At 43.6% G+C, this 72089-nt stretch overlaps 1 protein-coding gene across 2 annotated transcripts; it reads left to right on the top strand.

Annotated features, from left to right (window-relative positions):
- The first annotated feature begins 18912 nt into the window (after positions 1-18912).
- On the top strand, positions 18913-46402 carry MAP9 (microtubule associated protein 9). 2 transcript variants are annotated; one of them, XM_066632803.1, is made up of 15 exons: positions 18913-19043; positions 20548-20687; positions 22828-22912; positions 23715-24281; positions 25104-25336; positions 27244-27355; positions 28909-29189; positions 30175-30230; positions 32002-32167; positions 33510-33599; positions 34310-34471; positions 35436-35581; positions 35820-35952; positions 36648-36722; positions 41817-46402. In XM_066632803.1, the coding sequence occupies exons 2-15, from the start codon at positions 20613-20615 to the stop codon at positions 41943-41945; spliced, it is 2310 nt and encodes a 769-aa protein (XP_066488900.1). In that variant the 5' UTR covers positions 18913-19043; positions 20548-20612; the 3' UTR covers positions 41946-46402. The 2 variants fall into 2 exon arrangements, with proteins under 2 accessions (XP_066488900.1, XP_066488901.1); XM_066632804.1 differs by lacking the exon at positions 36648-36722.
- The last annotated feature ends 25687 nt before the right edge of the window (positions 46403-72089 follow it).

Raw genomic sequence — 72089 nt, 5'->3', positions numbered from 1 at the left:
ATAACAAAGAGTACAATCCTATCTATAAGCTACATCAGCAGGATGCAGACAGGATTGCTGCTAAATCTTTAAGCTGGCACAACTACGATTTGGCATCCCCAGAGCTATGGCAAAATTTCCACCAGCAAAAAATTATTATTATTATTATTATTATTATTATTATTATTATTATTATTATTATTATTATTATTATTATTATTATTATTATTGCACATGCACACCCAATGGAGTCAATGGAGAGCTCAAATGATTTTCCTCACTCCCCAACTATTATTATTATTATTATTATTATTATTATTATTATTATTATTATTATTATTATTAACAGTATTTATATACCGCTTTCCAACAAAAGTTCACAAAGCGGTTTACAGATAAAAATCGAATAACTAATGGCTCCCTGTCCCAAAAGGACTCACAATCTAAAAGCTGCAAAACACCAGCATTCAGCCACTAGAAAAAACACTGCTGGGGTGAGGAGGGCCAGTTACTGTCCCCCTGCTAAATAAAAGAGGATCACCCACTTGAAAAAGTGCCTCTTGGGATTTCATTAAACGGATGCAATTGTCACATAAGGAGGGAGGGTTTGGACTTCCCGACCTTAATCTGTACCATTTTGCATACTTGCTAACTTTCTGCAATAGATGGAATAACCAGCAGACTGAGATACCATCATGGGTGGTGTTAGAAATGTCTGTGTTAGCTCCATTGTGTAAATGGGTAGCATTGGGGTCCAAACATGTTAATAATCGACAAGTACCTGTGACAGTAATCTCAGCTAGGTATATTTGGAATATGATGGCATGGAAGTTTGAATTTGATCCCTATCCCCACTCTAGATTAACATTATGGATGAATCCAACTTTAGAGATTAATAGGGAATCTTTTTTATGGAGGAGCTGGACTGATAGAGCAATTTTTACATTAGATCAACTTATTGATCAGGATCAGGAATTTTTCTCATTTGATAGACTTAGTGAACAGTATCACCTTCCGAAGTCTGCTAGCTGGCAATATTTACAGTTGCAACATTTATTAGTTTCTAAATTTGGCCCCTCTACATTATCTGCTTCACAAACACCCCCACTCTTAGACGTACTTATGCAGTCTATTGATATGAAGAATCCAGTAATATTTGTTTATAAATATCTAATGTCATGTAGTAAGTATGATACACATTTATTTCGAACTAAATGGAATTCTGAATTGGAATATCCTATCCTGGGTGAGCAATGGGCTGTGGCACTTAAGAATATACAGGCAATATCTAGAGATCTTAAATTATGCTTAATACAGCAAAAAAATACTCTTTAGAATACATTAGACACAACAGAGGCTATTCCTTAAAGGACTTAGCAAGGAATCTAGATGTTGGAGATGCTTGAGTTTGAATGCTACACTTACACATATGTTGTGGCCATGTCCTGTTATTGTAAGCTTTTGGGATGAAATAATTAATATTATAAAGATAGTGCTACAGCAACCTTTAATTTTTACGGATATGTTTATAATTCTTAATTATCTACCTGTTATCTGGAGACTCACACCTGGACAATTGAAATGGACTCTTTGTGCCCTCACGGTAGCAAAAAGACATATTACTTCACTGGAAGGAGAGATGCCCACCTACATATGCCCAATGGGCAAATGATATATTACATTTATCAGTATTCAAGTGAATGGCCTACCGGCGTCAACTGTGTATGGATTTATTTGAGGATATCTGGAGGCCATTCCTTGACATACTAACATAAGCCACATGAAGTGCTGATATGTAGATACTCTGGTCATGTATATGTATAAATATTTTTTTTCTTTCCCTTTCTTTTTTTAAGAAAGTAATTCATAAGTATGTATCAATGTAATACTCTCTTTTTCTTTTCGTTTTGTTTATGTAATATAATAAAAAAAATTTAAAAAGGAAAAGCGCCTCTTACCCAATTAGCAAGGGCCTACATTATTCAATCCGTAGACAATGGCAGCAGGGTACCAGGAATGTAGGGAGAAAGCACAGCTCCTGTATCAAGGGGCACAGGTTTGGGACTCCATCACTGTCGCCATGTCTCTAGAACTGTTGGCATAGATAATGGGATGTTAGTACTGGGGAGAATTGATGAAATACCACTTTGTGCAAAGATTGCGCTTCGCATCATCAACACACAACCAATGCTAACTACAGAATAAAAATGCTCTGATAAATACTATGAGCACAGTCTTCTGCATAACTACTCAGAAGTAAGTCCCACTATGTTAAATAGGAAAGCGTGTATAGGTGGCAGCCTCTAAGATGGATTCTCCGTACAGGCAGTCTGCCTCAGGAATCCAGACACAAACACCCACCAAGAATGACTCCACTGCTACAGCTGAGACTGCAAGGAGAAGGCAGCCATACAAGCAAGCAGGTGAGGGGATTTACTCAAGGGAACCAGGGATTTGAGGCCTGTGAAAGTCTAGAGCTGCTGTGCTGGGGCAGGAGCTTGGAGCTCTTCCTGACAGTGTAGTTGTATATTGTGTGTGTGACATCTTTTCAGTGTGACATCTATGACATCTTTTCAATGTTCCTGCATTTCTGTGTGTTGATTGGTGCCTTCTGCACATGAGTAATCACGCATATATTGCATGCTGATTGGTTCTTTGTATGCTTATGTGGGATCATGGGAAGGATCCTTGAGACCAGGGGATGGTAATGGAGATGTCAGAGTATCTGTTAGAATGGTTATCATTTTTGCTGTTGTTGCCTTCCCCCCCTTCTACTGTTTTTATTTTGCTTTTCACATATGCTGCTGGGGGAGCAAAGGATCCCCAACTAATTACACTGGTGTAAGCTCCACTGTAGCAGCTGTCATCTTCGCTGGATCCTTGCATTGCTCTGCCTGCTCTCTGTATACCATGTGGCTGAGAAACAACTGAAATAATACCCAATACTCAGCATATAAAATAAACACTGCATCACAAAGCAGAACAAAACACCAGTTTTGTGCTCAAAGGGGCAAAATAATTTGAATGCTTAATCTCCAAGCTCGGTGGCCAGATGAAAGATATGGGCTTATCCGTCAATATTTAATTAAAAGCTGACACATTTATTTTGTTCCAGGTGTGGTGCGTACTGCTTACAAGGGCATTCCAGAGAGAAACAAAGGTTACTAATCTATTTCATTGTGCCAAAGCAGGGAGACAAGTTGTAGGAGCAAAGCGGTGACTGTACAGTTCAATTGCACGCCATTGTTTGGCCATACAGAGAGAACCTGTTTCCAAAAATATTTTCTAGAATGATTTTTAAGTGCTCGTTTTCAATTCAGGGAATGGATGACCCAAAAAGAGTTCATCCATCAGATGGTGACATTAGCGAGGAAAAGATTGTAATCCATAATGTGCTTTCTTTCAGCACAAGCCTATGTACATCTACTCAGTGGTAAGTCCCATTGTGTTCAGTAGGGCTTACTCTCAGGAAAGTGTGTAGAGGATTGCAGCTGGGCAGCCCAATCCTATGCAGTGCTGATGCATGAGGCTGCCAGGCCCATACTATATCCAGCACTCCACAGGAGCGCAGGGGAGATACCTTGGGGTGAGGGAACATTTGTTTCCTTATCTTAGGAAGTTCCCCAGCCTGCTCAGTGAGGCTACTCAGATCTGTGCCAGCTATTTAGGCTACTTTAGACTAAATACCTAGGCTATTTAGCTGTCACAGAACCAAATAACCCTGTGTAAGGTTGGCAGGCCTGGGACAGGGGTAAGGATGTGGTGGAGGCCTGTTCTGCCATCCCCGCCCATCTCTCAAGTCTGATCTATCCCCTGTGCCATCCTCATCAGCCTGAAACACCCCCTCCCTGCCTCTGGAACACTTCCCCCCTGCCTCCCTGCTGCCTGGTGCAATACTCACCTGCCCCGGCAGCCGTCCAGAGGGATGTACCCCCATAGGACAGTGCAGTCTTCCCACCTGCACCACATACTCTCTGGGCGTTGAAAAGCGCTTCACTGAGCTTTTATAACACCCTACACTGGCACTGTAGTATTGATGAATAAACAGGAACTTCCTTCCTGTATGTTAACTGTACCAAGGTTAATAAATCAGTAAAGAAGCAAGTGGACAAACCAATTTAAAAGACATATATATCAATGTATTCAGAGAGGGGGAAAGTACATGGAATTAAACTAAACAACAAGAAGCTAACACATTTGCAGAAGAAGTGACCTCCCTGACCTTCTCTGAAATCTTCATCTCAGCAGATATATCCCAGGTTTGCTTTAAAAAAAAAAAATCAGAAAGAAGCCATCAAAACTTAACATTTTTGAAACAAACATCTACCATACATAGGCTCAAATCCTAACCCACTTTCCAGCACTGGCATAGCTGTGCCAATGGGACATGTGCTGCATCCTGCAGTTGGGTGTCACTCACGGAGCCCTCCTCAAAGTAAGGGAATGTTTGCTCCCTTACCTCGGAGCTGCATTGCCCTCATGTCAGTGCTGGAAAGTGGGTTAGGATTGCGCCCACATACAGATTATGCTAGTAAGAATGTCCCACAGTGAGAACCTTCAAGAACAGGAATTAAAGTGCATCCTGAAGGTAGCTGTTTGTTAAATGGGGACCCATGACCAATCCCAGAGGTCTTTGCAGTTTGGAATGCTGAATACAGCCCCTTTGGGCAAGAATTACAGAATCAGCCCCAAAGACTTTGCGGCTTGAGGCTGTATCTGCAATCTATAGCTTCTTTGATCCCCTACTTTTGTCATGGGCGTAGACAGTGAGAAGCTAGGGATTTTCATTCAGCAATCCTTGGCTTTGAGTAAGGGTGTGAATGCAATGCAGAGGTGATAATGTGGCATTTGTTTCATCCCATGGAGTTTTGGCCTCTGAAGTCCTCCTTGGGGGAAGGGAACATCCCTGGGGTAAGCTCCTGCCAATTTGATGGGCCAACTTGCACCTACACCAGTGATACCACCAGTGCACGTTAATGTAGACCTGCAAAGGTTTGGGCCTGAAGTGGGGATTGGAATTTGGTGATCACTGCTGCTGCTGAACATTCCCCTTCCTGGACCCAAGCAGCTCTCCTCTCTGCCTGTCACCTCCCTATTCCACCCACCTCTATTCCACTCCTCCCGACCTCTGCACAATCCTACCTGGGGCAGCCAGCTTCCAGTGTCCATTGCCACTTGGAACCTGTTATGCTGCTGGAATGCATGCTGTGGTGGCACAACAGAATTGTGTTCAATAGGATTGGGCCATAAGCTTTATTGTAAAAGAACAAACATCAAAAGGTACTTTATCACATGCCCTGACTCAGAGGGCTCCACCTCCAGGTCTTATTCAGCCTCTAACAATTTTGATGTCAAGAGTTTGCAACCTTAGTTTTATCACACATATTTAACTCTTAACTAATACTTATGTTGTAGTTAAACCCCTTACACCCCAATCCTATTGGGCCTTGCCACCAACGGATCATGTGTTCTGCAGGCAGTGACTACTGCAGAAGCTCCATAAAGGATTTTCTAGCAGTGCACTGGCTTTCTCGATGCCACTATACCCTTCTGGTCTTTAATAAAGCAAGTGTAACAGGCCATGCACAGATTCCCTCTGAGGAAGCTGAACACGTACGAGAATCCTTGGGGTTGACAACGTAATCTAGGTTCAGTGATGTCCTAGGTCTATTGGGCTGAATGGTTTATGACCACTTGGGCATACCTACCTCTTCTATGACCTGGTCAAATGGGTTTGGATGCCCAATTGGCAGGTGCATGCCAATCCCAGCAGATGGTTGGTTAGGGACTGTTGTTCTTGATTGGGCTCAGAGCCCAATCCTGTGGTCTGTGCTGCGCCTCTGCGGCGCGGACCACAGTTGCAAACGTGCCGTAAGGCACGTTTGCGGGGCTTACCGCCAGCCTCCTCCCAGAGGTGGTTCAGCTCCAGCCGGTGCTGAGCCACCACCCGGCGGGTGCCTGAGTTCCGCAGCTTGCCGGTGCCTGCCACCGCTGGGTTGCAGAATAGGAAATGGGGGCGTTCCCGGAGACGTGCAGGAGGCGTTCCGGGGAGGGGGGAGGCGTTCTCGGGGTGTTCCCAGGGGTGGGGGAGAGGCGGGTCCACGGAGCCAAGCTCCACAGGATCCCAGGCGCTCATGGAGGGCTGCACAACCTACACAAGTGCCTTCACTTTAGCAGTGACCAAACAGTCACCGCTAAAGTGAGTAGTCCCATTGTGGGACTGCTTCCCTTACTCGGGGGAAGGGGACAAACATCCCCTTCTCCCAAGGAGCCTCCCGCGGTAGCGTGGGAGGCTCAGGATCCGGCGGGAGCCCTTTGTGGAGCAGCCAGGTCCCGCAGCTCCAGGCAGCTCAGGATTGGGCTGTCAGACAACAAAGACAAAGTAGTTTGCTTGGTGTCTGTCAAACTTGATATCTGCTTGGACATGCAGACTTTCTGCCATCGTGCTGATTTCAAAGTATCCAAGGGAAGTCTCTTTCCTACTGAAACACTAACACTTTAGTTAAGGGAAACAGATGGGTAAAAGAAGCAAGCAAGCAGAAGTTCAATCATCACAGCCCCTTTTCAGACACTCCCTGCCACCCGACTGCTTCAGAGGAGATGAATCAGCAGTTGTGGGACTGTTGGGGTCAAGTCTCCCATCACAATGTGTCCATCAGCATTCCTAAACAAGAGAAGAAGCAGGGTGAGAGGAAAACCTTATGGATTTTGCCAGTGTTCTTACTTTTTTTATCTCTTAATCAGAATCACTATAAAAGTGATTCTATAAAAGGTATAACTATAAAAGCTATAACTGAACTATTTGCTTTATAAAGGAATGCTAAGAACAGGCAGACTTTACAGTTTTCATGATAACCCATATAAATTCTGCATCCCAGCCTGTTATAATAATATGCAAGTACATTTGTCACAGAACTATCTTCAGCACATCATGAAATCTTTTCACACTCCGTAAAAAGGAAAAATAAAAAAAGAATCCTGAAATGTTTAAGGCCTTTTAAGACCTTAATGAAGGCTGTCATTCATAATCACTTTTAGCATGCAGCTCTTATAAAGTAATGAAAACAAGGTCATTGGGTAATGTAATTAGAACAGATTTAAGTTCTGAATCTGGCAAACTTGATCAATTCCCAACAGACAATGTATTTTTCCCCATATCTGAAAAGAGCACTGAAGCTAAATACAGCAAGTTAAAGTGCAGACAATAGCTTCAACGTTTTACAGCTAGACATTCTCTTCTGTTTTTCAAATAAACAAGTGTGAGGCTATTACGATAGAATATTTATACAGAGATACTTTCGGCAAACCAAGCTCTCTAGCAACAGATAAGTAACAGGGATAGAAATAGATTGTTGCAAGCGCTGTACAATGAAGCAGCAGAAGGCCCTTGACTTGTTCCCCATCCTGTACAGATGTGCTCAAAACATCTAGGCTACAAATCATTTGGGCTGGCAGATGCAATGGGAATAGTTTCCAAACAATGGCTGTAGGATGCTACTGAAAACCCCACCATTGGGGCCACCATTGTGTGGCCTTGGACAAATTGCTATTTTTTCAGGCTCAGCTCTCTGTTAGTAAAGGCCACCAAGCTCAAGGTGGATCTGCCAGACCATATTATCTGCAGCCTGCATGCTTTGAGCATATCTGTGCAGTAATCAAAACACATAGAAGTTCTTCCAGAAGTTCGACCAGAACTGGATGCAATAATCCAGGTGTGGCCTTACCATCGCCGTTGTACAAATTGATGGTAAGGCCACACCTGGAGTATTGCATCCAGTTCTGGTCGCCACATCTGAAAACGGACATAGTGGAAATGGAAAAGGTGCAAAAGAGCTACCAAGGGCATAATCCTAACCAGGTCTACTCAGAAGTAAGTCCTATTTTGTTCAATGGAGCTTACTTTCAGGAAAGTATGGTTAGGATTGCAGCCTAAGATGATTGCTGGGCTGGGGCACCTTCCTTATGAGGAAAGGCTACGGCGTTTGGGCCTCATTAGCCTAGAAAAGAAGTGCCTGAGGAGGGACATGATTGAGACATACAAAATTATGCAGGGGATGGACAGAGTGGATAGGGAGATGCTCTTTACACTCTCACATAACACCAGAACCAGGGGACATCCACTAAAATTGAGTGTTGGGAGAGTTAGAACAGACAAAAGAAAATATTTCTTTACTCTGCATGTGGTCAGTCTGTGGAACTCCTTGCCGCAGGATGTGGTGACGGCATCTGGCCTGGATGCCTTTAAAAGGGGAGTGGACAAGTTTCTGGAGGAAAAATCCATTATGGGTTACAAGCCATGATGTGTATGTTCAACCTCCTGATTTTAGAAATGGGCTATGTCAGATGCAAGGGAGGGCACCAGGATGCAGGTCTCTTGTTATCTGGTGCGCTCCCTGGGGCATTTGGTGAGCAGCTGTGAGATACAGGAAGCTGGACTAGATGGGCCTACGGCCTGATCCAGTGGGGCTGTTCTTATGTTCTTATGTTCCCATTTCAATGAAAACTGACTCAGGGCACAATCCTAACCAGGTCTACTCAGAAGTAAGTTCTATTTTGTTCAATGGGGCTTACTCTCAAGAACGTGGTTAGGATTGCAGCCTCAATTAACATCTCTGTATTACAGAGTCTAAGGGGTTTCACTGACTCCTAGTTCTACCTGATGTGCTCAGACTCATTAGCATAATTTCTTAGAAGTACTTGAATCAAATAGTGACAAAGGACTGGTGGAAAAAGAGTGATCTTAATTAAACAAAAGGATAGCATATAATTAATTGGACTATTTTAATGACACCTGCAAATGACTCCTGCAGCTAATTAGCCACCAGACTTTTTTAGGAAATACTTTCACTTGGCAAAGCCACCTGAAAAGATTAGCATGCTATTCTGACCTCATCTTGATCTGCTTTCCACTCTCTTGCATTTGCCAAGGAAAGAATGTTTTTCAGTGCAGGCCAAAATGTATTTCCCAGCTCTGTTTGTCAGGAAATATCTTGAAGATTGCTCTCCTATCAGAAACAGAATCTCAATGGCTGGATACTTTGTGCTTTGCTTATGCCATGCAGTAAGTTTAGCATTAAAAACTTGACAGCTTTATGGCAGGAATGGGAACTCAAGTGACTTGAATCCAAGTTACGAGAGCACGAGTTTTTCACTGACTCGTACAGACTCGATTCATGTGTGTCAAAGACTCGGGCAAACACTTGAGTCTGGGGCTGCTGACTCAGAAAGCACCATGGATTTGGGCAACTCGAGTCGCCCAGACATAACTTAGAGGTGTTTCTTGCAACTCTGATGTTCACTGATCCATGTCACCCGAAAGACACAGTATGGTGATCCAGAGGCCAGGCATTCATCTGTGCAACCAGCAGCAGGGTATGTTATGTTCAGTCAGGAGGCAGAGACAAGGCTAGGGGTGGAGGGACAGGAGGAGGAAGCTGGGGGAGGAGCGATAGAAAAGGATGCAGCCACACCTCGTATGCTCATTCATTGCATCAATCGCTTGCTCCCACATGGCAACAGCTGGTTTCTTTGCTCTCTCTCTCTCTCTCTCTCTCTCTCTCTCTCTCTCTCTCTCTCACTCTCTCTCTCTCGTGTGTTTCCAGCACAGCACTCACCCAGGCAGCGTTCCTTAGTTTTTGGCTAGGCAGACATTAGCAAGGGCATCTGCAGCAAGCTGGCCTGTGCCTTCCTTTATTGGGGGGTGCTTTATTCTACACAGGGGTTGCTTTAATTGGATGCACAAATGCTGTCAAGTAGTGGTGACCCTCTGACACCTCCGGTCCACACGACAAGTCAACCTGTCAGTTCTGGAAGACTGAAGGTGTGTCTCTGAACAGCAGTACAGGCGCTGGTTTTCCCCTGCCTTCGTTCCTGACTACAGATCAGCCCATCATTTCTGGAAGACTGGAGGCATATTACTGAGTGGCGCCACAAATGCTGTCAACTAGTAGCAACCCTCTGATGCCTCCAGCCTACACTACAGGTCAGCCCTTCATTTCTGGGACTGGAGGTGTGTCTCTGAGCAGCTCCACAGTTGGCTTTCCCCCACCTTCGTTCCTGACTACAGGTCAGTAGACCATTCAGTGAAGACTGGAGGTGTGCTGAGCAGGGCAACACATGCTGGCCAGGCTTCCCCCTGCTTCACACCTGTGTGGTCCATAATGCAGGTCAGAGTCAGTCTAAGATTTCAGACCCAAGGTGTGTCATTCCTGACTACCTGCATGCTGCTAGCATGCCGAGGGTTCTCCAATGTTGAGGATCCAGTTAGACTGTTATTGGATGCCTGGATAGTGGATACTTTGGCCCCTCATCTCAGAGAACATCCTTCTTTTCTTCCAGAAACACCAGGCTGCCTGTAGTTGTCTGTCACTGTGGCTCAGACACATGCTCAAACATGTTCTCTGTCTCTTGCCTCCCTTGATTCAGCCTGCCTGTGCCCAATGAGGGTCACGAGCCTCCCCTGTGTAAACTCAGAGGGGCTTGCCTATTGGCTTGCCCCTGTCCTGCCCCTTCCTGCCTTGCGGAGAGCTGGGATGCATCTTCCCTCCCTCCCTGTAGGTCCACCTGTGCCCATGATGTGAAGGGGGATGGAATGGTATGGAAGGAACCTATCGGCATGCTCTGCAGTGCTGCCTTCACAGCAAGACTTTTGTTTACTGAGGCGGTGGGCAGGGACCTCAGGGGGGTGTTTAAAGCGAACTCACACACACACACACACACACACACACACACACACACACACACACACAGAGCCTGGCATCAGCTTCACTTTTTTCCACGGAGCTGCGGCTGACTTTTTAATGGAAAAGACTTGGGACTTGAGTCTTTTAGAGTTCCCAAAACACTATGGGCGACTCGGAAAGTCTACCAGTTAGGACTCATTTTCAAGTCGAGTCAAAGGAGCAGAAACCCGTGACTTGACTTGAGTCAAGCCATACTGAATTTGCCCATCTCTGCTTTATGGTCATGAAAAGCATCAACAAGTATCAGCTATTGTGCCATGGATGGAGGATGCAAAGCAAATTATATACCGCAAAAGGTTAGAACAGTTCTTCACTTTGAAACAGCCAGAGGCAAGGCCGAGCTCATCACATCAAAGCTGGCACATGGCGGTGGGTGGGAAGCACTAGATAGTGCCCTGGACAGAGGCTGCAGTGGTCACTATGATTCCATATTGGCCCTGGAATCCTAGCAACCTTGTTTGTTAACACTGATGTACATGCAGATGCAAGCACATTTTCAAAAATGGTCATACAGCCACACAAAACTGGTAGCATCTTAGAGAAGTGCTACTATCTTAGCAACAGCCTAAAACACTCAATAGTGTACACTGACACACAAGCAATGGTGTGACACAGAAGGTATGTAGAGAACTAGCAGAACAGGAATAGGACTGAAGAAACAAAACATGCCATTCCATAGGCATTCCAGCCAACATCAGCAGCAAGTGCAATTCTATGCATTCGGCATTTATTGTAATTTATTATGATAAATTACAACAGGGCCGGCCCAAGAATTCCTAGTGACTCATGTGGCATACCAAAGACTGCCCCCCCCCATCCCTGGTGATATGCCAGTTTCTTACTCCTTGGACAAGGAAGCAGAAGAGAAAGTGTGGAGGAGAGAAGAGTACAATGGTCTATAACTCTCCTCTTTGCTTCCCTTTCTGCTTCATCCACCTTTTCCTTTACCAATTCAGGGCAGAAAAGGAGGACGAGAAGCAGTGAGATGAGTAGGCAGTCAGAGGCGGGTGCATGCCTTCAATCTGCTGGCTGAAACAACTGCTTCAGTTGGCCTCATAGATGGGCCTGCCCTGGATTACAGCTACCAGTAAGCCTAGCAGAACATACAGGTTCTACTTATCTGTTAGCCCAAGCCACCCTATGTCATCCCAATTGCACATATCTGTAAGATTGGGGTTTGCATTCCTCAGTATATGAAAAAGCCCCATTCTTCATGCACCTACTGAGAAATACATAATTATTTTTCTTTCAAAAAACAACATCCGGGACAAAGGTTGTGTCTGCTGCATTTTGCCCTTTCTCTGTCCTGTCTCACCCCTACTGCTAATATATTTTCCTGTGCTGCCACTGGATGTCAGTGATTCTCAGAAAGCATGATGTAGTTTTAAAAGCTTTCCTAACTTAAACTGAAACACTCCAAATGATGGAACAAAAGAAGATTAAATACAGGTCCGGTTGCCAGCTAGCTGGCAAGCAGGAGATCACGCTCATCCCTTTAAACGTTCCAATGCAGTGAGAGAATAGGCAGCTGCTGTACCTCCTTGCTCAGTCCTTGTCTCACTCTGCTGTCTTGTCCTGCTTGCAGCAAGTGAGGTTTTAGTTTTTGCCCTTCAACAGGCAGGAGAGAAGGGTGGGAAAAGGAACTAGTAAACAGAAAAATGGGGGCATAACTGCAGCTGCATACACTGCCACAGAGCTTGTAAATGGCCCAATATGATCTCCAGGTTGATGGAGGATAAGTTGTAAAAACAGCCAACCTGAACATTATTTCATGAATAAAAACACAACAGGGAAAGAGTGAATTGTAATTCTGCAGGTTTTGCAGGTTGCAGAATTATAGACCACAACCGAAGAACCTAGGGCCCAATCCTATCCAATTTTCCAGTGCCGGTGCAGCCGTGCCAATGGGGCGTATGCTGCATTCCATGGTGGGGAAGCAGTCAGAGAGGCCTCCTCAAAGTATGGGAACATCTGTTCCCTTATCTTGGGGCTGCACTACAGGTGCACCAGTACTGAGGAGTTGGATAGGATTGGGCCCTTGGTAAATGAAACGACAATACATAGGAACTGGAAGCAATAAACCTACCATTATTTGATTAGCAATTTGTTAATTGCTCGACTTCAAGGTGCCCAATGTCCTGTTCCAGACCAACAACAAATGACAATACAAACAGTTTTATCTGATTCCAAATGCCTTTGGGAACAAGCACATGGTTCACCTAATCAGATGTTCAAATAAAATAAATGAAGATGGTGCGCCCAGAAAAATACAACAAATCTGCCAGGAAACCAAGCTGGAGCAATGGAAGTTTCTTTGTCAGTTTTTTGCTATTTTTGCTGTAAGACTTTTTCTATCCCTAAATGGTTTTCAGGGAAGTTTGTGTATCTATATATAAGAGTAACTGCCAGTTGCTTAAAAAAATAAAATAAAAGCAGCAGCGTTCCATCATATTTTAGTTTACAGCTAATTTTATTTTTCTTCGTTGGTACAACTTCTGGAACAAATAGAACTTGATTAATGGACTTGGTGAGAGAAAGAACAAACTACACATTTGAAGGATGTATATTATTTGGGTTCCATGCCACACCTTTCTGAGTTCCTGACTGGAGTCCATCTCATCAGTTTAATTATTCAAGGTTTATCACTAAAGAAACAAATGGAATATTTACATTATTTTAGTGCTCTGCTGTAAGTGCTCTGCCCTAAGATTTCAGAAAAGATGCAAGTGCTTTTTAACAAAAACATTTACACGTAGAAAATGTTGCTAATTTGTTTGCTGTTACTGGTCTCCTTATTTAGGCAAAAAATGTGATTTGCTTAAATGTAATTTAGAGCCAAACTGCATTAAATGCAGGAGATCCATGAACAGATCTCTGGTCATTTTCATTTTTACTTCAAAGTGGCCACAAGGCAGTAGTGGAGCTGCCCTCATTGCGCCCTGGGGCAGGTCCGTGACATGATGCCTCCCCTCTAAAATGCCACCCCCCCAGCACGCCATCACCCCCCCCCCCAGGAAACTTACAGAGGCTCACAGAGCCTCAAGCGACTCTTGGTGGCGATCGAGAAGCCTTCACGTGGTTTTAAACAACGCTTCTGGTTTCCCAATGAAACCGGTATTGCATAAAACAGCGAGGGAAGCCTCAGAAAGCTTCTCGCCCACTGCCAAGCGCTGTATGGAGTCTTGCCTGCCCACGGAACCCTACTGCTAGCACTCAGTCTAAGCACCTGTGTGACAAACAGTAGGAAAACAGCAAGAGGGAAAAGGTTTAAACCACACTAATTACAATACGGTGAGGATAGGGTTAAAACACCTTCTCCTCTCCCCCTCCCCCCAATTCATTCTCTCGACTTTTAAAAAAGAAAGAATCAGGTAGTCCAATTATGGGTAATAATCTGGCTGTAATGTACTGTAATTTAGGATCTCTATCCAAGCACTTATAAAAGAAAAATACTAAATGGACTGTTCTTTCAAATGGGAAATATGTTCAAATCGGGAATAACATTGTACTTTGCATTTTGAATTCCCTAGCCAAACCATTGCAAACTAGAACTCATTCTTATGCGTGTTCTACAAAATTAACAGTGCAATCCTATTTTGCTCTGTAACAGGCAGCCAGAAGGATTGAGCTGTATCCAGCGCAAGACTGGGGCCAGAACTGGCTCAGCCAGAGGTAAGAGGAAGCTCTTCCCCCCAGGTAAGCCAGCAGAGCCCCAATGGATCTCCTTGGACTTGCACCACATCACGAGGTGGCACAAGTCCAAGGAAAACGGAGTGGCTTATAGCAGATCCACACTGCTCAGGGAATGGGGTTGGGATCCAGCATAATTGCTGGGTCTCAGCCCCACCTCCAACTCCCCGCCCGCTCCCTGGAACACCCTCCGCCTACCTTCCCCCACCCTGGAATGTCTCCCCCATCTCCTCCCCACCTCCTCCCCGTCCTCCCCAGACCCCTGCATTGGCTGAGCTTGGCCAACACAACTCTCCCTCCCCAGGTCGGCGCAGAGGCTGGATGCAGCCTCCATGGGTCAGTGCACATCCCTGTGGTGACCCAGCCAACTCCCAAAGAGGCACAAACTGCTTTATGGCAAGTTTGTGTCCCTCCTGAGCCAGCACAAGGGACTTGCACCAGCCTAATGAGGAATTAGGATTGCACCCTTAGTTCTACAACTTGCTCCCCGCCTTGAATCACAGCTTGGTTTGAGACTCCTGTCTCAATTCTCCTTTTTGCAATGATCACTTCATTCTAATGGACAGTAAAGTTACTGGAAAATGTCAGTTTCCAAAGCTGACTTGTCTATAATTGGTGACATACCAGATTAAACCTGAACCAGCAGAAAGGCTCCTATCCCTTTCTAGCAAAATCCTTTGCTGCCATCATCTGGAGCTAAAGAACATTACTATCATTCAAATAATAAAATACTGTATAATAAACTCTAGCTAATTCTGAAGGACAAGGATGGTTGTCCAGACTACTAGACTAGAGCACCACCAGGTAAAGGGGGAGGCATAGTGAATCATGAGGATTGTCACTGGAATTCACAGGATTGGAAAAGAAAACATTTCAAATGTTTTATGGACCATTCATGTTTCAAGAGCTCAGCCCACAACCAGTAGACTTAGAGCCCGATCCTGTGGTCCGTAGCACGGCTCCGCGGCATGGACCACAGTCGCAAGCATGCCGTAAGGCACATTTGTGGGGCTTACTGCCGGGCTCCCACCGGAGCTAGCCCAGCGCTGGCTGGCGCTGGGCTGATGCGCAGCAGGTGCCCGGGTTCTGCGGCTCGGCCGTCTCCTGGACCGCTGGGCTGTGGAAATGGAGGTGGGGGCATGGCTGGGGGCGTGGGGGAGGCATTCTGGAGAGGGGGGAGGTGTGGCTGGGGGCGTGGGGGAGGCATGTCGGGGGAGGGGGAGAGGCGGATCCGCGGAGCCGACCTCCACAGGATCCAAGGCGCTCGGGTAGGGCTGCTTGCCCTACGCAAGTGCCTTTACTTTAGCAGTGACCAAGAGGTCGCCACTAAAGTGAGTAGCCCCATTGCGGGGCTGCTTCTCTTACTCGGGGGAAGGGGACAAACATCCCCCGAGCCTCCCGGGTAGCCTGGGAGACGCTGGATCCCGTGGGAGCCTGCCATGGAGCTGCCGGACCTGGGCGCCGCGGGCAGCTCAGGATTGGGCTGTCAGTCTGGGCAGAGTCATCCATATGCCAGTCAGGTCTGCATGCAGTTTCTAAATGTACGTTAAATAAAAGAAAGAGGGGACTTCTGACAGCAGTAAAATCCAAGACAGCCCCTCTGATATTTGTAGCTGGTTAGATGGAGCAACCAGGGGCTGATTTAGATGACATGTATCACCTGGACCAGCTCCACACATTAGCTGCCATATGAGCTCATGAAAAGTGCATGGCTCTGGCCTCTCCTTTAGTGTCTAAGGCAGTGGTTCCCAACGTTTTTTCCACTTGCGTACCCCTTGGCAGTCCTTCTCCATAAATTGTACCCTCATATTAGCAGAATGTTTGTAATTAAGCTGCCTTGAGTCCCTTCGGGGAGAAAGGCGGGGTAAAAATAAAGTTATTATTAATATAGTCGCCGTTCTTTCAAATTTATGTTCTCAGTTACTGATCCTTATCTGGTAATACATTAATTGAGCAGAAACTAGCAGTTCCTGGGGGTTTTGCAGCCAGTTAGCTGCCTTCCTTCCTACCTTGCCAGGCCCATAAGGCATTCTAATACAGATCTGACTTTTTCCATCATTATTCAATTCTTTTTTCAAGTACCCCTAAAAGTCCTGGTAAGTACCCCTGGGGTACGTGTACCCAGGTTGGGAACCACTGGTCTAAGGGAATCAGGGTGCTAAACAAAGGGCAATGCAATTCTGAGATAAGGGAACAAACACTGCCTGTCTGGTCTAGAACAGGGTGCCCAAACCCCGGCCCTGGGGCCACTTACAGCCCTTGAGGCCTCTCAATGCGGCCCGCTGGGAGCCCCCAGTCTCCAATGAGCCTCTGGCCTTCTGGAGATTTGTTGAAGCCCACACTGGCCCAACGCAACTGCTCTCAGCATGAGGGCAACTGTTTGACCTGTCACGTGAGCTGTGGGATGAGGGTTCCCTCCACTGCTCGCTGTTTCACGTCTGTGATGTAGTAGCGGCAGCAAAGGAAAGGCTGGCCTTGCTTTGTGCAAGGCCCTTTATAGGTCTTGAGCTATTGTAAGACCTTCATTCATTCATATAAGTTCATCTTTAATATTTTCATTTATGTAAACTTATGTAAATTTATTCAAATTTTAAATGTAAATTAAAAAATGAAAAATGTAAATTAATTCTTTTTTTCCCCGGCCCCCGACACAGTGTCAGAGAGATGATGTGGCCCTCTTGCCAAAAACTTTGGACACCCCTGGTCTAGTTAGCCTGAAGATAACATCCAAAGGTCGCCAGTTCAAGACCACAGGAAGCTCTGTGAACTGCAAGACCTTGAAGCAGCTGACAAGCTGAGCCAAGTTATTCTACCTGCTCTTTGGTGTGAGCGAAGAAGCGTCTTGGCCGCCCTTCAAGTGAGAGATGAAGGAGCTGTTTGTCAGCCTGTGTGGGAGGCAACTGGGGGCCAGAAGTGATACCAGACCGGAAAAGATCCATCTGAAATGTTGTGAAGTTCTTGAAAGACAGAACCTTTCTTTGATTGTAAAAACCCCTATGGGGGTTTAGAACAGCCTGCCCATGTAAACCGCCTTGAATTAAAGTCCGAGGAGAAGTCTGACGACCAAGAAAGGCGGTATATAAATACTTGTATTATTATTATTATTATTATTATTATTATTACTACTACTACTACTACTACTACTACTACTACTACCTTGAGGAGGCCTCCATGACTGCCCCCCAACTACAGGATGCAGCACAGGCCCCACTGGCACAGCTATGGTAGTGCAAAGTTGGTTAGGATTGTGCCCTCAGTGTCTTTTCTTATGATTGCATGACTTTGTAGGTTTATTAACATCCAATTATTGCAGAAGTCCCAAATTCTCCCAGCTGTAAGAGAAGGGGCCAAGACTGGGCGCACTCCATGAGTGCGCATGGCAGTTAATGCATGAGGCCTTCAGGCGATGAAGTATCATCCGAACCATTTCCAAAACTATACGCAACACCACAAAGAGATTTATAAGACAGCATTACAATAATGGCAAAGTTTTATTCTTCTGTCTCTTCTCTGATAAGAGACAGCCATTGTGGTGTGACAGTTGGACTCTCTGACTAAGAGTTCAAAATCTCCACTTTGGTCACTCAGTCGGTGCCTCAATTTAATTTACCCCACAGCCTTGCTGTGAGAACATTGCAGAGTACAACATTGTACATGACCGTAAGTTTCCTGGAGGAAAGGCTAGATAAAAATACTGCTAATAATAATTCCTAGTTCATGTCAATGTTTTTATTCAGCATGCATAGGTACATTGATAGGAAGCCTTAAAAAAAAAAAAGTCCAAATGATGCAAGCACTTGTGCTTTAAAGTGAGACTGCAGAGAGATTTCTCTAAGCATGCATAAAGGCCAACAGAATCCTGAATTAAATCAAAGATTCAGAAACATTTTAATCCCAATTGTCACTTTTGGGGCTTCAAATTTCAGCAGTCTAGCCTCCAGCTCTTCTCTCTCCGGCCTTGCGTTCCCAGCAGTTGCCACCATTCAGGGACATGCAGTGGGTGGAGAGGCAGGTGAGGCAGAGCCTCCCCACTGGAGTCCTTCGAAAAGCACCACCAGCATGCGTGAGGTGTGCATGCATTCAGGGATGTGCAGTGGGTGGGGAGGCAGGTGAGGCAGAGCCTCCCCACTGGAGTGCTTTGAAAAGCACCTCTGCAGTGTGAAGCACCCAGACACCCACAACCAATGAGCTGTGCGTTCCCTCCTTGCTCTCATGGGTTGTGGGTGCTTGGGAGCCTCACATGGTGGCGGTGCTTTCAAAGGACTCTGGTGCGGAGGCTCAGCTTCACCTGCCTCCTACCCCCAGCAGGACCCTGACCACGGCGTTGCCCCGCCCACTGCATGGGAGGAGGTCCATCACGGGGACGACGACACAAGCCCTAGTAATGCCACTCCAGACTCCGACCAGGTGATGCAGCCAATCGGGGCGAGGAGGCGCGGCCTGGTTTCCACAGCAACGCTCCTTCTGTGCGGTCACCTCCAGCGTGGCTGCGGTTGCTAGGTAACGCGAGGCCTACCTGGCCTGAAGCCGCTGTCGGCGCTTAGTCGACCTGTGGCCGGGGCAGGAGCAAGATCGGAGCGGGCGCTCCTCAGCCCTCTCTCGCCCGAGACAAGAACTTCCCCGCGACGCGCGGTAGGGGCTCGGGGCTGGGCTGGGGCAGGCGGGGGTGAATGAGGGGCTTCCCAAGGCGGCGCTGCGGCGGGGACGGGGCTGAGTGGGGTCGAGCTGGGCTTGAGATGGCTGCAGAGCTGCAAGTGAGCGCCTGCCCAAGGAAGCGCCCTCTGGTGGCCAAGGGGGGAATTGAATGGGATCAATGGGATCCAACCCTTCATGCATGATCAATAACTCACACACAGCAAAGGATTCCTTGCCCCCCCGACTGTGCAATGCAGGGCAAAAGGCTTGGGGGTCTGAATGATGATTTGATACTTAGGTCTGGTGCCCCCCCCCCCCGACAAATGTTTGAGATTTCTGGGTACCAGCACCCATTTTGTAGACAAACGACCACATGCTTTGGCTTTGTTCATCTGTCATTTTGCATTGCAGCCCTGGGACATGGTGTGTGGAGGCAGATGAGGCAGAGCCTCCCCACCGGAGTCCTTTGAAAAGCGCCACCGCCGTGTGAGGCACCCAAGCACCCACAAGCGACGTGGTCTGTGCTCCCTCCCTCTTTGCTCTGTGCGTGGGTTGTGGGTGCGGTGGCACTCTGCCTCACCTGCCTCCCCACCCACCGCACGCCCTTGAGTGTGCTTGAGCGCCTCACACAGTGGTGGTGCCACTTTTCGAAGGACTCTGTTGGGGAGGCTCTGCCTCACCTACCCCCCCCACACACACTGCACATCCCTTGAGTGTGCTTGAGCGCCTCACACAGTGGCAGCAGCGCTTCTCAAAGGACCTCAGCAGGGAGGCTCTGTCTCCCCACACACCACACACCCTTGAGTGTGCTTGAGCGCCTCACATGGCGATGGCAGCACTTTTTGAAGAACTCTGGAGGGGAGGCTCTGCCTCACCTGCCTCCCCACACACTGCACATCCCTTGAGTGTGCATGAGCACCTCACACAGTGGCGGCGGCACTTTTCAAAGAACTCTGGCAGGGAGGCTCTGCCTCACCTGCCTCTCCACCCACTGCAGGTCCCTTGAGTGTGCTTGAGCGTCTCACTTGGCAGTGGCAGCACTTTTTGAAGGAATCTGCCAGGGAGGCTCTGCCTCACCTGCCTCCCCACCCACTGCACATCCCTTGAGTATGCTTGAGCACCTCATACAGTGGCGGTGGCGCTTTTCAAAGGACTCTGGCAGGGAGCCTCTGCCTCACCTGTCTCTCCACCCACCGCAGGTGGGACTCCTTACAGTGCAGTTCTCTGCATGTTTACTCAGAAGTAAGTTTCACTGTATTCAGTGAAACTTACTTCCATGGAAGCGTGTTTGGGATTGCAGCCTTCATAAACGGGGTTCTTCGTAAATGGGGTAAATCAGTAGTCAATGCTGGTGTGCTCCCTGGGGCATTTGGTGGGCCGCTGTGAGATACAGGAAGCTGGACTAGATGGGCCTATGGCCTGATCCAGTGGGGCTGTTCTTATGTTCTTATGTTCTTAATGCTTGCATCAAAATCTCATTCTCCCTCTTACTAAAATCCAGCGAGAAGTTTTGCCTTCACTGGATCACCGTTGAGAACAAAGATTAATTTCCCAAGATCAAGCAACATGTCTGATGAAGAAATCATTTCTACTTTAGCCTATACCAAAAGCCCTAAATTCTTGAAAAGAACCACTTTTCAGGTAAAATATGTTGTCTTGCAAATCATACATTTTTATTGCTGCACATTTAGTGAGCTATTAGTAAAACATGCATTTGCTTTTGTTTCAGCCCTGCCTTTTTTTTGGAGGGGGGGAAATAACCATATTAGAGTGGAACTTTGGGGGTTGGTAGTATTGCCTTCATGTGCTTCTTGTGGGCAAGCTTGTGGGCTTGTTGGCAGCTATGGGAAGTAGAAAGCCAGACAAGATGGTACCTTGGTCTGATTCAGTAGTGCTCTCACTGCGTGGTTATTAAAAGAGGAGATGTGCTCATGGAATGCTATAGGTTCTATCAACAATTATTAGCCATAAGATCTAAAGGAACCTCTTTGTTCAGTGTACTTTAGAGTATCAGATACTGAGGAGATACAGGGGAGGTTGATTTCCCTCATTCCTTGCTGTTTGTAGTCATCTGGTTGGTCACTGTGAGAAGCAGAGTGCTGGGTGGCCCTTGTGGTTTGACCCAGCAAAGGCTCTTATTATGCCCCTTCTTATGCTTATTGTACTTCATTGCCCAGCTAGCAGCAGCCTTTTTAAAATGTTGCTCTTTTATTTAGCAAGAGAAGAACAACTGTCTTTGTTCATTCCAGCACAGTATTTTCTGCTGGCTGTTTGGTGGTGGTTTTTTTCTGCATCTTTTTAGATTGTGAACCCTTTAGTTTTTTAGTTTGCTCTGTAAACTGTTTTGTTGAAATATGGCATACGGTATAAACATTTTTAATAATAACTTGTATGCATTTAATGTTGACAAAAACTGGAAAATGGAAATACATGTGTAAACGTGAAACTGGATATTTAATTGAATGAATGTAGTCTGCCTCTCTACTGGTAAGGGCACTCAAGTTGCCTTACAGAGTTAAAAACCATAATAATAAAACATTATGAACAAAGGCACCCCATGGATCACATAACATTAAACAATTAAAATTACATTCAATTAAAACGCCAGTCTATCACATCAGCCATCAAAAACCATCCTCAATCTAAAGGCTCCGCTGAAAGGTCTCCAAAGAAGGAGCAGTTCTAAGTTCCAAGGGGATTGCAGCAGATATATGATTGAAGAGGTGTGAGTCTTTCAGAAACATATAGGTTTCTCTTTATTGGTGGGCTGATTGCAGAAAGGGCTCTAATTTAAAAATAATAAGAGATTCTGCACTTGGTTGTTCTTCTTTGGTGTTAGTGTTTTAAAGTATTTGTTCAAACAGTTTATGTCCTGTTTTATTGTCTTACCATCTATTGTCAAGGCAGCTTACAATCTTTAAAACAATAGGTACATGTTTCAAAAACAAAATAATGAACTCGGTAAAAAAGAAAACCACAACAATTTTAAGAAAACAAAAAAAGTTCACATAGCAAATATTTTACCAGTTGCAGCAAACTTTATATTTAAGCTCATGAAAAAATTGTTGTAACAATTATCCTACCTCAAATCCAACAGTTTATACATCTGAAGAGGAGGCATGCTCCATATATATTTGCTGAAAATATCTTGCTCCACTCTTAAAATAGCTCTGATTTCCTTTACCAAAATACTTCTGTGCAATGTCTTTCCTTTAGGTCTTAAACCTGCCAGGGAAATAATGTGGAATGAAGATAATATGGGGGGCTTGTGGCATCTAAAGGTCTTTAAAGTGCCACAAGACTATTTCTTGTTGTTTGCTGCTGCGGACTAACATGGCTACCCACCTGGCTGACCTCCAGGTTCCCTTCCAATTCTAACATTCTTTGATTCTGTTTATAAGCACTAACTGAATTAGGCAGGTAGTAGGCTGTGAAAGGCATGAAAGATCAACACAAGTGCTTATATTTTATAGTTTCAAAGCTGAAGCACAAATCTAAAAGCATGACTAAGTGACTGTTCATATTGGTTTATTCCTATGATGGTTGCAATGTCTCTTAAGTCTCAGATATTTTTGAATTACAATCCTCATAGGCACACTCACCTATGAGCAAGGTCCATTGACTACAATAGGATTTATTTCTGAGTACATACACGTAGGTCAGACTGCACAAGACAATTGTCATCACTTACAGTAGGACTAAACCATATAAATGGCAAGTACTATATATACAGATTTGTTTCATTCAATAGTAAAACCTATTTTGTGTTTAAATATTTTAGGAAGAGCTTCAAGAAGCGCTTTTTGCTCGCGCAGCAAGACAGCAAACTACTGAATATTCAGAAGACTTTGAGAGTGATGAAGAAAGTATGATATTAACAAGTCATTTTAGAATGGGATTTGTGTGTGTCCTCTTGCTCCTTTTGACCCATTCATAAATGGGCAGTAATCACGATATGCTGTATTATCCTAAGCATGTTTATGTAGAAGTGTCTCAATGAGCTCATTTGAGACCTGAGCCCTAGTAAATTGTGTCTAGGAATAAGGACTACAGCCTTAAAGTAACGCCCCCAAAGCTTGTAGCAGAGCCTTTACTGAATTTACAAGGATGTGGCTCAAACTTTTAATTTTATCAAGCTCAGAAGCTATTGAAATTTCACCTCATTTTTAACTCTGCAGGGAATGTAATTGACATCAATTTCTATGTAGTGAACTTGGCTTATATTCACTTGGTTTTTCTATTAGACGTATATTATATACAACTATTTTGAATTTGTATTTTCTCTGCATCTGCCACACCTTTTACACTTTCTGGATCTGAATAGCTCAAAAGCACATTTTCGACTGACTTTATGTTATACTGTTATCAGTGATGTTCTTCATGCTTGTGACAAACTTTAACAAAGCACATCTATTAATTCATTCACAATTATCAAACTGCTCTTTGAATTGCTGTATACTATGTTTTGAGATTTATTTTCACACAGTGCTGCCTGAAATCTTGGAGAGGTGGCCAGGAATTGGAGACAGAGCATGTGATTTCAAAATTGGCATTCCAAAATGTCAGATGTGTGTCAAGAACAAAAGCGCATCGCTGAATTATGTTTGTGTTTGACTGTTCGCTGCATTTCTTTTTATACATGAAATTCCAATATAATCTTGTTTTCAGATTCACTGGAGGAAACCGAAACTGTGGAAATCACCCCAAAGAAATCAGTGGCCTTTGCAATACCGCTGTCTACCTATAATCTTCGCAACACAAGCACTTTGAGAAGTGAAACTGCAGGTGATTTGACTTCATCAGACGACGATGAGAGACCTCAACGTGTGACCATGTTAGAGAGAGAGAGTTTGAGCAAAGGAAGGCAAGCTGTCACTAATTCATTAACTGAACATTCTGTGGCAGGTGAAGAGAGTGCAGCCAAAAAGTCAATTTCATTTGACATACCTCTGCCAGATGACTACTTTTTAGAAAGAGAAACTGCTGACTATTTCACTCTGCCTGAGGATGAAGAGAAACTTGAAGAAACATCCATGTTAAAGAGTAGATCGCTGAGTGAAGAGAGGCATGAAAATGACTCAGTTTCTGAAGAAGGTTCAGGTTTTGAAGAGGAGTATAATCAGCAAGAGGCCTCTGAGCTCCAGTTAGGGAGGGATGACATGTTTCAGTGCACAGCTGAAATCAAGCCAGTACCAAAGCCACGAGAAATCAAGGCTAAACAAGCATCAGCATCAGGTAAAGAGAGTGTGTTAGAATTCTCCTGCTTTGTTTTTGCAGTTTTTGGTTTTTAAAAAATTATTTTTATTGTGTACATTATCTTTATAATGTACCCTTGTAACCTTAGAATGGGTATATTTTAAAGGAGGGGGGAATCCTGCATGACTGACAATTTTTTTTCATCTTTGACAAATAGGTTGATGTCTGTGTTCTGATGTCTGACATTCTGTTGTATTTATAGGCCATATGGCCTAGATTTTATTGGTGATTTGCCAAATTCATGAAGGAAAATAGGTGTATCAGTGGCTAGCCATGATAACTGCAGGGTACGTACCCTCATGTTCAAGGCAGTATGCTGCCAAATAGCAGTTGCTATTCAGTTGGAGAGGGCTGTTATCTTCAAGGCCTGCTTGTGGGCTTCCTGAAGGCAAATGGTAGGTCACTGGGGAAAGCTGTTTTCCAGAGTGAATTGACCATTTTAACTGAAAGTGATGGGTTGAAATTGGCTTCAGGAATCCTGCTTCCAATAAAATACCCTTTTCATTTCAATAGATATTTTTTCACAAAAGAACTAGAGGTGGCTACATGTAATATAAAACAGTATTTCTGCTATAGTTTCTGCGAAGGAAGCATTCTCTTGCTTATCGTTTTTCATTCTTTGTGAATGTCAAATTTTAATGAACAAGTGGGATATGATGATATTCTCATGTATGTTTGAAGCACTTTGACAGTAGGTGATAAAAGGAAGCAATTTGAGGAGACTTTTATATAATTTCGTCTACATTTTCAAAGTGGTAATAATGTTTTAAAAGCCTGCTGATAATTGTTATACATTTTCAGCTGAGAACATCAGCATTCCTGCTCTAAATGATTATTTGAAGCCATCTCCTCAGCCGAGGAGTGTTCTACGAAAAAGCAGCCACGTGGAGGACCATGAAGGAACCTGGTCAGAAGACAGAGCATCTTACAGCCATCGATCATATTCATTGTCTGCACCATCTTCTCTAACAAGATTAAATGATCAAGTGACAAATTCCAAGATAAGAGCGCTTTCTGAAAGTCCTGGTCCTGAGGTTAGAAAATTATCCTTATTCTGTATAAACAAAAGTTGTGATCCAACCAAAAATGAGCTTTAAGCATTATCAGTCAGAGGGATGAACACATGTATAACTCTCCCCTTGGAAACGAAGGGGACTTGCAAGTGCTTAACTTGGGTTGGGAAATTATGGGTTTCTATTTATTTCTACGTGTATAAACTGCTCAAACCTACCTAACTTCCCCCCCATTGAGCATGGCTGCATCCTGGGGTGGGGGGCAGTTGCAGAGGTCTCCTAAGGGTAAGGAAACTTTTGTTCCTTTGCCGTGGGAAAGTCTTTGCTTTCCCTATGGGTCTCCTTGGTCCTGTGCCAGCTGTTTTGTTCCTGCTGCTCCCAACCCCATTCCACTCAGCACCACCACCACTCATCTTGTACTGGTAAGATGAAAATTTCTCTGCTGGTCAGTGCACCCAACCAGCAGTGATGGCACTCGCAGTCTCGCTGCTCTTGCCGGTAGAATGTGCATTCGCTTGGCGGCAGGATGGGCTGGGCTGTAAGATACATTCTCTCATTAACAAAACCCTCTTCAAGTATGCGTGTCATACTAGTTGTTAAATAAAAAACAAGCTGAGGAAGTAAGTAAAGTGTAAATTTTCAGGTAAAATATGTTACTCCCCTGTGCACTAAAAATCAGAGAAATGAGTAGTTTATATTTATGCTCAGATATTTTAATGTATACGGTGCTTGTTAATAGCCAAGGGGAAAAATTCATGGTAGGAACCTAGAGAAAATTATGTTGTTGAAACCTATTTACCATCTATACTAATCTCTTCTATATTATACTAATCTTGGTCTCCAGCTGGCCCATGGGATGCAGCAAAGCTGCACCAGCATCCCTGCACTGCACAGGCCAGCACTGGATAGGATTGGGCCATTGGTTAGTCATCATGATTTCCTGAACTTAGGGTATAACCCTGTATAAATAAAATATAAATATTTTTATATTTATTTTATAAATAAAATAAAAATAAAATCAACATGTTTTTAGATTCTTGGAGCAGTCACTGAGATGAGTCTCAGATGAACTTCATCTAATGATGTAGAGCAGTGCTTCCCAAATTCCCACAAGGAAGTTGGGAACAGTGTGAATGTGTGCAGGGAAGGGGGAAGGCAGCAACAGGGTCCTCAGGATCACATTGCTGCTGGGGAAGAGGGGGTTTCCACCTTACCAGGTGAAATGCTGGCCTCCAGGGGTGCAGGGAAATCTGCAAATGCATCTCCTGGGCTCCCCAAGCCTCTGTAATAGTATAAAAATGTTGAAAGCCACTTCCTTTTCTCAATTGAAAACCATATGTTTTCTGAGTAAACATGCATACAGTTTCAATCTGGAGCCCTGTAGGAGCCCTTTTATAGTGGCTTGGAGTGCCCTGCAGATGCCTCCTGCACTCTGGAGGCCAGCATGTCATCTGGTAAGTTGGGGGGGGGAAGCCTCCCCCCTCCAGCAGCAGTGCAATCCTGGGGATTGCATTGTTACCTTCTCCTCTCCCTGCCCTATAAGGGCGAGAGCTACATGCTTCTCAGGCTGGTGGATCAAATCCCTGCCTGGCTATGAAGCTCCATGGTCGACTTTGGACCAGTCACTATCTCTCAGCCTTGCCTACCTCACAGAGTTGTTTTGAGGACAAAAGGAGAGAAGGAGATATGAACACCACCCTGAGCTCCTTGGAGGAAGGGCTGTATAAAAATATAAAAAATAATTGATTTTTCTTATCTATTTGGAAGGAAAAAATGGCTTCTTTGCCTATATGGAATGTGACATGTTTGCCTCACAAGATTTTAAAGAAATATTGTTGGAAATGGCTTTAAAAAAAATAATAAATAGAATTTCATCTGGTGTGATTAATTACAAATATTTGTATTCATAATGTTGCTTTGTACCACAGGGTCCCTGGATAGCAAGCTCCTCATCACTATACCCTATTCATTTTTCATCAGCGGATGAGAGAACTGGAGATTCTAATTTGACAATATCTGGGGATGAATCTTCCTCAAAAGGTAAACAATTGGATACAATCTAAATGCAACTTGGAAGGTGATCGCTAACTGTTATTAGGAAACAAAACTCTCTCTCTTCCCCCACCCCCCATGTGTGTGTGTGTTTGTGCCTTGTTAGATTATACTAACATGGTGAAACAATAGTCATAGTATCAGATTTCAGTAGTGGAAGAGTACATTATGTATGAATGTTGTTTGAAAAGTAAGTTCCTGTACCATTTTTGGGTATGCTTAATGCTGTTTAATTTCTTGATTTATTCCAAGTTCCCTGCCTTAGACTAACCTTTTGAATTATCTGTTTATCAAGAATATTGCATTCTTGCACTGAACTGACAAACCATTGACCTATTTAATTTATCATTGGTTATTTCTCATTTGGGTCGGTTACTGAAATACTTAAGCAGTCAATATATTGTGAACATGACCCTTCCCTAGATGGAAACAGTATCTGCGCACCGAAAGATCTCCAAGATTGCCCTCTCTCTTGTTTCCTCTCCCTTCTCTAGCATTTGCACTGCAGTATAACTTACCATTGCAAAAAAAATGGGGGACTGTGTGCTTTTATTTTTTTTACCGTCATCCAAATCCTCTGCTCAGACAGGTTACTCATTCTCCTGAACACTCATTTCCCAGAGTGCCTTGAGATAAGCACCTAAGGGAAAGGGGGGAGCAAAGGGAGGAGCCCTTTGAAAATTGCTCTTTAACTGTTATCATTCTATCTGCAAGTAGGAATGATGCTCCTTGTCTATTGTAAAACATAAGAAACTGTACCTAAACATTCACAATAGGACATTTTTATTTATGTATTTATTCAATTTATATACCATCCATCCTCCAGGGAACTCATGGTGGTGTATGTGCACCTCCCTCTTTATCCTCATAACAGCCCTGTGAGGTAGGTTAAGATAATGAAAGAGTTACTGGTCTAATGTCACTCACGATGGGCTCAATTCTATCCAACTTTCCAGTGCCAATGCAATAGCAATGCAGCCCAGAGGTCTCTTACCCTGAGGAGGCCTCCATAACTCCCCCTCCCCACTGCAGGATGCATCACACATCCCATTGGCACAGCTGTATCAGTGCTGGAAAGCTGGATAGGGTTAAGCCGTGAGCTTTATCAGTGAGTTTCTCAGTTTCTAGACCTAGGCTGCAATACTATACACATTTTTGTGGAAATAAGCACCATTTGATACAATGGCACTTAGAAATGGAAGTGGACATAAAATAGACAGAAATGAAATACATTCCAATTTTTAGAAGGAATTAAGGTAAATTATACACTTAGTTCAAGATCTTATGTCTTATCTCATCCTTTAAAATACTTTTTTCTCATAAAATTATTTACATGAGAGAAACCTACAGGGCTCCAGATTGAAATTATATGCATGTTTACTCAGAAGTAATTCCCACTGTGTTTAATAGGACTTGCTCCCAAATAAGTGTAGTAAGTGTTGTAAGACCAGAGCCTAATTCCCCCCCCCCCCAATATCTGTTTGTTTACACTGCTGGACTTATTTCTGTTTTGGTTGGTTTGTTAATTTGTTTAACATTAGATAAGGAACAAAAAGACACGGATGATTGCAATGATGTGAAATTGCTGAAAAGTGGCAGAGAATCCCCTTCTGTAATAGAACTAATGATGACAACAGTTTATGAAAAAACTAAAGAACTGCACAAGTCAACTGAAGACTACCAGGAAGAAAAGCTACAGACATCAGAACGCAAGGCCTCCATGGATGGATCAAACGAGACAGCCAAGAAAGATAAGCCTGAGCAGAAGGTAGCACTAAGTACTGCAAAGGCGACACTGAAAGCTTCGAAAGATTCATTAAAGGTATGTTTGATAGACTTTTATCAGTATCACATCCCAGTAATGGAAATCTGTGACTGATCAATCTGTTCATGCATGGGTGCCCTTATACATAGACGCGTTGGTTGTTTGCAGCATACAGCTTGGATCCAAACTTCTGCTGGGGTTAAGCAAACAAAAGCAATGTTTGTTGTATATTCCAATGGATATAACTTTTTTCCCTCTCACTCCACTCAAGCAGATATTTGATAAAACAAAGTAAATAGTAAAAGACAGAGACCCACTGTTAGAACCAGTGGCAGGCCTCCCCAGCCCCGTGCCCTGGGCAACGGTTCGCGATGGCACCTCCTGTGGGCTGTTGCCACCCCCCAGGTGAAAATCCACTCCCCTACTCACCTGAGGCTCACAGAGCCTCGTACGATCCAGAGCTGCGTTGGGGAAGCCTCTCTGAGGTTCCCCAACGCTATAAACTGTTCTTCCGGGAAACTGGAACCCCATTGGGAGCCTCAGAGAGGCTTCCGCAGGGTCCTAGAGGCTCACGCCTGGGGCATTTACCCCATCGAACTTAATGATAGGTCAGCAACTGGTTAGAACAACCATGGCAAAGATAGGCTTGGATTGAAAAGAACTGTGATGAAAAGCACTTCTGCTTACTTGGAGGAAGTAACTGATTTCCCTCCATCACCACCCCACAGCATTTCCACCAAAAAGCTGAATTGGAGGCTCCTGCTCCCTGGAACCAGTTTTCATGAAGCTGTACATAGGTGTGAGAAGTTGGACAGTTTACTGATTCTCTGGCCCTCACTTCATTTTAATTTATATTTAGCAGAGGTATGGATAGAACTGTATTTACAAACTATGAATAGAGATTTCTATTTCAAACTTTTCTATAATGACACTTTTGAGTTTTCAAGAGAAAACTCTGATTCAGTGCACCACTGGTAGTTTTACTGCACAACTAGTTCTGTTTACCAAGTGATACAACCAATTTTCTTTTTGGTTTCATTAGGAAGAAGTTGAAGAAAAAGAGACAATACCACAAAAAGCAAAACCTTCAGTAGGCAGGTAGGAAATTCAGTCTTGAGAAGTGAGATGTTCTGAAATATGACCTGAAATATTGGATCATTTTATCCTCAAAATTCAATAGACAAACTACATGATTTACTCTCTATATGAGGGTTGTCAAACTTGTTTCATACAGTGGGCTGAAGTTAGCATCCTTGGTTTCTGCTAAGGGCGAGAAGTGATGTCCCTAAGCAGGAAGTGACATCATTTAGCAGGTTATGGTCAGAAATAAGCAGTTTATTCTCATTAATTATTCTAATTAATTCTAGGAATTAATTAACTGCAAATATAAGAAAAAATATGGAAATTTGGATCATAGCTTCACAGGCCTTATGTCTGACACCTCTGCTCTATGTTGTCTGATAAAACTAGACATGATCATGGTAGGAGTTGACACAATTTTTATAGTTCACAGAATACACGTCACAAATATCAAATTTCACCAGCTTCACCAGCAGACCTGTGAGTTGGAGTGCAAATTTCCAGAGCCCACATTCTGAAATACAGACAGACCCCAGTGATCTGCAGGTCTGACCCCCTCCCCCTATGTTCCAAATAATGTTGTTTAGATCCTTACCACTGTGAAAATGTTTTTCCTTTTACAGGTTGCTATAAGCATACAAGCTTATAGAGACGTGAAGGCAGGCTGCAGGCAGCCTGAATGCTTGAAAAAACTAGATTGAACGTTAACAGGAAGCAGGAAGTTACTGCTTCCTGTTACCATTCAATCTAGTTTTTTTTCAGGCATTCAGGTTGCCTACTGCCTTCCTCCACATTGCTATAAGCTGTAAAAGGAAGAACATTTTTGCAGTGGTAAGGATCTAAACCATGTTAATTGGCTGGGGGGGGGCTGCGGAGGCCAGCAGAAATAGGGTTCCCCTTTTTCCTTGGGTCCCCCTGAAACCCCTGCAGAGGGAGGAATTGCTTGTATATGATTTATTGGCTGAATTGATTATGCGTTTCAAAATCCCTCTATACTTATTGAACAAAAATATCTGTATTATTTTTATGGGAAGTGGGAGTCATTTGGGTGCCTACAGTATTTGATTTCCTCTTGCATGAAAGTTCCCCTAGTGAATGTTTTCTTAATGTTTTCTTAATGTTTCCTAGTGAATGTTTTCATGTTTGGCTCTCAGGGCAAATTCCAAATTGCAGAGTCCAGTACTCAAACTTCACATTGTATGAATATACCAAGCATGTTTTCCTTATTGTCTTTGGAAGCAACTAAAGGTTTTATTCCTTCGCCTTCTCACTTAAGGTTCCTGAGTTACTAACAAACAGAATCAATCAAATTATTTGCTTTACAAACAGAACTCAAAGGAATGGGTATGTTTAAATATTCATGACTATTTCATAGTGATTTAAAAGAAAGCCTCCACAGGAGGAAACTCTGAGAATCCCATCCCTGCAGGCTCCCATCCACACAATCCAAAACCCAGAATTAATTAGTTGAGAAGAGACTATCACCAGTGTTAGCCAAAACACTCTAATTGTGTTCTCCATCTTCTGTGACATGATCGATGTTTAATCTGGAAACTTCAGGACCTATTTCATTCTCCCACTGAATTTTCTAAGCATCTCTCTACAAGATATAGAAGTATCTGTGCCTGATTCTTTTGGTGCTTGAGTTCTGGATTGGAGAACAGCCAAATAGAAACACCTTTTGAAACAGTAACAAACCTGAGCATGCAGCCGTTTCTTCAGTAAAAGGGAACATGATATGTCTATCCTTGAAGCTTTGAAAGTGTGATACATTATTTTTATTTTACAGATCATTGAGCTCTACATACTTGAAGAAAGCTGGAAAAACTTCTTTTATCCCTATAAGTACATCTTCTCAGTACCTAGGAACATTAAAGTTCTTGGACAACAAGCATTTACAGAAATACAGCGCTGAACTTGATAAAGCAGATAGTCTGCGGGCAGCTGTTTATCAGGTAAATATTTTACATAGCCTGCAAAGAGATCTTCTGCCCCTCTCTCTTGATTTTAGGGCAGCATGAACTTCCTTTGATCTACAGTCTAGAATTCTGAGAAGGTGTTATTATGCCTGCAAAATGGGCAAAGAGGCATCTTTTATGGTGGTGGTTCTCTCATATTGGGTACAGAAAGAGCATCTGTCCCTATTCAATCCAAAATCATGTGTTTTCCACTGGCTATTTGTGGCTCTCTCTCTCACTCTCAGATTATAAACTCATTTGGAACAGGGAATCATCTTGTTCTTCTGCTAGACAAACCAATTTCTGAACTCCTTTTGGTACAAAGCAGTGTATTAATATTACTAATAATAGTGTCCTAATCTGTATTTCACCTTGCTGCAAGCTAAAGACGTATGTAGGTTTTCTTTTAAAGTTTTTCTCCTTTAAAAAAAAAAGAAAAGTATTGGTGTTGTTTCATATAATTTTTCTCAGTTCAGGATGACCACAAAGCCCCTATGCATGAAATAGTGTGGATTTAGGATTGAAGCCATTCAAGTTTCTGTGTGGCCACCTTGAACTTCAGAGGTCTCAGTTTACAGAGCAGGAATTAAGAGTTGTTAAATGCCCAAATCCTAACCAACTTTCCAGCACTGGTATAGCAGTGCCAGTGAGATGTGTGCTGCATCCTGCAGTTGGGTGACACTCACGGAGCCCTCCTCAAAGTAAGGGAATGTTTGTTCCTTTACCTTGGAGCTGCATTCCCCTTATGTTGGTGTGGAAAGTGGGTTGGGATTGTGCCCTTTGTTACTCTAACAGGCAACTCAGGTATTACTTTGTCCCTGGGATTCTAACCAGTGCATGAATGGGAGCAGACCTTGAGTTCACATTCCTTCTGCCACCCCTCACCAAGGATAAAAAGTGACAGGTCAACAGAATGATCCCCCATTTGTTTGTATGTAAGATCTCTGGCCTATGAGATGCATTCACCCTCTGCCTAAGTAGTCAGTCTGGAAACTGGGAAAGCTATAGCAGCGCACTTTAGCACTGTATGAAGAATTGTGGTTGGGAAGGAACAGCATTATGACCTGGTCTAAGTGAAGAAACACTTGTCTGTACTGAGGACATGTTTTGATCCTAGTTCTCTTGATACATATACTTGATACATATACCTTAAAATGATGAGATGAGCTTAGATATGAGATATGAGACATATATGGGATATATGATTGGAAAACAAATGTTGATTACATTAATGTAATACATTTTGTTGAATCTGTACTAATAACATATAGTTGAATCTATACTAATAAGTTGTCTTATTGCCTATCAATCTTAAGCTGCATCTTTATTTCTTTCATAGGAATGGCTAGAAAAGAAGAGAATCTTTCTTTTGGAACTACAAAGAATAAAAAGAAACAAAGCAGAGAATTTGCAAGCTAAAACTGAAAAGGTTTATTTTGAAAGTAATTTATGTCAAAGGGGCTCAAATACTGGGCAGTTACTCTGCTGGGGTCTGCATAGAATTTTATGGTAGCACATACTACCACAAGCATTTTTCAGCATGCTAAATCTTGTGGACTTGTGGAATTGGGAGATCCAATTAAGCATCTCTGACGCCGTGTAAAGTTTGACCCTGAGCCTCAAGGGGTAGTGACAGAGAATGAAATAGCAGAGGTGGGTTGGTTGAGGTAGATGAGCCAAAAGTTTCTAGAAAATGTGGGGGTCTCCCTCGACATAGACTGAAGCAAATAGAAAGGGACATGTAGTTAACATATTTAACATTTGTATATGGTTTCCGAGTGTACAAAGCACTTCATATGTAATATCTTGATGCAATCCTTACAACAACCCTATAAGACAAGTACTGGTATTAGCAATCCCCCCCCCCCATATTGCCCCTGGGGATTTGAGACTGAGAGGGAGTGGCTTGCCAGAGCCCATCTACTGAAGAAGTGAGATGTCATGAACATGGGGACTTAATAATACACAGCTTCTGTCCTGTTCTGTCATGGAAATGTGACCACTCTATGAGTAGCGAAGCCTGATTTCTACATGTGTGACTTTTTCCCAACAATTATTAAACAACATTTGACAACCTAACTGAAGAATAACAAAATCATCAGGACAACATTTTATAATGCATGTTTGCTTTCCCTGTAGGAAGAAGCCGCTAAGAAAGAGGAAGCCCTTGCATCCTTTGAAGCTTGGAAGGCTATGAAGGAAAAAGAAGCAAAGAAATTGACTGACAGAAAGAGGCTGGAGGAAGAAAGGAAGAGGAAAGAAGCAGAACTGAATGAGAAGAAAAGGGAGGAAGCACAAAAGGCAATGAGAAATGTCTATTTTGCAAACATGAAATCTGGGAAAGGACCTTGCAGCAAATTGACATTGAGGCACATGCTCAGTGTACTTTTGAGCAATTATAATTCAGTTTAATGTGTATTGAACAGTGGTTCCCAAACTGGTGGGTTGAGATCCACTAGAGAAACCAGACCATTCCCCCTTAACGGGAGTGGCCCAGAAATTGGTGCCCTAACGGCAGTGCCACCAGGAGTAAGGGGATTTTAAACACACCTGGGCAGTCATGCTAGCCTCCTAGAGGCTTGAAGACCCTCTCTGGATAGCACACGCAACAAGATAACTTTGACTTTGTGCACTCCACAGAGCAACATTCACTGCTGAATTACCAAAATAATTGTGCAAATATGACTATGAAGCCATAGTAATAAGAAAAAAAAATCCGTAGAAGTTTAATTGGCAGATTAATCTATAAAGCTTTAATTGGTGGGAGCCAATTCTGATCTGTGAGACAGAAAGCTAAGGACATGGTTGTTTGTTCATCATGCCTTCTTTGGTTTTTGTGTGTTACCTTAATTGGGAATTTAAAAAAGAATCCACTTAAAGATTGTTTTTCCTTCTAACAATATATGGTAGGGTCACTGAAGTGATTTCATATCCACTCTGGGAGGGGTTTGGTATTATGCATGTTCAAACGACTGATTAATTGGTCAAAGGCAGATGATTAAGAGCCCAATCCTATCCAACTTTCCAGTGCCAGTGCTGCAGCAATGCAGTCCAGAGGAAACGGAACAAACATTCCCATACCAGGAAGAGGCCCCTGTGACTGCTCCCATACCACAGGATGCAGTGCATGCCCCATTGCACTGGCTGCACCAGCGCTGGAAAGTTGGATAGAATTTGGCCCTAAGACATTCTTGAATCACTTGACAGTCATAATGGAGTTCCTAGACCCACTTCACTAATGGATTTGGGTTTTGTTTTTTTTTAGGCTTTTGAGAAATGGAAAGAAAAGAAAGCTGAATACTTAAAACAACAAATAAAAAGGGAAAAAAGAATTGAAAGTTTAAAAAGGAAGAAAGAGGAGGAGGTTGTTGCAGAGAAGAAGAAAGACAGCAAGTCTGCAGTTGAAAAATGGTACACTTGAATAGTTTGGGACTCTGTATTATAGGGTCACTGTTATGCAGGCAGCCACCTGAATTTAGTACTTTTGAGCACATGGATGAATTAGGGTGTGTTTGTTTGTTTGTTTTTTGTCTTTTTTTCCCTTTATAGATCCAAGGTGTATAACTCTGTCACAGTATTGCCAGGCTAGCAGCATTTGAGAGCTACAAATTTGCTTCAGGTCTTAAAAATACTCTTCTTCAACTTTTAGGAATAAGAAAAAAGAAGAATTTATGAAGCAAAAGACAAAACAAAAAATCCAAGAAAGGAAAAAGGAAATAGAAGAACTAACTGAGAAGGAAGAACAAGATAAAAGAGCTATAGAGGAATATGACAAGTGGCTGGTAACTATTATATGAATACTTTTCAACAAAAAGTTCTCAAAAAAAAAGCACAAGGTGGACATAAGTAAGCAGAAACTTGCAGAGATGCTGCACTAGAATGACTGTGTGTGTTATAATACGCAAGGATTGGCATAAAAACGCACATTCACATTTTGTATGTGAAATTTAATTGAATAAAAATGACCAGGTGATGGCAGTATAAGCTCACTTTTAAATTCCTTCTACAGGTGCATTGAGAATACAACTATCAGACTTGCTTGGATTTGTGTGTGTGTGTCTCATATATGTATATATAATTTGATATATATTTAAAAGTGCCTAGCATTGATTGGGTATATTTTAGTACTCGTGGTATTCAACCTCATTTCCCTCCCACCCTACCCCGCCTGTATTAACCGACGTGGAGAGGAAATGTTGTTTCACAGCATTTCCTGCAACTGTAGAACAAGAGCAGTCATGGTCTGGAGGTTACTGGCATGCAACTGCCTTCAGTGTCACGTATTTTTAGGTCTTTGTCTAGTTGTGGTATTTTCAGACTAGATTCTTTCAATACATGGGAAAGCAGTAATTTCCATAGAAGAAGACAGATGCCCCTTGAAGATTCTTGTGTGTCTGCTGCTGCCATACTTGCAATTTCTAGTCCTGATATCATAGCCAGTGACAGCAGAGTCTTCTTTTCTCCCATTCACTGCCAGGAACAGCCACATCTGAAAAGCCAAGTCAGCACCGCCCTGAACCAGCAAAGCCTGGCAGCAGCAGCTGCTGCGCAAGTGAGTGACTATAGATACAAGGAAACCTTTTTATAGCTGAGATTTTCCATTATTCAGAATTATTAGGATAGTTTTATTCAGTACTTACCTTTTATATTTATCTGTATGGGTAAAAGTTTTTGATCTGCAAATGTATATACAGTTGTGCACTGCTTAACTACAGGGATGTGGACTGGCATCCCTGTTATCAAATGGGGCTTGACTCTGTGTGAAGCCTCTGAAGGCGAGGTGAAGCTCTGCTCCCTCACCCCTGGAGGCTTTCCTGAGCCTCTGCAAGACTCAGAATGCCAGAATCGCAAGAGACACACGACTTCCAGTTTTTTCTGGGAAACCAGAAATCACGTCTCTCACACTATAGGGCCATTCTGAGTCTCAAAGAGGCAGTGTGTGGATGCACACTGCCTCTGGGAGGCTCAAACAAGTCTCTGGAGGTGAGGGAAGCAGAGTTCCCTTCAGTCTTAGAGGCTTGGGGGGGGGTGACCTCCTGACTAGTGGTGGTCGTTGCATATATGACCTGTCCTGGCTGGAAGGTCATTAAGGGGCGCACACCTGTAGTAGGAAGTCAGAGGATTCTGATCACACAAGTATCACTTTCCCTGCGATGCTCTCATGTGCACCAGGGAGGCTGATCATCTGTGCCATGTGCTTCAAATGGAACCGGGTTGTTTCCTTAGTATAAATGCTTACAGTAGCAGCATGAGCATTAAAAAAACATCTGCAGTGTGCTTTAGTGATCTAAAATGGAAATGCATGTATTCTGGTTAACACCTCTATGGGTCAGTATGTCAACTTAAGGGACATCCCTTAAGCATTGTTTCAGCATTGCAAAATGTTTAGAAGTTCAGTAGATGTTATAGGTTTACAGAATTCTGAAGTCAAAAAGGGACAGCATGTCATCTTCTCAAGAGTAACAATCATACTCTTTAGTCATGTATTTATGGTTGATACTTATAGGTGCAGCATAAGTTGAAATAGATAAGATGGTGGTATTAGTTTAGTTGAGACCAAAACTTTGCTCTCAGTGAGTGCAGAGCTGGATATTGTATCAAAAAGTATTTGTTTTTCTTTTTAAAACTCATATTTCATGTTTTCAGTATGTTAGCTGCTTAAAATCATTTTATCAAAATACATTTTATGAAATATATGAAGAAAAAAATCATTATCAAGCCTTATATATCCGTCATTTATTTTACAGTATCTGAAAAATAACTGAAACCCCATTTCTTTTTTAACTTCTACAAATGTCAATCCTGACAGCCCCTACATTGGATGCAGTGCATACTCTGTCAGGGCCCAATCCCGTCCAACTTTCTGGCATTGATGCAGCTATGCCAACAGGGTGTGCGCTGCATCCCGCAGTGATTGTACAGCCATGAAAGCCTCCTAAGGGTAAGGGAATGTTTGTTCCCATACCTTGGAGCTACATTGCTTCTGCATTGGTACTGGAACGTTGGATAGGATTGGGCCCTTAGTGTGGCTGCATCGTCATCAGTGGTGAGAGATAGGATTGGGCTGTTTAGCTGCAGTCCTATGCACACAATTATTTCTGTTGGGAGTGAATTGTCATTATCATTTTAAGTTCAACAAGGTTTAGTTCTGAACAACCATGCACAGGCATATAGCTTTAAGCTCTCATTTTTCTTTTCCAATCTGTAGCTGGTTTCATTTATGGAAGGTGCTGAATGATGAGCAAGATTTATATATTTTAAAGATTTATACCCTGTCTTTCCTCTGACGGACATTACAGCCTCATTTGCCATGTTGCACCCTTCATGACTTGTATGGAAAATCAGTGGCTTGCCATACCTGTAGGAGAAAGGATTGATTCTTTCTTTGTCCAAGTCAAGATATTGTTCTGGCTTAGAGATAAAAATAATTTAGTCATTTTGAGTGTTACCTCCTGAGAAGTGTCTATGTATATGTTTAATGCCATTGCGAAGGATGTTATTTTAATCTGGAATGTTCCTGTTTCTCAGTTTCATGAGAATAGTTATTACCTTTCAGTCAAATATTAGTTCTTCAGTCTTTTCATTTTTTTGAGCGTTTTGTGTAGAGATGTTGTAATTATTACAGGAAGATGTCCTCTTTATGAATTTCTGTGCAGGCTTCCCTTATGAAAGAGAAGCAACTGATTTTATCAGTATTTTTGTGGATGACAAAATAACTTCAGAGTTCTCCGGATGTTTCAGAGGCTTTCATTTGAACATATAACCTTCACTGTAAATTCATGCAATGAATCCTGTTACTAAAACCATGTCAGAAAACAACCTTGCCAAGGGAACAGTTTGTTGAATTTCCTTGAAACTTCAGAGGTTAACTGTTAAGGTCAGACACCCTGTCAGTAGCCCTGTTCTAAGCCTCTTGATTTCCCTTAAGTGGGTGATTCTTGACAGCAAGACCACTCAAGGTTTTTAAGCTTCATGTACAATCAGAAGAGCTTTATGTACAGTCAAGACAGAGGAACAAATTGCAGTGGCCTTTAGGATGATCATTGAAAGTTGGTTTGTTTTTATGCCCCAATTGCAAAAGCTGAACCGGGTGCATAGACCACAAACTCAAAATAGTAAGTGAAACTAGTATAAAAGATAATCATTGAACATGAGATAATTATCAGACTGGTAAATATAAATCAAACGTTTTGAGATAGCGTTACGAAACAATTCCATTTGGCAAAAGTCCACAAAACTCCTCTTGTTCTTTAGTTGAAGTTGGATTCCTGCTAGATTACTTTCAGGCTGCAATCCGAATCCTCACTGAATAGAGTGAGACCTCCCTGAGCAAACTTTTACAGACCTGCACTAAAAGAGCCCAATCCTGTGCTCGGCAGCACTGCTTCGTGCCGCCAAGCACTGTCACAAACATGCCGTAGGGCACGTTTGCAAGCCTCACCACCGGGCTCCCGCCCGTGCTAGCCCAGCGCCGGCTGGTGCTGGGCTAGCGCGGGCGGTCACCCAGCCTCCGCAGCTTGGCGGTCTTCCGAACCGCCAAGCCGTGGCACGGTAAGCAGGGGTGAGCAGGAGGTATTCTGGGGAGGTGGGAGGCTGGCTGGGGCAGAGAGAGGGCGGGGGGAGGTGTTCTGGGGAGGGAGGAAGCCGGCGGGGGGCAGAGAGAGGGTGGGGGGAGGCGAGACACGGAGGCGTGACGCCGGAAGGGGGGCGGGCTGGAGGTGTGCCTGGGAGAGGGAGGGAGGCAGGTCCGTGGAGCTCTGCTCCGCAGTATCCAAGGCACTCATGGAGGGCTCCGCGTCCTACACAAGCGCCTTTACCTTACTCAGCGGTAAAGTGAGTAGCCCCATTGTGGGGCTGCTCTCCTTACCCAGGGGAAGGGGACAAAAGTCCCCTTCTCCTGAGGCGCCTCCCGCAGTAGCCCGGGGTGCATAGGATCTGGCGGCAGCCAGTTTCGGTGCCTCCGAGCCTGGGCACCCCGGGCAGCTCAGGATTGGGCTGTAAGTCTGCAATCCTTTCATTCTTTTTTGGGTGTAATTCCCATTGAACACAATGAAACTTACTTCTAAGTATACATGCATAGGATTTCACTATAAATTCCCAAATTCAACCCAATAGGGCATATTTACCAAGGGGTAAGTTCTCTTGAACGCAATGAGACTTACATCTGAGTAGATATGCATAAGATTGAGTTGTGAGTAACCCCCACTAAGTTAGAGGAAAATTACCTCCTTCATGGCTACCCGTTTTTCTGAATATCTCAGAAATGATTGTTGGAGAGGCAGGAAGACCCGCCTGAAGATAGAGAATTAATTCACAAAAATAACCCCCTGATTAAAATTAGTCTAAAAAGTGGATGGGAAAACTGGTTCGTAGAAGAAAAGGAAAACCAGTTAAGATAAAAATATGAAATGGAAAAAACCAATCCTCAAAATGAATCCTCAAGCGATTTATTAAAAGGAAAAGTTAAAACGTGTCCAAGGCCATATAGATAGCAGGAAAATACTAGTGTTTATTTTTAAAAATTAGAGAAAGAAACAACAGAAAAGATCATTTCCTTTCCTACCTATACAGTTCTTATCCCCTTCCATTCAAATTTCACGTGCCATTCAATTTAATGTATCTCTTTGCCCCATATTCAGAGTCTGTAGATTTCATGTTGTGCATTTGTGTTGACCACTGTCACACATGGTCTGTTTTGAACACCATTTGTCCTTAATGCATTCCCATTTGTTTTCAGTATCATTTTAATAATCGTATTAACTATATCCACTTTTTTCCATGTGCCCAAATGTGCAAAGCTGAGCTATTGCATTCTTCACTGCTATTCAGTGATAAACCATTACCTGTAGTTTCCTCATAGTTAGATTAGGTTGTCTTATTTGGGCAGACCTGAGCTTTTCTTCTTTGCTGAGAAAACCTGAAACTGTTCAGCCTGAGTAGGCCTCTGGCTCATGCATCTGCTCAGGAAACCATCTTTAGTCATTAAGCGGTTCACAAGACTATGCTAACTATAATGGTTTGTTATATTGAACAAGCATATGCTTCTATATCTCAAATATTTGTGATGATGATAAATGCCGTTCTGTAAAGGCATCTGTCTTTATAGAGTAATTATTTGCAGTAATTACGGGTGCTCATCAAATGCAGCTTAAGGAGTTTTTACATGCTTATATTGCTCTACCAAACAGTGCATTTGCAAATGCGCAGAAATGAAACCATCATCTTTCACCATTGAAAATGTGTTTTAATGAGGATGCTGTGTTCATGAAAAATGTTCTTAATCAGAAAACAAAAGTAGTCTCTGCAAGCATTTTGATTAGCCTTTTATTTTATTAATTGCCTGGTGCTGCAAATTATAAAAATGTCATTCGGACAGCATGACATTGTTAGCATGACATGAAGATATCAAATTCATTTCAACTAAGTGGTTGCCCTCCAATTTCGCTTCATTATAAACCTGCTGTAATTAGGCACAGAAATCCCCCTAGTTAAATAATAATTTTGAAACAAATACACAGAAACAGACTTCTTTTATGCCTCTGATGTTTTAAAGGAAACGAAGGTTGTCTTGTGGAATTTAAATTTCAAAAATCTAGCTTTTATTTCAAGGATCGTGAGTAACCTATCACTATTCTATTGTTAATAGGTAAAGAAAGAGATGAAGGACAAGATTCTGAAAAAGCAAAAGAAGCTCCAGGTTATCCTTGAGGATGAAACCCCACCTCCATGGAGTCCACCTGGCAAAGCTGTGTTCTCAAGAAGCTATCGGTATTGAGATGCCTGATGCTGTGAGGAAAGTTCTGGAATTCTGCCATCATCATCTAATTGTCATTATTGCACAGCACCTGATTTTAACATGAATTGAAATTGCATCCTTTCTTTGTGATTTGGCTCATACCATATCTCCTAAATCTGTGGTACGCTGTGTATAGTTTAAAATGTAAACCACACAGTTAATACCAAATACCACTATGGTAAATAGGTCAGGAAGGGGTGTTTTTTTTGTTTTTGTTTTCATTGTAGCTTAAAAACCCAGAGTTCAACAGTTAGTACACAAACTGCCTTACAGCTTTGTTAATGAAAGATATATTTTGTATCTTGAAAAGACAGTAATACCTTTCATCTCATGGGAGCCAATATAAGCAGCGGTTTTGCCCCTTAAGTACATTAGTGGATCCCTTTAGCAGTAGTGAATTCTCTAAATCAGTGTGTGTGCTCCTCTGATACTTTGTGATGTAAGAACCTATGCAGATAAGTCAAAATAATCTATTCTGACATTTTAAGAACAATTCGTCTGATGTCAGGTTTATTTTTACCAAAAAAAAAAAAAGCAGATCTGTTATACAAGTCCTAGCAATAACAAGTGAAGCAGGGAGCAGTGATTTTTTTTTAATTGAAGTAAAGTTTGTAAATGGGAACAAAGAAGCAGCCATTCTCTGAGAATTTGCACAGTGCACCAGGAGCATGTGAGGATATACAACCTGGTGCACCAAATTTTGTTGCATGATATATTGTTTATGACTGAACCAAGGAGATCACTATAATATTAGTCTTCAGGGTTTGATTCACTAGTGTGAGTGGCCATTTTTCTTTCCATGTGCTTGTGTACAGAACAGTCATGAGTATGGAAATTGCCGTGGAGCTCTCTGTGAACTCTTTTTTCTCCCATACCTTGTAGTTCATAGAATAGTTTCCCCCAGGGTTCTGTTTCTCTGTACACAACTGCATGCAATTAAAAACAACTGCTTGCATGTCTGAACAGAGCCTCAGTAATCATTTGTGGCAAATAGTTGCCAAGTATTATGATAACTGAAGACATGCAGGATCATCGTAATGCACTTTAAGTCCAGTTCCTTCCATGTGACATCCAGAATGGTAAAAGTGCTCCTTGGAAATGGCTCAAACATAAGCATGCTTTGACGTATCTTCTAAATCCTGTAATTTCTCAGCTAAGTGAATGGGTTCTTAAAGGATTTACTAAAGTAGATGCCTTGTTACAGGCAAAATCAGAAAGATTAGAACTTTCATTTTCTAAGAGGCCAAATTACGTTTTCCTTTTATTTTGTCGGGCAGCCCAATCCTGAGCTACCCAGTGCATGGGACTACCGCAGTAGCAATGTCTGAATTGGGCCTGTAGTCACTTTTCATCATTCACTTTTTCTAGAAAAAAATAACTGTATTTTGGGCCTTTGACATGAATTTCATGAAGCCACTGCAGTATGGAGGCCATTATTCTTCCTGCCTGTTGTGATCATAAAACATAACAGTTGTATTGCATGTACAAATCAGTAATGTTTGTTTGACTTTATTTCATGTTTACCCTGCCTTTCCTGCACTAATAGGGGCACCCACGCAGGCTTATATAAAATCAAAAACCATTATGTAAAATGGAAAACCATCAATATAAAACATTGTAGCAACAAAATAGGAAAAGCAGCACAGAAAAAGAATATTATGCTTGAAATTAGTGCTCTCATGTACCTCTTTCATTCACGTGAAAGAATCTACAGCTCTCCACAGGAAGAGAGCTGGAAAGGAAACTGAAATAACTTCAGCCATTGCTTACAGATGAAGAATTTTCTTATCTGTGATATTCTTATTTCAGCATTTGGGTGCCCATTCTGACAAAGAATACCTTGCTCATGTTGGCACCATTGGTTTAATTCTTGTATTGGAGGTTGGTTTTTGAAGTTGTGGTTGGTTATTGCCCTGCCCAGTGACCAAGCACAAATAGGAAGCCCTTGCCAGATGCTAAAGTGGGAGGAGATAGAGTAGGGCACTTCCCAGTTCAATCCAAGGTCTCTGCTCAAGGGCAGAATACAGAGAATAATACATACCAGAAATGTACCTGGTCTACTTAGCCTAGAGAGCTCCTGGGTTATATGAACTAGCAGATAACACCTTCTTCTGGGTCCTTCAGCATCTCCATGGCGGTCAGAGTGAGATGAATGAGGATGACAGATGGAAGGTGACTGTTCTTATTCTCCTGGTGTCTCCATCCATCATAAATTTCACAGATCTCTCAAAAACAGATCTGTAATAGGGACCAGCAATAGCTATCTTCTTGCTCGTGCTGGCACAAAAGAAAAGGATGGTTATCTATACAAAGGCATGGAAACTAGTAAAAATAAACAGGCAACCAGTTTCCCCAAAACTTAATTTGGAATAACAGAGGCAAACACTTCAGAAAGTGACTTTGTTATGCATTGCTTTGCAAATTTGTATAACCTTGTAAGAGACTCTGGCAGACAGTGGTATGCTGTTTCCATGCTACTGTACGGATATAAATTCTCTTTCCACTTAGCAAATTATTTTGGGAACAATCTACAAGTTTCTTTTGAGATTGTCATGGCATAAGCAAAATAGAAACTCTGCAAACTCCTTTTTAACTCTTCTGACAGTTTCAGCAAGAACTTCTAAAACTCCTGCTGCTGCTTGATTTTGCCTTCTTTTTCTTCAGTTTTAAAACCGACTGCAAGAAAAAAACAGTATTTTGGAGTGGCTGTTGTGGCAACTGCTCCTCTTTCTGAGTTCTGTTGCTTATGCAGACTTGTCTATTTTGACCTGAAGTAATATTTGCAGACTTTCTTGTGTAGAGAGAATGCACTTTAAACGCATCGCTTACAGCAATTAGATGCACTGACTTTTAAATAACTTTTCTAGTACATTAAAGTGGAATCATTGGTATGCACCTCCTTAAGCTGACAGCCCAAGCTGCCAAATATAAGATAAACAGATTAGCTGTGCAAAATGTTATCTAGTGGAAATAAGAGCCCTTCAAAGTGAGGCAAATGTTCTACCTGGTATCTTTGAAGGAAAGATACAAGAATGCAAAGAAAGTATCTTGGTGTAGGAAAAAGTCTGCAAATGATGGATAGATTATAATAATGGATAGATAATGGATAAATAATGGATAGATTAATAATTATTATTATTAATAAGATTATTATTAATATTATAATTTATATACCGCTTTTCAACAGAAAGTTCACAAAGCAGTTTACAGAGAAAATCAAACAAACAACTAATGGCTCCCTGTCCCAAAAGGGCTCGCAATCTAAAAGGATGCAAAAAACATCAGCAGACAGCCACTCGAAAAGACAGTGCTGGGTGAGGAGGGCCAATAAAAGAAGAGCATCCACTTAAAAAGTGCCTCTTACCCAGTTAGCAGGGGTTATATCCCCTATAGACTATCCCCTATGATAGCTGTACATGCATCCTCTGTTGGCTTTACAAACAACAAAACTGACGGTATGTGCTATTCTAAAAGTGACCGTTAATCTATGTATGTTTCCTACACCAAAGTTCTTTTTTTTAAACAGCGAAAGGTGTTGGGAGTTACATGATTGTAAAGACGGGGACTCCCACGTCTAGTTTGGCCCAAAAGGCAGTCATGGAAATCAGGATATCCAGAATCATGAAAATAATTGTTTGGCCTACCTGAGTACCCAGGAAGGGGGAATACACTTGGTCAAAGCTCTTTACCCTCGTGCAGCGCAGTCCTATCTTGCGCTGGAACAGGCAGGCCAAGAGGCTTGCACTGTATCCAGTGCGAGATAGGGTGCCAAAGTGGCTCAGCCAGAGGTAAGGGGAAACTCTTCCCCTTACTCCCAGGTAAGCCACTGCAGCCCCTATGGGTCTCCTCGGATTAGAACCATCTCCTTGCGCCACCTCTGCGCTGCTTGGGAACAGGGGTTGGGAAACAGCATAACATGTTGAAATGAGTGTATTTAAAAAGGCCAACGATGCTACTCACAAAAAATGAAAGATAGCATTAGGTCTCTATGGGTGCAATCCTAACCCCTAACCCCTTTCCAGCACTGACATAAGGGCAATGCAGCTCTGAGGTAAGGGAACAAATATTTCCCTACTTTGAGGAGGCCTCCGGGAGCGACACCCAACTGCAGGATGCAGCACGTGTCCCATTGGCACCACTATGCCAGTGCTGGAAAGCACTGACATAAGGGGTTAGGATTGCGCCCTATGGTACATTTTTTCTGATTTTTAACTTGGAAATATTACAGGCAAGCAAAAACTGCTGGTAGTTTTTGAAACTGCTGAGTGCTCAGTGTATATTTACTGTGCAGGGGAAAAAGAGATCTTAAAATAATCCTATGTGATGTGTCTGATTAACTTGAACAAAATATGGTTTCTCTTTAAGCAGATGGTGTTGATATATTTATTGCTTATTGAATTTTGAAGGGGAACATGTTTTTATGTAATAAATTCTAATTTGACGAAATAAATGAGTTGTTTTATTTAGCCCTAGGTAACAGAGGCTGCAATCCTATCCACACTTTCCTGGGAAGAAGCCCCATTGGCTATAATGGGACTTACTTCTGAGTAGACATGCATAGGATTGGGCTCTAAGGGCACAATGCTACCTTTGAGTTCGACCAGCGAATGTCCCCTGTGCTGGCCTCAAAGTGTCGCAAAAGTGCTGTAAGGCAATTCTGCGATGACTTGGGAGCTGATCTGTGCACCGGCCTCCAGAGGCCGCCTCCAGCACCGTTAAGCCAAAGGAAAGGTAAGGTCGCATCGGCCATGTTGGGCCAGCACACAGGGGTCTGGTGAGGGTGGGAAGATAGCAGAACAGAGGCGTGGGGAGGGTGGGTGGCAGGCAGGCCTGTGGTTGGGCTTAGGCAGAGTGGGGAGTGGGGCCAGGATCTGGCACTTAGGCCAGTTCCTGACCCCACTGCCAGGTGAACTGGCACAGCTCTTGGATCTGCACCACCTCTTTTGTAGCCCCATTGCAGCTGCTGCAGCATTACCCAGGGCAAGGGGATCTGCATTCTCCTTGTTCCAGACTGAGCCACAGGCAGCCCCAGCTCCGCTCTGGATATGGGACAGACTAGCTAGCCTCCCCTTTCCAGCGTGGGTTAGGATTGGGCTGTAATTATGGTTAAGATGTTGCTTTTTTCAGTAAAGCCAGGAAAAACTGTCATTGTACGTGGTGCAGAATGAAAACAAAGATCGTTCCTGTTCTCATGCTGTTCACTGCTGCAAGCCTAACACTTTGGGCAGCCCACTGGTAAGAATAAAAGAATTGCAAAAGAGTGTTGGAGAAATACATGTGTTAAATGATATTGGATGCATGGTGTGTGTGGGTGTCAAATCAACCAGAACTTCGAACATTGGACATATTGCAGAAATGAGGGCCAGACTTAGAGGAGGTGGCAGAGAGAGACAAAGATTGATGATGCCCAGGGCAACCCAAAAAATGTCTCTTATCCCCACCTCTAGACCATGCATTCTAATAGTTCAGGCAGTATCACAGAAGCTGTTGTGCTAGTTGCCCAGGTTTTACGCTAATGGAATGCAAGTTCCATCAGCACATAACCCAGATAAGGATGGGTCATGAGACTGCAGTCTTTTCCTACCACTGTGGACCACATTTGTGAAAGAGAAAGAAAGCACATTATCAGTGCTTCCCTTACATGGCAATCCCCAGTCTGTCTTATCTCTAGGGCTAGATGACCGCTATGGGCTTGATATGGGCTGCCATGGGGTTGGAGGAGTGAGGGGAGAAGGCAGTTCAGGATCATAGAAATCCTTAAAGCTTGTCAACCAGAGTTAAGGATTTTCACCTGGAAGCATGGAAAATACACAAGCCACCTGTCTCCATTCATTAGGACAATCCATGTGCTAATGGAGTAATAATTATTGTAGCAAAAAGAAATGGTGGCAAAGAGAATTACTTCTAGTTGCATCAGTTGGGCTGATTTCAAGGCTAATGGAACTATCTTGGGGTTTTGAAACGCTTTCACAGCAAGTGAGTCCCATTGCATGGGACTTCCTAATCAGTGTGTTAAAATGAAATACAGCAGCAATGATTGGAAAGCATACATGATCTATTCTCACTGTTTAAAAAGACAGGGTCACTGAACCCTGTACCCTAGTGTTATTCAAACTGAGATGTGGCTCTTTAGGGCGGTGCCAGAAACTCAAAGGGGAGGCGCGATACAGTCACACACCTGGGCAGAATACAAGCCCGTCGTCTGCGCTTTTTTTTAAAGCAGAAGAAATGGGAGTTGCTCAGCTTCAAGAGTGGCTCCTGCCGCCCTGCCCTCTTCCGACCATGCTTGGCTTGCAGTCCGTAACCTTCCCTGATCCTTGTCTGATTGGTTCCTAATTCGCAGCCTGGGATCACTTCTCATCAAAGTGAAATCTCTCTTTTCAACCCCCTCCCTCTTCCACTCCCCCCTTTCAATCTCCAAACCTTCACACTTTCCTCGCCCTCCCCTTAAAGTTGTTTCCATGCAGTTGGCAAAGGGGGAGGGGAGAGACAAGCACACACTTTACTTGGTCAGGAGCAAAAAAAGGGTACTGTTTTTAAAGTGATTTATTAACCTTGTTGTTTGACTGAAGAGGAAAGGCTGTATTTTTAAAGTGATGAATCTTGCTATTTGAAGGGAATACTTATCAGCCATTGATGAAGTGATTGCCAGCCCAATCCTATCCACACTTTCCTGGGAGTAAGCCCCATTGACTCTAATAGGACCTACTTCTGAGTAGACATGCATAGGCTTGAGCTGTGCCTCTCCTAGTATAGGAGACAAATCAGCTTCCTAACCAAACCCTTATCAGCTCTGATATATTTTCATGGTCTATTTTTGTTTTCCCCACCAGCTGCTGGAAAAATTTAATTTCATTAGATTAATAAAGAGTTCAGTCCTATCCAAGGAGAATGGGAGAAATGACTAGTTGGATTGGGGTCCACAGGCATGTGTGTGTGTAATGTTGGTCAGACTGGTTGTTCACAAAGTTCATTTGATAAAACAATTCTATTGGTATGCTTACAAAGTTTAAAAAAATGAGTCCTCCTGGACCAGACAAAATCTACCTACTCTAGCAGCCTGTCTCCAACAGTGATCAACAGCTGATCATTTATAAAGCATGTATATTGCTGTGCATTAATAATATATTTTTAAGATCTGCATTTAATTGATGATATGATTAATATAATTAATATTAATATAGTTAATATATATTTATTATTTAATATAATAAATATAATATAATATTATATTTAATATAGTTAATATTTCTGGCCACTTCCTGTTTAATGATGTCACTTCCAGCCCTCAGGAACATGATGGGGAGTCATGGCCAACAGCCACGGGGGTCAAGGGAGCCACTGTCCGAAAAAGTTTGAGTACCGCTGCTGTACACAAAAGAGTCAAGACAGGAACTGAAGTTCAGTAGCCTGTGTTTTCTTCAAGGAAGAATGTCAAGGGGGTGGGGCGGGGAAATCCAGTTTTTCACCACCTTTCATCCCTTAAAGTATAATTTCTGATTTGACACATGCACAAAAAAACCCCTCCTTAACCCATTTTTACCCAGCCCACAGGTGTAAACATTTGCGTTGCGTACAGGCAACGTTGGGCAGAAATGGCTTAACCAGCAACCAGCAGGCTCTTGAATTTCATCAAGAGAACTAGTTTGCAGTGGTTGCAGGTGATTCAGCTTAGCTTACTGGAGAAACATCTCTCCCTTCTCTTGCCAAAGAGCTGTTACAAGTCTGAGTATGCCTTTTGTGGCATTAGAGACTTACCCTAAGGGGAATGATAGTTCCCTTACCTCCAGGAGGCCTCTGTGACTGCTCCACCCACCATTCGATGCAGCTTGCTTTCCATTGGCACAGCTACATTGGTTCCAGGGAGTGGTGGTGGTGGTGGTGGTTAGGATTCAGCTGAAATATCCACGATTGGGTCGGCACATGGAGGGGTTTATAACAGTTGTAAAATGCACAGTTTTAACAGTTGTAAGAGCACAGTTGTAAAATGGTTTCCAGCAGCCATTTTAGGAGTGTTTGCCGCAAATGGCGGCAGCACAGAAGAACCATCGCTGGACCCAGACAGAAAAGCCCAACAGGGACGTGGAGTGTGAGTGTAGCATGTGAGAAAGAACTGCCCCATCATTCATAGAAAAGCACAGCACCTGCCCTGCCTGCTTACACCTGAGGAGGCTCTCCTTACACCCATGAAAGTGGGTGTAAGACGAACTTCTGTGGGAGGGGTGGCTGTGGCACTTTTCCATGGACAATGATGGAATGGTTCTGCCTCACCTGCCACATCTCCCTGCATGTCTCTGAAGTCCAGTGGTGGCAGGGGTGGGAGGTGTGAAGGGTGAGGGCAGAAGGAGTGGATCGAGGCCAGGAAAGGGGTGTCTTAGAGGCAGTGGTGCCACCGATATTCTATCCCCCTTCCCAGCCTCAATCTGCCTTCACAGGCCCACTCAAGCCTGAGGTGGCAGCTAGTGCAGATCTCAGTAGACCCATGCTGGTAGAAGAGGTTTACCTCTGGGCAAGGAAACAAATGTTACCTTACCCAGAGGAGACCTCCAGAGTGTGAAATTCCCCCATGGGATGCAGCATTCACCCCATTGGCAAGACTGCATTGGCAAGAAGGAATTAGGTAGCATTGGACTGTTTCAGTGCTGTTTTAAAGACTACAGTATATCATGCTAATATATGAGCTCTACTATACAATGCCAACTATTATTGTTCTAGTTTCCTTCTCTCCTTTGATTTAAGTGCTTTTGTACTGTTTCTACTTTTGGATGAAAAACGTTTTATACAAAAGTAAGGGTACATAAGAAAGCAGAGATATTTCAAATATGGGAAGATTAAATGCCGGAGGTGTCGATGACAAGGAGTGGTTTACTCCCCATTTCCCTCATCCATAAAAATGACCCTGAAAACAGAAAACAAAACATAAGGTACTCATAAATATCTGTGATGATAACAACCCTTTAATCAAAGGAAGGTTTTAATACACGTCAACTGCAATACTTGTTAACACAATGAGAACTTTTCCACAAAAGCAATCACTCATATTTCAGAGCTTGTGCCAATTAGTTGTTTATAGTTTCTATTTATACCTTGGCCTCAGTTCAGAGCAGTTGGAAATTGGAAAATAGAAGAAAAAGGCTCAATTAAATTCAATGCATATTTTTCCTAAATGAACAATCTTGCTATAAGTAGAGGTGGGAGAAAACGGTGATAACAAAATAAAAACACACAACGCTTTCTGCACATTTTTGTAAAAAAACAAAACAAAACCCCAAATCTTCCAAAACAAAACAACCCTGTTTTATTTGGTTTTTATTTATTATTTAATGCAGGAAGTGCATGTCTGTGGTTACATCTGCTGACACTATACTACCTATATCACCTGCCTAGTGCACTTTTAAAGTGGCTATAATTTAAAATTTATAAAAATGTGCCCTTGGAATAAAAATACCTAACACCACTTTCTGCACTTTTAACATTTGAACATAAGAACAGCCCCACTGGATCAGGCCATAGGCCCATCTAGTCCAGCTTCCTGTATCCCACAGCGGCCCACCAAATGCCCCAGGGAGCACACCAGATAACAAGAGACCTCATCCTGGTACCCTCCCTTGCATCTGGCATTCTGACATAGCCAATTTCTAAAATCAGGAGGTTGCACATACACATCATGGCTTGTACCCCGTAATGGATTTTTCCTCCAGAAACTTGTCCAATCCCCTTTTAAAGGCGTCCAGGCCAGACGCCATCACCACATCCTGTGGCAAGGAGTTCCACAGACCAACCACACGCTGAGTAAAGAAATATTTTCTTTTGTCTGTCCTAACTCTCCCAACACTCAATTTTAGTGGATGTCCCCTGGTTCTGGTGTTATGTGAGAGTGTAAAGGGCATCGCCCTATCCACTCTGTCCATCCCTTGCATAATTTTGTATGTCTCAATCATGTCCCCCCTCAGGCACTTCTTTTCTAGGCTGAAGAGGCCCAAACACCGTAGCCTTTCCTCATAAGGAAGGTGCCCCAGCCCCGTAATCATCTTAGTCGCTCTCTTTTGCACCATATAGTGTATATATGTGTGTTAATTTAGATTTTTAAGGGCGCAATCCTAACTGCGCCCTGGGCAGGTGCAAGTTCCTTGCACGGACCAGGAAGGGTCGCAATCATACCATAAAGCACATTTGCTCCTCCCTCAGAGTAAGCTGTGCCAGCATACGAAGGCCAGATCCAGTCTCTGCAGCAGCGGCAGCAGGTGAGTTCATGCCAGCTGAGCTTGGCCAGTGTGATTGTCGGGGGTGTGTGAGGAGGGAGGGGAAGAAGCAGAAGTGAAGCGTTTTGGGGTGAGGGGAGGGCGGGTGGTGGGTGGGCAGGCAGCGAGGGGGAGGCAGGACAAGGATCCGGCAGATATGCCGGATCCTAGCCCCCTTCCTGGGCAGTGCGGAGCGGCTCCAGGCTGTTCCATTCTGCTTGGATCTGTGCCACCTCATTGGAGCCACTGTGGCTCTCCCCAGGGTAAGGGGAAGTTTTTCCCTTTGCCTTGGGCTGAGCTTCAGCCAGCCCCAAACTTGCGCTGGATACGGCACAGGCCTTCTGACCTGCCTGTTCCAGGGCAAGTTAGAATTGCGCCCTAAGATTAAGATACAAGCTGCAAGTAATTAGAACACTCAGTACTGCCTGTGCTACTCTATTATAAATATTCTTTGGGTTTTATTTTTTTCTATTCTTTATGTATCTTTAATGTTGTTTGTTGCTTGTTTTTTTTCTTATTTTCCTTCCTATTGTGTCTTTCCTTCCTTCTTTATTATTATAGTGAAATTTAAAATAAAGGAAAATACCAAATCCACGGAAAAATAAAACTGTTTTCTCCCACATCTAGCTATGTAGAGGTATGTAGGGGTGTGAAAGCTATGTAGGGGGAAAATTAGAAAAGTACAGTACATATTTGTATCACTCTAATTTCAATGCAATATTCACCGTCTCTGTGGGACTGCATCTCTATTATGGGCTGCAAATGGCATCCTTCAGATTTATTACTACTTTGTGGACTTCAGCACAGAGTTGCATTTGCTGTCTGAAACCTTGTTGCTTCCTGGGGCTATCATATCACACAGCTGAATGGTCACAGAATGTGTGAAATTAAATGCAGTACCATCTATGGAAAAAAAGACTCCTCTGATAAATAAAGCTTTTACAGTGTGGGGAATAACAGTATTTTCATCTGCCCTGAAATTGACTGTAAAACTGACTGGGTGTCGGCACAGCCTTTGATCTTACTGCACGGAACTCGGAAGAACTGTCAGCCTCTTCGAGCGGCTTGAAACATCAGATCAGAATTTCAATTACACCGTGCCTTATGGCATCCAGTTTAGAGGTAGATTGTTTTCTGTTGCTCATGTTGGATAGTGATGTAAATGCAAAATGCCCCCCAAAGTCCCTGCAATCTATATAAGAAATAATCTCAGGTTTGTGGTGTGTGTGGGGGGGGAATACACCTCTTTCTGAAGCGGTTCTTTAAAGCCATATGAACAAAGACAATACCAATGAAAAAATATATAGGAAAGAAAATGGAAACATGAAGAAGTTTGTTTCCAAAAGGAATGTGTGTAGTTTTTGTTACCTCGTGTTTCAAGAAGAGTTTCAGTTTTGGGCATGAAAAGAGTTTGTAATAAGCCATGGAGTTATATGATCTTTCCAGTTAACCGCTTTGTGAGCTTTTTGTTGTTGTTGTTGAAAAGCAATATGTAAATGCTGTTAATAATAATAATTAATCATAATAATGTTGGGAACACTGTCTTGGCTGGTAAGCTGTAATTAGGAGTGGCAGTCAAGGTACCCTGCTAATGAGGTAAGGTGAGAGACATAGACATGGTCACAAGATACTCACATACCATCTTGGTTGGCTCCCTTTATTGCTTCCTCTTCCTGTGACAGAGTCTTTTTACAAAAAACAGAGTGGGGGGAGATGCTTCAGGGAAACTCCTAGAGGCTGCCACTCTTTCTCCCTACAAGCTTCTGCTTTCCTCTTCTTGATTTTGACAAATACCACTGTAGCAGGAAGGAAGGGCAGTGGTGGACATAGCAGAAAGGAAACAGGGTGGTATGTGCACACCTTAAAGCAAGGGAAGGAGGTGGCAATGGCTCACTTCAGGCTTGGGAAGACTCGAGTTCAGGGTGGAACTGGAGCAATTCTGGCCCAGTTGGGGCTAGGGTGGTGCTTAGAGATCTAAACAAAATAGGACATTCCTAGCTCCACCATCTTTAAAAAAAGTGCTAACTAATGAACTTGACTCATGAGACTCTACAGATCCTCATAATTTGTCCAACCACTTGAGAGAACTTCAGAAAGGTGCAGAATGGGCCCTCCACTAGGAATCTTGGAAGTGAACAAATCCCCCAAACACTAACAAAGAAATGGACTTGTTCTGGTATCTTCAACATGGGTGCAATGTCCTGCTTTGTCCACACATAAACAAAACACTTCCAGTGATTGTTTGGTTTTGTGTTTTACTTGTGTCAACTTGCCATTTATTGCCAGTTTTGAACTGCCCCATTGTGTGCCAAGGACATGCAGTGGGTGGGGAGGAAGGTGAGGCAGAGCCTGCCCATCTGAGTCCATTGAGCAGTGCCATGTGGCTCACACACTGGCAGTGCTGTTTTTCAAAGGATCCCAATGGGGAGGCTCTGCCTCATCTGCCTCCCCACCCACTGCACGCACATCATTTTGCAGCACAAATGCAGTCCTGCGTACTGAGTCCAGGCCAATTGGCCCATCTAGGACAAAACAGATTGTGTGGCTCTCAAAGGTTCCAGACAGCAAACTCTCCCAGCCCTATTTGGAGGTACCAAGGATACCTTCGAACCTGGGACCTTCTGCATGCAAAGGAGAACCTTGCCACTGAGCTGCAGTCTTGGGTTCCCACTGCTGCTAAGCTGCCAGATTAGCCTAAACCCTGATCACACATGTGCAATTTTATACCAGAAGACATGCTCAGGAAAATGATGCTCTATTCATAGTACACCCAGTTATTATCAGCGGGACAAAGTCATATTCCAAACTGGGTAATGAAACCTTTTAGCAGTATAACTACTTTTCACGTTGATTGGTCTGCTGAGGAACTTCTGAACGCCTGTCATGAAACCACAGCCTATGGAATACACTTTGACGCTGTAGCTGCACATGACAGGAAGGATGACTTTCAGTGAAAGCAGTCTTACATTACTGATACACTCATAGAGCTCAAAAAATGCTGTCATATTGAATCTGACAATCCTATCATGTGAAAGAGCAATCACTTCAGGAGAAGATTGATGGCTATGATGGAAGCTATTCCTGGGGATTTTTTCCTGCAAGATGTCAGGTCATTAAGCCAAGGCAGCCCTCTTCAGATCTCCAAGATTTCTTTTGGTAGTCTCCTGGAGTTGGCTGCTGATTCCAGGAGGTAGTGGGCCAGTCCTGGAGGGCAACCCTATTTAAGGACCAATTGTTTTTAGCATGCAGCAGTGTCACTATGAAGTACTCATTGCTGTCAGCATTGACTCAAAGCATCATGCCACCTCAACATATCAACAGAAACATCATTTGGCCCAGCCCTAATGGCCCACCAGTGGCTTCTGGGTAGTCCATAAATGGAAGATGTGGACACATCCATACTCAGCTGTTGCTCCTCTGCAATGCTTTTTCAGAGGACCACTGTTGCTGAACCTGGAGGTAGCACACAGCCTTTTTGACCAATAGCCAGTGATAGCCTTGTCCTCCAGGAATTTGTCTACAACCCTTTTTAAAGTCATCTAAGCTAGTGGTCAACATTGCATCCTGCGGTCATGAATTCCATAGATTAATTCTACACTCTGTGAAGTACTTCCTTTGTCTTAAATCTCCCACCAATCATTGGATGACCCCCAGCTTTAGTGTTCTGAAAGAAAAAGAAGACCTCTCTCTCTCTCTCTCTCTCTCTCTCTCTCTCCCCAGCTACCATTGTATCCCACATGGGCAGGGAGGCTGCCAAAGGTATCTTCACGGTAAGATAACATTAGTTCCCTTACCTTTTGTCAAGCCCCTGCAGCCACTATGGGTCTTCTTGGACCTAGACCAGCTGAATTGCTGGTGCAGATCCAAGTAGACTAGTGTAGGGCTTTCAGGTCAAGGACAGGATCTGGTGGCAGCCTCTGCCACCATCCCTGTCACACACACCCCCCCCCCCGGGTATGAACTGCCCTCCTCCACACCCTCTCCCACCCAGATTCACCACTGTGCCACCTTCCCTCTGCTCTCCCCCCACCCCAGAACACCCCCAAGTCACTTGGTGGGATACTTACCACGGCTCCCAGGGCTCCTCTGATCAGCACAGAGGCCCAGTGCCAATGCCTCCCTCCTTCTGGCCACCATGAAGTGCCTTATGACACTTCTGCAATGGCCATCTCCCGGGCAGCACATGGGAGACTGGTGTTGGCCAGGAATTGGATCAGGCCCCCAGTTATGCTCCCCACTTCACCATCTTTTTCTATATGAAAAAGTTTCCAACGCTGAGGCCTTTCCTTGGAAGGAAGGTGCTTTAACTCCCCAGTAATTGTGATTACCCTCTACTGTAATAAATACATAAACCAATGTGTTTTGTAACTTTCATACTTTTTGCATCAAGTTCTTTCTAGATATAGCTACAGCAGCAAAAAGAGCAGAGATATGACTGGAAAATAAAGGATTATCAACCTGTTTGTTCTGGCTCCTACATAATAAACACGTATTATTAAAGTCATCATATCTTTATTTTCTGTTCAGTCCAAAGCACTGGAAAAGGTGAGAGATAAGATAGATCTGTATAAGGCTGTATAGAAATATTGGGATTAATGAAAATACATTTCCTCAGACTTAACAACTGTTTTCAATATCTTATTATGGTCCCAAGGCAAAGGGTTGATTGGAACCAAAATTGGATGTTGTGGAACATATCATGACTTTTACTTTAGCCTTTAGCTCTGTGCAGTATAAAAGAAAAAATTGGAAACACTGAAGCAGAACAAAGAAAAGAAATTTAAGTCACTATAAAGTCAAAACATGGTACATGATTTAATTAATGAAAAGTTCGCAGGCATTAACTGAAGCTTAATGGAAGGTCTGTTGTTTTTTCCCCACATCTGAGACCATAATTCACAATCTCAGATCTATACCTAAGGAGAAGTTATTATTATAAATGTTATTTTAAATATCTTCCCAACAGAGCTGAAGACAAAGATAAGAAGATAGTAAGAACTCATTGAAGTAAAGGAACTCACAGGGGTTTGCACTATCTGATAACCTTGGCCTGGTATATTTCTATCCCAAATTCTTAGCAATTTTAATTTCATTTATATATCAATGCTTTAAAGATAGGTGGAGATGTTTCAGATTATGCTAGTAATTAAACTGGAGCATTCAAGTGTGTGGTCTCGCATCATATGAGATGAACATGGGCCAAGATTTTGCAAGAAAAAAAGACTGATCTTGTCTGGGGATGCTATTTCTGGCTTTTCAGAACATCATGATAGATGCTAAGCAGAAGGAAGCAATCATGCTACAATTCAGCCCACTCATTTTTTCGCCCCCATGTCTTTTTCCCTAGTACATTTTTGCCTCTGTGGCAAGCAAGACTTGGCTTCTTCCTTCCTTCGTATACAGGGATAGCGCTCAGTCTTCTGTCTGAGGAAGGGCGCAATCCTAACCCACTTTCCATCACCGACATAAGGCTGATGCAACTTTGAGGTAAGGGAACAAACATTGCCCTACCTTGAGGAAGCCTCTGTGACTTCCCCCCAACTGCAGGATGCAGCACATGCCCAACTGGCACAGCTATGCCAGTGCTGGAAGTTGGCTAGGATTGTGCCTGAAGTCAATTAGCAGAGATACCTGGCAAGGTGCATCAACCAATGAGCACAAACATATTGGTAGAAGGAAAGAGAATTATCTCTGAACTCACTTAGCGCAGTATCACCACAATGTTATTCATGACTGTAGGGACAGAACAAAGCTGCCTTTCTCATTTCAGCATACTCTTTTTATTATAATTAAGAACAAAGTTTACTGTACTATGAAAGATTTATAGCAATTTGAATGAATCTCACTCCATGAAATTAAACTTTGTTCCTGTTGGCTTTAATATTTTTAACTCAAGCAATTACCACAAGCAACGGAATTATACTTATGTCAGTTCTGCCCTGAAGGAAAGCTTTTTTCAGGCTGCTTTGTAAACAGCATTTCTTTCTGACCAGACTGGAAGAGTCATAGAACTAAAGTTTAGACAACTGTGGACAAAGACTCTGAAAAAAACTACTGGCTGTATACCTTGAGTCACTGAAAATGAGTAGAAGAAAGAAATTAAAGAAAATTATGTGTTAGGTGTATTTTTTCTCTCCTTTTTTTCGAATAATAAATGGACCATAAGTTTGGTCAGTAACTCCTGATCAGTCTCACTTAAAGATATTAAAGAGATATTAGAATTTAAAACATTGTCAGGCCTAAACATTGTAATGTCTGGGTAACTGTAGGGTGCATTTGCCCAGCTTCAGTGGGTGTACCTGCTACAGCTGTACTTGAGTCAGTTCAACCTGACCATGGTTGTCTGTGCCTTCGTGACTGAATTACTGTAACAAACTCGACATGGGGCTGCCCTTGAAGATGGCTCTCAAGTTGCAATGAGTGCAGAAAGTGGCAGCCCAGGTATTGCTAGAGCTAGGCGGTTTGATTCTGTTGAACCGCTACTTTAGCTACTATACTGACTGCCCATTCGTTTCCAGGCCCAATTCACGGTGCAGGTATTGACTTTTAAAGCCCTTCACAGTTTGGCACCAGGTTATCTGAAGGACTGCCTTCTCCCATCTATTCCAGCCCACCCACTTAGGTCATCTGAGGGGGCTCTCCTTCAAGTGCTGCTTTTGTCCCAAATTAGAGGGATGGCCACACAAAGACAAGCCTTCTCTATAGTGGCACCAGAATTATGACATTCCCTACTGGGGGAATTAAAAACTGCCCCCCTCTCTCATGGCTCTTTGGTGAGGGCTCCAAACGTTTTCGTTTTATTGGGCGTTTGGATGATGGACTGTCCTCTACGTGCTTCTACGTGTGGAGTTTCATTTTGCTGCCTGCTCTGCTCTGGATAGCCCCAGTTGTTTTTAATTGCTTTGGTAGCAGTAACTTCATGTTAGCCCCCTTCTCCCCTGCCTTCTCTGCCCTCCTGGATTGACACAAATGTACAAACTGCAGAACAGGCTGAAATGTGAAGAATCCAGCTGTTGTAGACTGTCAGGATCACAGCTGTAATGTCAGGATCCAGCTGTAATGTCAGGATCACATAGCATGAGTGTTGGGCAGGAGGGATGGGGAAATGTATAAATGATGCGTATTGTTTGTGATCAGGTGTGTAGGATTTGAGATGACATTTAACCCTTTGGTTAACCAAATAAACTGGTTTGGGGATTCTCCACCCCTGGTGTGTTTATTGGCAAAGCACACTAGGCAATGAACCATTTGTCCCCTTGCCCAGCAGTAATCCCTAGCAACCACTATGGGTCAACTTGGACCTGCACCAGCAATATCACTAGTGCAAGTCTGCATTGATCTGTGAAGGTGGATCGAGCCAAGGAAGGGGGTTAGGATTTGGTGTGTGCCACCACCGCCAAACCCAGCCCCCCCTGGACCTGATCTGCCCTCTCCCCCACCCCTGTCACTGCCCCATTCCACCCACCCCACCCTGTTCAACCCCCTCCCCATCTCTCTTCAACTTCCTCCTTGGGCTTACCTGTTCTGGTGGGTTTTTGTGGATCTGCCAGCATGTGACCTCCTTGCCACAGGCCTGCAGCCCACATCAGCACAGGCTGCATCAGCGCTGGAAAATTGGATAGGATTGGGCCCTCAGTCATTAACACTCAGTAGCCTTTATTTTACAGATTCGGCAGGGTTTTGTTTTTTTTAAATGAATATTGATAGATTATATTGACGCAAATCTGCTGAAAGAAGAAGCAGCGCCAGCAAAGGCATTACTCTTGTGGAGATGCGTGCATATTTGCAGAACTTGCAGAATCAGAAACTTTGCAGAACTCAGTTGTTTTGCAGATCCATTATTTATTGAACTCTAAATGTGCATTCTTTGTTTGGTTCCTCTGCCTGCAGGAATTTTGATTTGATTTGACAATTATGTGGAACTGTGGACACAGCTGGCTGAAACCCATTTGAGCTACTATTAGCATGGCATTCTTGGTACTTAACAACCTTGGGATTTCCAAATCTCCTAGGAATCTCTTCTTGTTGGACCAGACTCTCTTTGTGAGTCTGGAAAACGTGGTAGCTGCTTTACCGACGCGTTTGTTTAGCTCGGTATCCAACAAGAATATCCAACAAGATTCCAACAAGATTCCAACAACTCGGTCCAACAAGAAGCTGACGGAACATACCAAGATCCAGGTCTACAGAGCTTTCGTCCTGAGTACACTTCTGTACTGCAGCGAGTCATGGACTCTTCGCTCACAACAGGAGAGGAAACTGAACGCTTTCCACATGTGCTGCCTCCGACGCATTCTCGGCATCACCTGACAGGACAAAGTTCCAAACAACACAGTCCTGGAACGTGCTGGAATCCCTAGCATGTATGCACTGCTGAAACAGAGGCGCCTGTGTTGGCTCGGTCATGTCGTGAGAATGGATGATGGCCGGATCCCAAAGGATCTCCTCTATGGAGAACTCATGCAAGGAAAGCGCCCTGCAGGTAGACCACAGCTGCGATACAAGGACATCTGCAAGAGGGATCTGAAGGCCTTAGGAATGGACCTCAACAAGTGGGAAACCCTGGCCTCTGAGCGGCCCGATTGGAGGCAGGCTGTGCAGCATGGCCTTTCCCAGTTTGAAGAGACACTTGGCCAACAGACTGAGGCAAAGAGGCAAAGAAGGAAGGCCCATAGCCAGGGAGACAGACCAGGGACAGACTGCACTTGCTCCCAGTGTGGAAGGGATTGTCACTCCTGGATTGGCCTTTTCAGCCACACTAGACGCTGTGCCAGAACCACCTTTCAGAGCGCGATACCATAGTCTTTCGAGACTGAAGGTTGCCAATATAAAAAAAGGAATCTCTGCAGTAGCTTTGATCCCAAATAGAGTTTCAACAGGAAATTGTTCCAAGACTCATGCTAGCAATGTCACTTCCGGCTATTTTCTAATAAAAAACAAAAACAGCCTAAAGGGGTGCTAGAGATTTATTGTTCTTCTCCCAAGACCAAGAAATGGATTATTGTCCCATAAGCCCCTGTAATGGCTCCTGGAGGAATATCCCACTTTTCAGTGAGAAGAGTGCCTGGAGAGAGAAACAGAGAAGAACTCTCCTGCATGCCATTTATTCATATGCTGCTGCCTACCAGGCACTGAGAAATGGAAAACTGGCCCAGTGTCTCCAGTCAGCAGGTGCCTGAGTATGCTGATCTGCAATGCTGGCTCTTACTTGAATCTTCAAAAATAGTCAACGTTGATTGGAAAACACAAAAGTGTGTTTTGGTGTATCGCCTTCTTCATTTTGCTTGAAGCCTATTTCAAGGGAATGGCTACAAGAGAGGAAGAGAAGAGAAAGGAAAAATTGTATTATTCATTTTTCACATTTTTATACCACCCTTCCTCCAGGAAGTGCAGGGTGGTGTCCATAGTTCCTTCCCTCCTTTTGTCCTCACAACAACCTTGTGAGTTGGGTTAGGCTGAGAGACAGTGACTGGTCCAAGGTCACCCAGAAAACTTCATGGCCTAGCAGGGATTGGAATCTGGATATTCCAGATCAGTCATGCTCACATGGAACTGTCCATGACTTCCTTCAAGGAGCTCTGGGTGGTGTACATGGTTCCTCCCTTCTTGTTGACCTCACAACAACCCTGTGAGGTAGGTGAGGTTGATGGTGATTGGCTCAAGATCACCCAGGAAAGCTTCATGTCTGGGCAGGGATTTGAACCTGGATCTTCCAGGTCTAAAGAATGTCCTCACTGAAGCAATGGGACAACTGCATGTTTCAGTCCACTTTCAAGTTCCATGAATGTTTCTGAGGTTTCATCTGCCCAATTTTTTGAATGCAAATGAGAACCTTGTGCCAAAGGTTCAATTTCCTCCTGAGCTCCTGTTTGGAATGTCAAACAGTTCTTTCCACTGGAGGCACCTGGCTGTTCCTGAGATATGCTGGTGTGCATTGCACCAGCAGGGAAGCACTATCACCTTTGCCAATGCTCAGCATTTGTCAAAATCCTTCAGTCTCAACATGCATGCTCCACACAACAAAGCCTCACATAGAGTCCTCTTTATAATGCCAGCTTTGCTAAAATGGCAGGGTAGAGCAAGTGGATTGAAAACAGCTGCCAGCATAAAAGGATTTGCCAAATCCCATGCCAGTTTCAAACTCAGCATTCACCTGCATATTTCATATGGAGCTGCCTTTTCATTAGACATCCATTTTACAGCCAGCTATTTGCTTAAATTCACCCAAATGGACTGCTATTACTCTGCCAATTTTATCTTACTAGCAGTAACAATGGAAGGCTCAAGGGGCCATTTCCTTTGTCCTTTATTCAGAGAGAATAAAATAAATAGATTGTATTCTGTCTTGGGCTGAACTTTTTTTCCAGGCAAGGTGCTAGCAAATTTGACAAAATTCTTTCAAGTCTTGCACTACTACAAAAATCGTTATGAAGACCTGATGAACCTGATTTGTCTGAGGAAATGTGTAGCCAATTTCTTTCACTTCAGCCTTCACCGGTAAGTTCAGAAGCCGCTTTAAAACTTGCATGCATTAGGAGGTGGAAGTGAGATGAGATCTGCAAATTTCACTTCTTCCAGGCATCATGTTCTGTGCATTGTCATCGTCTTTCACAAAGATTAAGGGGGGCTGAATCATGGAATCACTTTCAGTCGTCTTTGACAGTGAGCAGTCAAACCTATGTTGATTTCAGATACGTGGAGAGCCACAGCCCAATCCTATGCATGCCAACTCAGAAGTATGTCCCATTAGAGTCAATGGGGCTTACTCCCAGGAAAATGTGGATAGGATTGGGCTGCCAGTTGTTTCTTGCAAAATTCATGTCACAGTACTGGAAGTCACTATGCCTGCTCAACCTGCTCTGAGGAATTTTGTTAGAAACAAAGGCTCACTTTTTGTTTTTGTTTCTTTCTAAGAAATGGGCAGCCCATTCCTAACCTGCCCTTGAGCAGGCAGGCCAGTTGGCCTGCTGTACGTCCAAGGCAGGGTTGAGGCTGAAAGCAGCTCTGCCTGGGGCGAGGGGAATAACTTCCCCTTACCTTGGGTAAAGCGACAGCAGCCCCAATGGGACTACTTGGATCTGAGCCACCTCCCTGGAACTGCCCCAGGCTGCCCAGGAATGGGGGTAGGATAAGTGCTGGCCCCTGGCCCCACCCCCACTTCCCTGCCCCCTGCCCAAGGTCCGCCTGCTGCCTGCCCTCCCTCCAGCCCGAAACACCTCCTTCTCACCCTCCCCATAAGGCCCCTGAGCTGGCCAAGTTCAGCCAGCACAGACTCACCATTTGCCCCAGCCAAGGGGGTCCCGTGTTGGCCTCTGGAGGCCGATGCATGGACATGCGCCAGCCTCCTTCCTCTCCTGGTGGCATGAAAGTGCTTTACAGTACTTTTGTGACACTGGTGGGCTGGCTCAAGGGCCTTGCACCAGTCCAGGGGGCTCTCAGGATTGCACCCAAAGTTGTTAAAAAGTTCATAATTCTAATTCCTGCACTAGGAAAAAAGAGAGTTAGGCTTTAAGTGGCAGTTCATGGGAGGATTGTGAGGGGAACAGGATGGGGAGTATTGCCGGGCAGTTCAATGGCAGGAGGGGGTGGATCTTGGCAGCAGTGGCACACACTAAGATCCAATCCCCCTTCCCTTTCCCTGGCCCGACATGCTCTCTGAGTCTCCTCAGATTTATGCCGGCTAAAAAGCTGGCATAGTTCCTAGGAGATCCATTGGCAGGGCAGCCAGATGACCTGTTGGGAGGTGAGGGCCAGTCCAAACCTAGCTCCCAGAAACCCATAACATGCAGCACCACCAACAGAGTGAGAACGGCATGCTATGGTAGCAAACAGATGGCCTGGGAGAGGTGAGTAAAAATCTTTTTTATTTACTTCCTGTTAACCACCTAGTCACTGATGGTCTCTTCAGGTTAGGAAAAGGGGGATAAGATCTTGGTGTGCACCATTGCTGCTAAGATCCACCCACCCACAAACTGCCTCCCCTGCCTGGTTTGCTCCCCACCTTTTTCCTCCCACAATCACCTCTATCAGCACCTTACCTACTCTGGCTGGACATTTGGGAGTTTCTATCATGAATGCAGAGCCTCCGGCCCTTTGTGCTAACGCTCCCAAAATGCATGACAGAGGTGCAGGGCCCAATTTTGCCAAATTGGTCAAATTGCCCTAAGGCTGGCCCTATCTCCCAGACCCCCTGGTCGCCATCACCCCCCAATAGCATGCAGCATGAGCTCCATCCATGATGCTGCATGCTTTGGGCTGGTCGGAGATTGGATTGGGCTGCCTGTCGTGCAAGGGCTCAACAGAGCGCATGTATTCCCCAGCAATTCATGGCTCTTTGTGTGGAAGATCTGCCATGAGAACCATGGAGTGTATCTAAGACTATACCTTTTCAAGCAACCCTAGTTCCACTGAATTTTCACCACTCACGTGAGTGTGCAAGGAATTACTCACTGAGAAACAAAATTTTCTCTACATTCTGCTGGATTGCACATCATTCTGTTTCTTAGTTTGAAAGGAGAGAGGAAGAAAGAGTGACAGGATACTGGAAATCACTAAATTCAACACCCACACCCACATTAGTTTAAAATGGCCATGCATGACCCTAGCCTCACCTTCTGAGTGCTCCCTTAAAAGGTGTTCTGTAAATGAGAGGCTTGCTTTTATTTCAAGATAAAGCACTTTGAAAAGTGACATGCTGTGCACTCTGTCATCAATGATGATTATTATATAGAGCAGCTTTTAACATCAGTTCATATTATTATTATGCAGACTTTCTCTATCGAGACAAAAAAAAATTCAGATTCTTAACTGAATCACTTTTCAGCATTAGAAAACTAAATGGAAGTCGACATGAACTGCTGGAGCTTGAAACCAGAGTTAGCGATACTGAACACAAACGAGAGTCTAATGGCACCTTAAAGAATAAACAGTTCATTGTGCCAGAAGCTTTCAGCAACTAGAGACCACTTCAACAGATGCACAGTATGGCATCCTTTATTTGCAGATATACCTGGGTGTGGGGGAGGGGGGAATGACAAAAATACACATTGTAAACAGTGGAGCCACAAAGCTATGAAATGTCTGAAGTGCAGTGAGTGATGTTTCTATGTAAAACCTCAAATAGTATATACCAGACAAAGTACACAATGTGTTGCATTCAAGCATAGTGATAGACTGTGCACTGGCCCCGTTATGCCCAGCACAGCCCAGCCTTCTCTCTGTTTTTAGTGGAACCAAGAGCATTTTTGGGGTCCTGCCAGTGTAACTCTGTTTAATATAGTAAACATGTTCAGGGTTGGAAATCTGGGTTTATCTGAGTTGCCCCTAGTTTTAAAGGTTCCATGATGCCAACAGCATGAAGGTATAAAACATTCAGTATAAAGGGAATGATAATAATCATAGAAGAAGAAGAAGATGAAGAAGACGAAGAAGAAGAAAGGTGTTGAGGTGATCATTTACCATGTTGGCATCCTTTAGTCTCAGAAGACTCTGGTATCGCGCTCTGAATGGTGGTTCTGGAACAGTGTCCTCTCCAGTGCGCGAAGCCTGGGTAAAGTAGGTATGGAGGATAGGCTGTTACCCATGCAGCAAATCCCCCCTCTCCACGTCACTGAAATGGTCCAATGGAAAGGCAGAAGCTAATACGGTTGGTTCCAGCGGCGTCGCAGGAGTTGCCAGAACGGGACTGTGTTCAGCCATGAACTGCCTCAGGGACTCCGGCTCCTGATTTTGCCTCGAGGTTGACTCCTGAAGCCTTTTCCTTAACTGGATGTAGCCACAAGGCAGTGGAGGTTTGGGATCAGAGTTTTCCTTCTCTCAGATGAGCTGCCTTCCCAGGCTCATTTACTGTAAGTGAAAATGTAGGGCACAATCCTAACCAACTTTCCAGCAGTGACCTAGCCACAATGCAGCCCCAAGGTAAGGGAATAAATATGCCCTTAACTTGAGGAAGCGCCCTTGACTGCCTCCCCACTGCAGGGCGCAATGCACGCCCCGTTGGCACAGCTAAGTCAGTGCTGGAAAGTTGATTAGGATTGCGCCCTTAGAAACAAACGAACAGATTGATTGGTAAGATTGATTCATGCAACCTGAGTCAGGGCTCACTAAGAACCATTTCAGGTTTGCTCATTTTTCACAACAAAGGCAATGTAATAATCCAGTGGTTCTCAGGCTTTTAGCACCAGGACCCACTTTTTAGAATGAGAATCTGTCAGGATCCACCAGAAGTGATGTCATGACAGGAAGTGACATCATCAAACAGGGACATTTTTAATGATCCTAGGCTGCAATGCTACCCACACTTTCCCAAGAGTAAGTCCTATTGATTGTCATTGTTAAAAGTATATACATAGTAGCCGGTTCAAAGTGCAGATCTGTCACATTTCCCCAAATGCAGTCATATACCATAGTAGCATCAAGTCTAATATATTAAAAATAAAATATTGAAATGAATGGGTACCCACCTGAAATCGGCTCACAACCCACCTAGTGGGTCCTGACCACAGTTTGAGAAACACTGGAATAATCAAATGATTGAACCGAATGCATGGTTGTTCCTTGTCAACGGGTAAATGGAAGAGCGGTAGAAGAGCTGCAGTTACCAAAGAGGAACTGTTGATTCTGAAATACATTCACAGATAGTGCAATGTTTGTGTAGACTCTCCTTAGAAATGGAGCTCAAGGACTGTTCCCCAAATCTTTACAGCAATTCCAGGGTACCCAGAAGGCTGAACTAGAGAACAAGATGTGCTGTTAGGGACTTCCAGGCCAGACAAAAGGGGGATGAAACTGGGTTCACACATCATTTGCAGCACACCATTACTAGGGAAAATCAGAAAATGTGACATTTTTGTTTAGGGGGTGTGACTATTACCTCGTCCAACTACAGATTAGCATTCTAGCTAACGATTTTCTTCTGCAAACTGGACAAGGGTGCTTGTACAGGTTTTTTTTAACGTTTCAAAAACTTTTTGCAACCCACCAAAAATTGGCTCGTGGTCCACTGGTGGGTCCCGATCCACAGCTGGGGAAATACTGATGTATTCCATAAATACTTGGAATAAGAAGACTCCCATTTTGTTTCTTTGCACAGCCTAATGTGGCAGTTGAAAAATGTGAAGACAAAAAGTGCTTGAAGCATTTTGAAGCCTTGCATACCAGCTTGATTTGCAATTTTGTTCTCAGCACATTACAGTCTACTTAGCAAAAACGAGACATACCATTAAAGAGCAATAGAAGTGTGCTGCTTTGTCAACATGGCCCTGACAAAAAAGGCATTTTCCTATGAAGCACCCCACGAAGGATAAAACAACAGCAACTGCATCCCAGACATCTGTCTAAGATACAGTGTGCTCCAAAGAACTTCAATAATTGGAAAGATCATTAAATGATGCCTTTGCTGTGTGAGAACTTTTATCTCATTTCACTGAATTGCTCAACTTATCACCAAGGCCTCAAGGCAGTTTACAATACAATGGTGATTATTTGTATTTGATTTTTATTTGCATTTATTTGTATCACCATCAATGTACTCCATGCTTTACAGAGAGCTAGAGGATAGATGCCTGCCTCAAAAGGCTTACAATCTATTCTAGTGGGGGGGGGACGGGACACAGAGGACAACAGAGGAAGGGAAGGGAAAAGGAAATGGAGAAGGGAGAAGGAATAGAATAATAAGTGATGGTCTCATGGCTAAATCGTGTCTTTGGACAGCTTGCAGGGTGCAGAGGCACTGACACAGCATCCACTGCATCCCATGGGCCGGCTGGGGACCAAGCTGGCGGGGAGACGTAAGTAAACCTTTATTTACAGTACCTCCTCTGCCACTGCCTGGGCTCCAATGGGCCTATTCAGATCCACACCAGCTTCCCTACCCTGTTACTCCCCAATAGCTGACATTCCACAGCAGACACTGCCTTAAGCATTGCTTGTGAATCCGGCTTTTGTTGTAGCCCAAGTTTACTTGCAATGTTATTTAGCCTGATGCCTCACCTCTCTCCTTGACAGGCTCCAACTCTCCTTTGTTGCACTCTGTCTCTGGGACGCTGAGAATCCTGAGCAGACTTTCAAAAGGCCTTTTTCCAGCATGAATGCTAGTGATTAGCGCAAAAGGATGAGTTGTGCATGCATCTCAATAAGAACACCTGGGTTGAAATATTAATTTAGCCAGAAAGCTGGCTAATGCGCTTAGCTGGATTGTTTGATACAGGAATGAATTATGTATTAATTTTTCTTTATGCAAATATTATATATTAGTTATGCATAGCATCCATAATGAAAGGCAACTGCAAAAAACAGGGGAGGGAACTAAAGAGCTTCCATGTTGTCCCTTGATAATTGAGAAGAGTTTGTTATTTAGGTGACAGGGAGCAGAACAGTATGTGCATATAAAATATTTAGATACAAAGTGGGAAAAGCAACTTCAGTAACAGCCCAGTCCTATCTGAGCTTTATGGTGGCAGATCTCATCATCTGCCAAAAGAAGGCCTGGAATGATGGGAAGAAATTGCCCTCTTGTTCTACAGTGCAGGCATATGGTGCAAATGGCCAGGTGCCATGCTGCTGGAGCAGGCTGGTTGGCAGTGGGGGTGGTTCAGGGGAGAATTGTTGGTGGTTCGGGGCAGGGAATGGGCCAGAGTGGGGTTGGGAGGTGGAGAAACTAGGTGGCAGATCCTACCTCCCTTCCTGGCCCAGAACCACCCCCCAGAACTCACCTCAGACTTACCCCAGTCATTTTGAACTCCAAACAGTATATGCTTTAAACATGAAAAAATCATATTGGAGTTTTCTGCCTGAAGTTTATTTTATTATACATGTATTGCGTGTGTTTTGTTGGCTTCTGATTCCCGAGAGTTCACCAAAGGCCCGATCCTATCCAACTTTCCAGTGCTACTTCTGCAGCAATGCAGCCCCAAAGAAAGGGAACACACATTCTCTTACCTGGTGGAGGCCTCTGTGATTGCCTTCCTACCACAGGATGTAGTGCATGTCCCATTGGCATGGCTGCACCAGCACTGGAAAGTTGGATAGGATTTGGCCCTAAATCTCCTTTATTAAGCATCTAATTAAAAGTGAAATGGAAGCTGACAGTGCCTGGCATCGAGAACCCACATTAACATCGGACTTGAAAAACCAGACACTTCAAGTGCAAGATTCAAAAAATAAATTGGCTCAGGCTCCAAATCACATCCCAGACTTGACATCGCAAAAGGACCGTGTCCCCTTTTGATAGCAGGAGGAGAGCCTGTGCTTCAATCAGTATATTTCTGACTAGGACCTTATGTGTCACTGCCTTTTCCCTTTCAATTACATCCCTGCTGTGTACTGCAGGAACAAAGCATTACGACAATGCAGTTTTAAAAGGAAACTAATGGAATGATGGTAAAGCCCTAATATTCCAATCATCCCATAGGGTGTCAGGACTGCAGATGCTGATGAGATCACCGCCACTCTGATGATCCCATGACAACAGAACTGGACCCACCGTGTATTTGTCATGAGCCGGCAGTGACTAATTCATTCAGCCACTTCTTTGGTTTCCATAGCTGCACCTCAGTTTCCTCACCTCTGTCTAGCATTCCACTGCAAAAATCATCTAGCAATCATGTGATGCCAATCACAACCGGTCTCTTCATAAATCTCTTCAATGGCTTTCTGCCCAAAGTGGGATTAACTTAGTTGAAAATGGACCCCACATTTTCAAGGGCCCCACACTAAATGCTTGCAAGATGTCTCTGGTGAAATCAGCATCACATGATCGGACAACCCTGTGGGTTACATGTCAGGACAGCTGCATGCTGCATGGTACGTAACCATTATGAACATAATTGCTAACAGGATTCAAATGAATACTTTCATTCAAATTTAAATTTACTGCAGGCCTCATGCAGTGGAGCATGCGCTCTGCCAGCACGGGCGGTGGCAAACATGCCGGAAAGCATGTTGTGATAGTGGAAGAGTTCCGGTTGCCAGCGGGAAGGCTGTATAGCAATGAAAAAGTTGAATTAGTTTACTATGCAAGTAAATAATTTTTGTTTTAATAGTTATGTGTGTGTGTTTTTTTAAATTTAGGACCCCTTTATAACATACACTACAGGCCCCATACTAGCTTACGCTACAGGCCCAGCACACTGTTTCTGTCTGCTCGCAACAGGACCAGCCCAAGAATTCCTGATGCCTAAGGCAACATGCCAAATGCTGTCCCAGCCTCTGCTCCTCCCAGTCTCCAAGTTCTAGCTCCCCTCCATGTGTCCTCTTCCTATGTGCCTCCCTCTTCCTTTTCCAATCCAGGGAGTGGAAGGAGAAGGAGAAGCAGTGAAGGCAAGTAGTTGAACCAAGGTGGGCGCTCCCCACCATCCTTTCCCAGTCTTTCCCTGCATTCACTTCCTTTCACTTCTTTTGGTGCCTCCCTTGTGTCTCTTTTATATCATGAGCTTTTGGAACAAGAACTTGTTTTTTTTCACTGTGTCTAAAGCACCCTGCACCTGATGGCAGTATAATAATAATAATAATTTTATTGATGGCTTAGCCACGGAAAGAAATGTGTGTTTGAATTGAAAGTGGTGGCGAAAAGCATGTCCAGAGTTACTCTACAAATGTTATTTGTGACTTTACCCTTGGAGTCACAAAATATACAAGTGCATATTTAACAGAGCCGTTGCCTTGTGCACCACTCGGGGGTCTTATATTGGCTATCTTTGATGGAGCATAGAATGTAATTACCTCCATGAAATGACTTCAGTCTTTTTGTGTGGCTTAAAGACAGTTCGCTTCTTGAACGCATATTCTTCCTTTGCGTGTGAAGCAATAATGCCGATCTAATTTTCATCAAACTGAAAATGTTCTGTTTGGATAATGGTTATTTTTTTTTTTAATAACTCAAGAATATCCTCAATGAGTCAACCAAGGACTAGCCTGTTTTCCAGATGAATATCATGCCATATCAGTGAATATTCATCCGAGCAACTATCAGAGCAACTGCAAAATAAATAAGCGGCTGCCTGAACAACGTACAATGAATATTCACTTGTATTTGGCAAAGTCCAAATTAAACTGTACTGCATCGTGTACAATTTTGCTATGAGTTTGTTAGATCTGTTTCAGGTGTACACTACTGTCTGTTCTCTGCTGAGTTAGCTGGTTACCTGCTCCCAAGAAACAAACCAAAAGTCCACTCCACAATGCACCCTGCCATTTTTATCTGAGGCTCATACCCACTGTTCCCTCTACCTGGTGATGTGCCAACTTCTGCTCCTTTGACACTCTAGCCTACCACTCTCCTCTCTTCCACACTTCTGCTTTTCCAATCCAAAGAGACGGGGGAGGAGGGGGATCCTACCTCAGGCAGGTGGGCAGAAGTGGGCGCCCCTACCAGCAACCTGAAGTGACTGCTTCAGTTTGCTTCATAGATGGGCTGGCCCTGTCGCTGTTGCCATTTTGCATTCTGCCCTTCAGTTGCCCTGGAAGGAAAGAAGGGGCAGGACAATATAGCAATGCATGCTGATTAGCCAATGCTAAGGAGAAAAAGAAAAAGAGAAATGTTGGAAGATGAGAAGCAACATGAAAGTATCTAGAACTCAGTGGAGTCACCAGGATTTGCATCACCCGGTGCGGGAGGCCAGCATATCACCCCTATGATGGACCTCCTCCCATGCAGTGGGCAGGGCAATGCTCTGGGCAGTAGGCATGGTGATGTACCATTGCCCCGCCCCCCGCTGGAGTTTTGCCTATAACTTTTGATAAAATAGAGATATTCCATTGTGGTTTGTTTCATTGCATTTTGCATGAAATTACACATTGATTGATGTATAACATGATGGTATTATTCAAAAATACCAAGATTTTAAAAATTTTAGCAAGTAGTGGTGTCACCCTCCCCGTGTGC

The sequence above is a fragment of the Tiliqua scincoides genome, chromosome 6 (genome assembly GCF_035046505.1).
Source record: "Tiliqua scincoides isolate rTilSci1 chromosome 6, rTilSci1.hap2, whole genome shotgun sequence".
Lineage (NCBI taxonomy): Eukaryota > Metazoa > Chordata > Lepidosauria > Squamata > Scincidae > Tiliqua > Tiliqua scincoides.
The sequence above is the reverse complement of the archived record's forward strand: the minus strand, read 5'-3'. Positions and strand labels throughout refer to the sequence as shown.

Bases quoted from the DNA above. Each gene is read 5' to 3' on its own strand.
- MAP9 (XM_066632803.1), top strand. From the start codon at position 20,613: ATGTCTGATGAAGAAATCATTTCTACTTTAGCCTATACCAAAAGCCCT. The intron at 20,688-22,827 runs GTAAAATATGTT...TAAATATTTTAG, and splicing joins TGAAAAGAACCACTTTTCAG to GAAGAGCTTCAAGAAGCGCT. The intron at 22,913-23,714 runs GTATGATATTAA...TCTTGTTTTCAG, and splicing joins CTTTGAGAGTGATGAAGAAA to ATTCACTGGAGGAAACCGAA.